This window comes from Medicago truncatula, chromosome 3, assembly GCF_003473485.1.
Source record: "Medicago truncatula cultivar Jemalong A17 chromosome 3, MtrunA17r5.0-ANR, whole genome shotgun sequence".
In the NCBI taxonomy this organism is placed as follows: Eukaryota; Viridiplantae; Streptophyta; class Magnoliopsida; order Fabales; family Fabaceae; genus Medicago; species Medicago truncatula.
The window spans coordinates 7,566,392-7,631,652 of record NC_053044.1 but is presented as its reverse complement, the minus strand read 5'-3'; the positions used below and the strand labels follow the sequence as shown (position 1 = coordinate 7,631,652).

Genomic DNA, 65,261 nt, shown 5'->3' with positions numbered 1-65,261 from the left:
ACCCATTGATCCATCGAAGATGATTGGTGGTAGGCGTGCCATGACTCAGAGCCACCGCAGGGAGAGGCAGGGCGGCCACATCCCAAAGAGGGGTAGAGGTCGGAGGGGAGATGGCTCAGGAAGCTCTCAGGCTACACAGCCTGAGGAGTCACAGGTTGTTGACCCGTCACAGCCTGTTGACCAGACTGGGGTGGAGTACCTGAACTATCAAGATCAGGTACAACATGATGTGACGGATGGTGGATATGACCAGGATCATATACCACAACAGCAGGATGTAGGAGACGAGGATGACATTGCAGCAGCTGCTGCACCGGAGGTGTTACCTGTGGACCCTCCATTTCCTGGTGGACCGGCTGACTTGTCATTGCTCCACTCTTATGCCGATCATGTGGCGTTGCCACTCTGGTATAATTCAAATAATGTAAGTGTATTTATTTTAAATGTTTTTTCTTTATGTTAAAATATTTTCTTTAATTTAAATGTGTGTTTGTTTAATTATTATATCCAGTTTTATATGTGTTTTTTTTAATTATATTTTGTATGTTTAATTGTTATATCCACTTTTATATGTGTTTTTTTTTTTAATTATTTTTCTTTATGTTTAATTATTTTCTTTAAATGTGTGTTTGTTTTAATTATTATATCCACCTCTATATGTGTTTTTTTTAATTCTTTTTCTTTATGTTTAATTATTTTCTTTAAATGTGTGTTTGTTTTAATTATTATATACACTGTTATATGTTTATTTTTTTAATTCTATTTTTTATGTTTAATTGTTTTGTTTATATGTGTTTTTGTTTAAACTATATTTATTTTTCTATTATTTCAGGTTCGTAAGACCCGCGTGCTTAAACCGATTAATCATGGGGCCAAGATTCTCACTCTCGGACGCCCTAACGCGAATGAGAATTGGTTTTGGGATGCGCTTCAGCAGAGCGGGCTACATGATTTGGTTTACTTGGGGTACTCCACCGTGCCTCATGCCCTGATGCTGACTTTATGCGAGAGGTGGCATCCGGAGACCAGCACCTTCCACATGCCGATGGGGGAGATGACTGTGACATTGGATGATGTCGCATGTCTGACGCATCTTCCTATTGAGGGGCGGATGTTGGCTCATGGGAAGAAGATGCCCAAGCATGAGGGAGCGGCACTGCTGATGACGTATCTGGGTGTGTCCCAGAATGAGGCTGAGAAGATCTGCAACCAGGAGTACGGAGGGTACATTAGCTACCCGAGGCTGAGGGACTTCTATACCTCGTACCTTGGTAGGGCCAACGTATTGGCGGGTACGGAGGATCCTGAGGAGCTTGAGGAGCTGGCGAGGGTCAGGACATACTGCGTCTGGTGTTACCTTCTGTACTTGGTCGGATGCTTGTTGTTTGGTGATAGAAGCAACAAGCGCATCGAGCTGATATATTTGACGACCATGGCGAACGGCTACGCAGGGATGCGTAATTATTCCTGGGGAGCTATGACCCTCGCCTACCTATACGGCGAGTTGGCGGATGCATGTAGGCCTGGACACAGAGCGCTTGGGGGGAGCGTGACACTGCTCACTGTAAGAAAACTTAAATTTTATATTTATGTTAACTTTATTTTTTTGTTATATTTTTCCGTGCGTAATAATTTATAAATGTTATTTGTTTGCTTTGTGCAGGCATGGTTTTTGGCGCATTTTCCAGGGTTTTTTAGTGTTGATCTCAACACTGACTACCTGGAAAACTATCCGGTTGCAGCGAGGTGGAAGCTCCAGAAGGGTCATGGGGAGGGGATCACGTATCGGTCACTGCTCGATCGTATACAGTTAGATGATGTATGCTGGAGGCCGTACGAGGAGCACAGAGAGATCCAGGATTTCGAGGAGGTTTTCTGGTATTCTGGATGGATTTTGTGTGGCGTTCGTAGGTGTACCGTCACTTGCCCAAGAGGGTTTTGAGGCAGTACGGATACGTGCAGGCCATCCCCAGACATCCGACTGATGTTAGGGACCTCCCACCGCCTTCCATTGTGCAGATGTTCGTCGACTTCGGCACTCACACGCTTAAGGCGGACGCTCGGGGTGAGCAGGCAGGAGAGGATACATGGCGGGTGGCGGATGGCTATGTCCTGTGGTACAGTAGGGTGTCTCACCCTCAGATCTTGCCACCTATTCCAGGAGATCTTCCGAGGCCTGCAAATGAAGAGCAGATCATTGTAGAGCAGTGGCAGCGGTATGAGGCGAGAAGCTCGCCTGACACCTATGACATGGTTAGTGGCGCTGTTGCCTACGCTGATGCGTAGTTAGGCCAGGAGGAGGTCATGAGCATGACCCCTCAGCAGTGGTTTGAGGCCATGACCCATATGAGGGAGCAGATCGCGCCGATTTTGACCAGGAGGAGAGCCCAGAGGCCGAGGAGGAGGCACCATCAGGAGGATCAGGACCAGTAGTACTATTTTCCTTTTTTAGGACTTATTTTTTAGTTTTAGTCTTTTGATGAGTTATGTATATTTGTATATTTCTACTTTGATGACATTATTTTTAATTTCATGGGCTTTTTTTACTTTGTTTAATGTGCAAATATAGGTTGCTTTAATGTGCAAATATAGGTGGCTTTAAGAACATAAAACATAAAAATAAGTTGAGAGTAGGAAAAATAGGGATGAGAAACAATTATTTTGTTTCAAATAGTAGAACTTAAGAGAAAAATATAAATTAAATAGATCTAATTTATAGTAAACATGAAAGCTGATGACAATGGCTGGAAATAGTATCTAAAAATGATAGGTGCTGCACAAAGGACAACTCTTTCCATAGTTTCAGATCAAGAATTGGCGAAGATTTGAGAGAAGTTGAGAATATAATATAAGTGTCCCGTTGATTTGCTCGCAATTCGTGAAAGAAGAATTGGCGAAGATTTGAGAGAACTTGAGAAGATGTTCAGTTTTCCTCGGCAGTTAACTACCGAGGTTTTCTTCGACAGTTTTCTTCGGCAGTTAACTGCCAAAATGTTGAAAAATACGGCTGCAGTTAACTGCCGAGGAAAACCTCGGTAGTTAACTGCCGATGATCTTCTGCACTACAAATTCTGGCAGAATCTCCTCTCATCCATTATTCATCTTATCTTCCAAATAATTTCTTCAAATGTCTCTCAAATTCTCTCTAAAAAACACAACCAAATCCAACCAACTTTATTCAACAGAATCACAAGTAAGTAATTATAATGCTATTAACTTACATTTTAGTTGTTATAAATGTTATTATTTTTTAGTTTTTGAGTACATTTATTATTTTTTAGTAGATTTACATGTTATAATTAAATTTTAGGGTATATGTTAGTTGATTAATGTTGTTAAAATATTTGCATGATGTTTATGTTATATGATTAATTTTTTTATTTTAGTAAGAGTATATGATTTATAATTTTAGGGTTATTTTTATGAATTTTAGGGTATAATGTGCACATCAAGTGTTCGATGAAATGTTTGAATGAGTTTTTGATTGATTGTTTTTAGTTTCTTATTGTGTAGATTTAAAACAATGGTCGGGTGGATCGACGTTCATGCGCAATTCAACGGCGGAGAACCTCAGAGGTTGAAGGTTCGGTGCCTTGGTGTAACGTTAAGAGGTCTCAAGGATAAACTGACTGAATTCAACCAAGGAGTCAACCCCAGAGACACAAGGATGGTGGAACACATTTGGTATAAACGTCCAACACTCGACGAGGGGAGAGTATCATTCAGTTGGGTGGAATTAACGAACGACGAAAATGTGACGACCATGTTTTGGGAGCACAGCATGTTCCAGTGGATCGATATGCGGGTGAAGTTGCTTAGATCAACTGAAGATATCATCAAAAGTTTGATTCCGCCAGAAGATCGTCATTAGTTAGGGTAAGGTGCATTCCAACTACAACAATTGTCTTCCTTTGAATGAGATCAATTCAAACCTGCCAAACAACAGGACTCTAGCATTTCGCTCGGCATTCATGTTTTTCCTTTGAAAAGATTAAAATCTTGTTAGGGTGGTTTAGATGAAGGTATTAAGTGTCAAGGAATGAACCTCATTTCGTTGGCACTTCAATACCAGCGTCTAAAGCACGCCTAACAAAAATTTATTCTTTTCAAAGGAAAACATGAATGCCGGGTGAAATGCTTGAGTCCTGTTGTTTTGCAGGTTTGAATTTATCCCATTCAAAGGTAACACAATTGTTGTGGTTGGAATGCACATTCCAACTGCAACAATTGTCTTACCCTGGATGGGGCAATTCAAACTTGCCAATCGGCAAGACTCCAGTATTCGATGAACATCTTGAACAATGGTATTGAAGTGTCAAGGAATGCACCTCATCCTGTTGACACTTGAATACCAAGGTTCAAGATGCTAATCGTATACTGGTGTCTTGCTGCTTGGCAAGTTTGAATTTGCCTCATTCAATGGTAAGATGATTGTTGCAGTTGGAAGGTAAATTTCGGAATGTAATGTAATATGTAATACAATGTAATGTAATAACATATATTTTGTTTTGAATGGAACAATAATTATCTTATTTTGTTTTCAAATTTATTTATTCCAAATGCAATTTTATTCTAAGTACCATAATGTCAAACAAAATGTGCGCGACACAAAAATAAAACATAAAAAAATCCAAAACAATTAGGCATTAAAAGCCATTACATTCATTCTTCCTCGTCACACAAATCAATTGGCTTGTCCGCTACAGTCCCTGCGGTACTTTGTTTTGGTTGAGGACCGAAATAGCATGTCCTCCCGCTCCTCCTCAACCTCGAGTGATTGTACACTGGCACCTTCGAACCCTTCTTTTTTTCGGAACCATCGCAAACAATTCCATGCCACGTCATAGCTGATTTTTCTTTTTTCGTCTCATCATCGTGAACGTTACCCTCATTCTGATTCTGAGACATATCTACATTAAAAAAAATATGCCGATCAATTCAACCTATACTAACCTAAACTATCCTAACAATTCTAACCTAAACTATCCTAACATATCATAAAATCAACAAATCAATATAATCGAACCTATATAATCGAAATTTAACAAAAAATAACATACAATTCGACCACAAAGCAACAATGCAATAGGATTAAAAAAACTTACTTGTTTTTGTGATTAAAATTGGCTTCTAATGGCTTCAAATGACTCAAAATCGCACCTTGAAAAATTAAAAACGCAACAATGGAGTTTTGGAAACTCCTATGAAGTTCTGTTCTTATAACATTCGCCTCGGTAGTTAACTACCGAAGTTTTTCTCGGCACTTAACTGCCGCCGATTTCCTAAAAACTTCGGCAGTTAACTACCGCCGGTTCCTAAAAACCTCGGTAGCAAACTGCCGAGGGGCATTTTGGTATTTTACTCGTGTGGCACAGCCAAACTATATGTGGGAACAGCAATTCTCAAATCTATATTCCTTTTATCCATTGGTTCCAATGATTACATGCTCAATTATGAAGTATCTTCTTGAGCAACTTGTTTCGAATATAAAGATAAACTTATGTTTGATGACTTATCATTATGAAGAAGGAAAGTTTTAACATATACTACTAGTACACAATTTTTTTTTTGGCTTAAATATAAAGATTATCACTTTTATATCCCTCAAACATTTTCCCTTATTAATCTCTAGTCTATATTATTAAGGAAAATGCTAAATATCAAGAATGATTTTATAAGAAATATCCAAGAATGACATGGCACAATAATCACCTTTAGATTTCAGTCTCATTTATTAATTTTTCATAAAAAAAATAGGCTTAATTGCACTTTTGGACCCCTATCTTTTTAAAAGTTGCGGTTATGGCCCACTAACTAATTTAAATACAAAACAGCCCCCTATGTTTTGATTCTTTGGCAGTTTTGGACCCCCAGTCCATTAGTGAGGTGCCACGTGGCCCCTAAATAATACACGTGGCACCTCACTAATGGACTGGGGGTCCAAAACTGCCAAAGAATCAAAACATAAGGGGCTGTTTTGTATTTAAATTAGTTAGGGGGTCATAACCGCAACTTTTAAAAAGATAGAGGTCCAAAAGTGCAATTAAGCCAAAAAAATACATAACATCCACCACCCAATGATTTCCGGCCAAGCTGAGATTTTATTGGCTAACATAAATTTCAAGACTATTTCTTGATAAAATCTAAGGGTGATTATTCTGCCATGTCATTCTTGAAATTTTCTTGATAAAATCTTTCTTGATATATAGCATTGCTCTATTATTAATCTCCATTTTTTGTTTGAAAGATTCTAACTGCAAAACTCACACACTTTAAGTGTTGAAAAATGGATAATTAAATGTTCGAATTTGTGTCGCAACATATCAAATATCCATATAGATGAAATAATGTTACATATATAAAATACCAACTAAAATTAAAGAGAACAACACTTGATGTTTAAGTTTGGCTTCTATACTATTTATAGATAATTTATGATCTTAGTGGACGAAAATTTGTGATCATTGGCATTGGATTAATCGGGTGTATCCCATATTTTATTAATAATACATCACGTTCAAAAGATTGCAATGAAGATGTGAATCAAAAGCTTAAGCCTTTTTCAACCAAACTCCCATCGAAGCTTCAAGAGTTGAAGACTCAACTTTCAGGTTCATTGTTCACTATTTTGGACAGTTTCAAAATGTTCAAGAAAATAAAAGATTCCCCTAAAAAATTTGGTGAGTTAATAATTGATTTTTTTTTGTTATGAAATATGAGATCCATGAAAAAGTAGAGAGAAAACTTATAACTCTTGTGTATTGATAATAACAGAATTATTACAAATGAATTTTTTTTGAAGGAAGAATTATTACAAATGATAAAGTGAAGTAAAAGAGTACATCAAAACCTATAATAGAAATCCACTAACTACTACCTAACATAACACTCCTAATGATTAGTTAACTATATCTTCAATATTTTTCAAAAGAAAATAAAATTGTCAAATGGTTTTTATTTATCGTTATTGTTTAATTTATTGTGAGAGTATGTGTCTCGATTGGTTGTCCCTAATCTAATCGTCTCGAGTGATTTTTAATTTTTAGATTTCCAGCATCGGTGTTTAATTCTTTGTATCAATTCCACTAGGTCAACGATTTTGTTATCCTGGCTTTGTGTTATTTCAAGATCCGATTTTGTGCTATTTTCCTTTTTCCAATTTCCCCTAGTAAGTCACCGATAGCAATCGTGTCTTGGTTTAAAACCAGATCTGATCTCCTTTAGGATCTTTTGGATTTGGTTTTAATTATGATTGTGTCTGAGATCATAAGGGATTTCATACGGTTGGTGTTTATGCTTTCTTTCACGTTTCCAAAACAAGCCACGCCTAAAGGAAGAGTTTTTATCTGGTTATATCTTGGCCTTTATGATTTGCAATTCATCATATTAATGATGAAGATTGTAGCTTTATTGGTTCAGATCTTGCTGTTTCCTATCTATGTCCTCAAGGAATTGCATAAAAGAATCAGGTGGATGCGCCTTTGCAACAAGAATTGGTGATAGAGAGGGAGGCAGGGGAAAGCATTCGCCTTGTGTTCAAGTATGAGAAATTGGGAAAGTTCTGCTTTGTGTGCGGAGCAATAGGTCATACAGAAAATTTCTGGAATGACAAGTTTGAATCCAGTTCATCTAATAGTGAAAAGAAATGGGGTGCGTATCTCAGAGCTGATAACAATTCTGTTGGTGGTAGTAGCAAAGAAACAAACAAGTGGATCGCCGGTGGCCAGAGCAAAAATTCCGGGGGGCGTCAGGAAGAAGGCAGGGCCATTAATGACACTCAAAGTCATTTATTGTCGGTCAAAGGTAACGGAACCTCAAATCACAAGATGTACGGGCGCATTAAGGTAGGCATTAATACAGAAACAAGAGCTTTAACATCCTTTAAATATATGGAATGTCAACGGTCGGATGGTGCGGGTTTAGTAAGATGGTGGACGGAGATAGACCCTACTGAAATAATGGCAAATGAGGACACTAGAGAAGAAGCCAGGAATGGTACAAAGGTTTTTGCTCCGAATCTTACGAAATCGGACAGAGTTAATAAAGTGCTAGCGGAAGGAATGAACGAAAAAGATGAATTTCTGTATGCTAATGGAGGGGGTGCAGAAGCAATGTGGAAATTGATAGAGCTGGAGGCCCAACAAAGAAGCAGCCCACAATGCTCCAAAGCTGGTGGGGCCAAGCCTGCAGCGCGTGGGAAGGAGGAGCAGCAGCTGGCCGACAGCAGGGTCCCACCTGGGGAAAGCTAAGCTTCGGTGCACGCAGCCCAAGGCCAGCTGGTTCTTGCTGACTTTGTCCAACAACATGCGGGCCCAGCTACAAACCAATCATTGAGGCCTTTATTGCAGCAATCATCAGCAATAAAGATGACTTCAAGTGCCTACAAGAAATTGTTTTCAAATGAGGGAGAACCAATAAATGTCTCTCTTAATAATAATAATAAAGCTGTTTTTCTGGTACAAAAGGTGGGCTCCATTCAGCACTTATTGTCCAATGATGACCAATCAGTCTTGTCCCCTATGATTAATACCACTGAATTCCGTGCTGAGTTTGTCTCCACTAAAGACAGCTCTAGCAAGCCAAGCTGAGCCAGAGCCAGCAGAAAGGACAAAGGAATTCTTGCTGTCCAGCATCATGGGAAGCCGCGCAAGCCTACTATTGCACACAGCCCAGTGCAGCCTGGGTCCTTCATGGCATCAGCTCGAGAAGCCAGAGCTGGTGAGCCGCAAGCTGAAGTTGGGCCCAAAAAAAGATCCAGAGTGGATTTTGCTGAAAAAAGTGACAAGGATAGGGAGGGGCAAAAAGCAATGTCAGTTTGTAATAATTCGGTTTTTGAAAAAAATGATCAAACGGCGGGACCTGGTGATGGCCAGGCCTGCCGAAAACAACGAGTATAGTAGCATGGAATTGCCGAGGCCTGGGAAACCTGCGCGTAATTCCTAAAATCAAATTCCTTGTTCGGTTTTATAAACTGAATATCCTTTTCCTTTGTGAAACTCTTATTGAAAGTAATAAAATCGAGGAATTCCGCTATTTGTTGGGTTATGATTCTTGTTTTGCACCTAGTAGAATTAGTAGAGGAGGAGGTATTTCCCGATTTTGGCGTAATACGGTTAATTGCAGTATTGTTAATTACTCAGCAAACCATATTAGTGCTAAAATTGAAGAAGTTAGTCGTATGGCTTGGATGTTTACAGGATTCTACGGTTATCCAGAAGTTGGCAGAAGAGGAGATTCTTGGAATTTTATTCGTGGTCTTGCTAGACAGATAAATTTACCTTGGTGTCTGATGGGGGATTTTAATGATATTCTTCATGCATATGAGAAAAAAGGGAGGGCCACTAGACCTAATTGGCTAATTAGGGGATTTCGAGAAGCTATTCAAGCTGCTGGTCTTATTGATGTACATATGGAGGGTTATCCTTTTACATGGTTTAAGAGTTTGGGTACGGTGCGTGCTGTAGAAGAAAAGTTGGATCGAGCCATGGTCACAAATTCTTGGATGCAATTATTTCCTAATGCAAAATTGGAAAATCTTGTTGCTCCATCTTCGGATCATTTTCCTATTCTTCTAGATAGAAACCCGGTAGCTCGAAAGACATAGAATTGAAAGATCCTTCAAGTTCGAAAATGCATGGAGGATTGAGGATGGAGTGAACGAAGTTGTTAGAAACAGCTGGATTGGTAGTACATGTAGCAGTGTCATGAACAAATTATCAACTTGTGCAGAAGATTTAACACAGTGGAGTAAAAACCATTGCAATAAACTTCAAGTGGAGATTGAACATTGTAGAAAACAACTTGGGAGAAGCCGCACTTCTCAAGGAATCCAGGATGAAACCCAATTTGACAGTTTGAGACAAAAACTCAATCACTTACTTGTTCAAGAAGACATGTATTGGAGGCAGAGAGCTAAGACACACTGGTACCGTGATGGAGACCTTAATACCAAATTCTTTCATGCTTCCGCAACCTCCAGAAAGAAAGTTAATAAAATTCTTTCACTTGAATCCAATGAATGCATTCGTGTAACAGATGATATTGGCATGCGCTCTGTTGCTAAGAATTATTTTGAGGATTTGTTTGAAGTGATTAATGATGAGGATAATGCTCAACACCTTAGTTCAAGTGATTGATGATGAGGATAATGCTCAACTTACAACTCCCTTTTGTATAGAAGAATTTAGAGAATCAATGTTTTCCATGCAGCCTGACAAATGTCCGGGCCCTGATGGATTCAATCCAGATTCTACCAGCACTTCTGGTCAGTTTGCAGTAATGATATCTTAAATGAATGTTGTCAATGGATGAATGAATGACTTTTTCCTCCATCTCTGAACTCTACAAACATAGCATTAATTCCAAAAGGCACAGAGCAAAAAACAATGAAGGATTGGAGACCTGATGAGTCATTTATATGCTATTTTAATATGTTTTTTAGTTTAGTTTTATTTAGATTTTGTATAATTTTATATTAGTATTATTTCCTTTTTAGGATAGTTTACTTTAAATTGCAATTTATTATATTTCAGGGAAGAATATTGGATGGATTGAGTCTTGGAGCAAAAGAAAGGGATTTGGAGCAGATTGGACACGAAAATACGAAGATTGGGAAACAAAATATATCTCCCACAAGTCAGAAGCCTGGCACGGCCCGTGCTAGCCTTGGCACGGCCGTGCCACCCTCCAGAGACCTTTTGCTGCTTTTGCTTGGACTCCAAGCTATTCTATTTTGGCGCACAATCTACCGAGGAATATTCTTGGAATATACTTGCTTAGATTTTAAGTCAATTGTGTACTATAAATAGAGTAGCTAGCCATCACAAATATTCATCTTTACTTGGAATACAATAAGTGACAATTGCTTTTCTAAATAAAGTTCTTTTCCTTTCCTTTATTTTTCTGTCTTTTACTTTCATGCTTTCTCTCTTCTCCCCCATGTCTACGATGAACATGAGTGAGTAGACTTCTTATTGTCTTGGGATTGTTGGATAAGTCTAAATGACATAATCCTAATCAAACCAAGCCCTAAGCCGTAATCTTATGTAACCCTAATTTCTTATCTGAATTCACCGTCTTAACATGGATTAACCATTATCAAACTGTGGAAACGAAAGTGGAGGGTTTGATAATTGTTCGTCCATTATTCCAAATATCAATTCATAAAACGAAAGTGGAGCTTTGATATTCGAACAAGTGAATTCAGACAAGGATTGCAAAGTCAGCGAAATAGGCTTTGCAATCTTTGAGACATATAGTTTCGATCTTCAAGGGAACTAATAACAATCAAGTCAGCGAAATAGGCTTGGTTGTTAGAGGAACCAAAATCCAATAGTAATCAAGTCAGCGAAATAGGCTTGGTTGCTAGAGGAACTTAAGAGAAACTGTCTTGAGAAATTAGGTCTAACATAACATTATAAGCTTATGGTTTTGGTTTGAGAAGGACTTGTTATTTAGATGAAACCAACGATCCTTCACCCTCTAAAAAAGAGGTAGGTATGGATGAAACCTCTTCCATTGACTATTTATCTACCAAGGTGAATGCATTATCTCAAAGACTTGATCGCATGAGCACACCTACCTTTTCACCTCCTTGTGAAGCATGTGGCCCATCTAGTCATTCTAACACCGATTGCAACCTAAGTAGTGTTGAGCAGTTAAATTTTGTTCAGAATGGCCAAAGAGTTGTTCAAAAATCTCACATTGAACTTTTAATGGAAAACTATTTTCTTAAACAATCCGAACAGCTCCAAGAACTCAAGGATCAAACTAGACTTTTGAACAACTCTCTTGCTACTCTCACAACAAAGATAGACTCCATCTCCTCTCACAACAAAATTTCTGAAACTCAGCTCTCCCAGGTAGTTCGTAAAGTTGACCACCCCAATAAAATGAATGCTGTTACACTTAGGAGTGGTAAGCCACTCGAAGACCCCATAAGGAGAACCGAGACCAATGACAGTGAGAAAGAAATCCGCGAACCACCATCTAGGGAAACCAGGGCAGAAAGAGAGGAACCACGAGTTGAAGAAAACACGCCACCTCCCTTTAAGCCAACAATCCCCTTCCCACAAAGGTTTGCCAAATCAAAGCTCGATGAGCAATTCAAAAAGTTCATAGAGATGATGAACAAGATATATATTGATGTGCCATTTACCGAGGTCCTAACCCAAATGCCCACATATGCTAAATTTTTGAAAGAAATCCTCTCTAAAAAAAGAAAGATTGAGGAAAGTGAGACGGTTAACCTTACGGAAGAATGTAGTGCCATCATCCAAAATAAATTGCCACCAAAGCTTAAAGATCCAGGTAGTTTTTCCATACCCTGTGTCATAGGGTCGGAAGTTGTGAAGAAAGCTATGTGTGATCTAGGAGCCAGTGTCAGCCTAATGCCCTTATCACTTTATGAGAGGTTGGGAATAGGGGAACTTAAATCAACAAGGATGACCCTACAACTAGCAGACCGTTCTGTTAAGTATCCAGCTGGAATCATAGAAGATGTCCCCGTTAAGGTAGGAGAGGTATATATCCCCGCCGATTTTGTTGTGATGGAAATGGAGGAAGACAATCAGGTACCAATTCTTTTGGGAAGACCTTTCCTTGCCACTGCAGGAGCTATCATTGATGTAAAAAAGGGTAAGCTTGCCTTCAATGTAGGTAAGGAAACCGTTGAATTTGAACTTGCTAAACTAATGAAAGGTCCCTCCATTAAGGACTCTTGTTGCATGATAGACATAATCGACCATTGTGTGAAAGAATGCTCTTTAGCATCAACTACACATGATGGTTTGGAAGTATGCTTGGTTAACAATGCAGGTACAAAACTGGAAGGGGAGGCAAAAGCTTATGAAGAACTGTTAGATAGAACTCCTCCAATGAAAGGTCTAAGTGTGGAGGAGTTAGTAAAAGAAGAACCAACACTTCTACCCAAGGAGGCACCGAAAGTAGAACTCAAAACACTTCCATCAAATCTAAGGTATGAATTCTTGGGCCCTAACTCCACTTATCCTGTTATTGTAAATGCAAGTCTCGATGAAGTAGAAACTGAAAAATTGCTTTATGTCCTCAAGAAATATCCTAAAGCCATAGGTTACACCATTGATGACATTAAAGGAATAAATCCTTCCTTATGCATGCATAGGATACTTCTTGAAGAAGACTATAAACCCTCCATTGAACACCAAAGAAGACTAAATCCCAATATGAAAGAAGTTGTGAAAAAGGAAGTCTTAAAACTCCTAGATGCAGGTGTTATTTATCCAATTTCTGACTCCAAATGGGTTAGCCCCGTGCAAGTTGTACCAAAGAAGGGTGGTCTCACAGTTATTAAAAATGATAAAAATGAATCCATTGCCACTAGAACCGTCACCGGTTGGAGAATGTGTATTGATTATAGGAAGCTTAATAAAGCAACCCGTAAAGATCACTTCCCTCTCCCTTTTATAGACCAAATGTTAGAAAGGTTAGCTAAGCATTCGCATTTTTGTTACCTAGATGGCTATTCTGGATTTTTCCAAATACCCATTCACCCTAATGACCAAGAAAAGACAACTTTTACATGTCCCTTCGGGACCTTTGCTTATAGAAGAATGCATTTTGGTCTCTGTAATGCCCCTGCTACTTTTCAAAGATGCATGATGTCTATTTTTTCTGACTTTGTTGAAAAGATAATGGAAGTCTTTATGGATGATTTTTCTGTGCATGGTTCTAATTTTGATGATTGTTTGACTAACCTTGAAAAAGTTTTGGAAAGATGTGAACAGGTGAACCTAGTCTTAAATTGGGAGAAATGTCACTTCATGGTAAGAGAAGGAATTGTCCTAGGACACTTGGTTTCCGACAGAGGTATAGAGGTAGACAAAGCAAAAATCGAAATTATTGAAAAAATGCTACCTCCCACCTCAGTCAAAGAAATTAGAAGTTTCCTAGGACATGCAGGGTTCTACCGTCGTTTCATCAAAGATTTTTCATCAATCACTAAGCCGCTAACCAGCCTGCTTCTCAAGGATGCAGACTTTACCTTTGATGATTCTTGTTTGCAGGCATTTTACAGGTTGAAGGAAGCACTAATTACCGCCCCAATCATACAACCACCAGATTGGAACTTGCCTTTTGAAATAATGTGTGATGCAAGCGACTATGCGGTTGGGGCAGTATTAGGTCAAAGAAAGGACAAAAAGATGCATGCCATATACTATGCCAGTAAGACCCTAGATGGGGCACAGGTAAACTATGCCACGACAGAAAAAGAATTGCTAGCAGTTGTCTACGCCATTGACAAATTTCGGCAATACTTGGTGGGATCAAAAATCATTGTTTATACAGATCACTCGGCCATAAAATACTTGCTAAACAAAAAAGATGCCAAACCGAGATTGATCCGATGGATTTTGCTCCTCCAAGAATTTGACCTTGAAATAAAAGATAAAAAGGGCGTAGAAAATGTTGTCGCTGACCACTTGTCCCGACTTCGGGAGACCAATAAGGATGAGCTACCCTTGGATGACTCATTTCCAGATGACCAACTATTCTTATTGGCACAAACTGACGCACCTTGGTATGCAGATTTTGTTAACTTTCTTGTAGCAGGAGTACTACCACCCGAGTTAAACTACCAACAAAAGAAGAAATTCTTCAATGATCTTAAGCACTACTATTGGGACGAGCCCTACCTCTTCCGAAGAGGCTCAGATGGGATTTTCAGGCGATGCATTCCTGAAAACGAGGTAAGTAGTATTCTAACTCATTGTCACTCCTCTTCTTATGGCGGCCACGCCAGTACACAAAAGACTTCTTTAAAAATTCTTCATTCTGGTTTCTGGTGGCCATCACTTTTCAAAGATGTGCATCTCTTTATCTCTAAATGTGACAAATGTCAACGCACCGGTAGCATTACAAAAAGAAATGAAATGCCTTTGAATAACATCCTTGAAGTGGAAATTTTTGATGTTTGGGGTATTGACTTTATGGGACCTTTCCCTTCCTCTTTTGGGAATCAGTACATATTAGTAGCCGTTGACTATGTGTCCAAATGGGTTGAGGCCATTGCTTCCCCCACTAATGATGCACAGGTAGTTATAAATTTTTTTAAGAAAGTCATCTTCCCTAGATTCGGAGTGCCACGAGTTGTGATAAGCGATGGAGGGTCTCACTTCATTTCAAGACATTTTGAAAAACTTTTGCAAAAACTTGGAGTGAGGCACAAAATTGCGACACCCTATCACCCCCAAACTAGCGGACAAGTGGAGGTCTCAAACAGACAAATTAAAGCTATCCTTGAAAAAACTGTTTCCACCTCTAGAACAGATTGGTCAAATAAGCTTGACGATGCCCTTTGGGCCTATCGAACAGCTTATAAAACCCCCATTGGGATGACCCCTTTTAAACTTGTCTATGGGAAATCTTGTCACCTTCCTGTTGAGCTCGAGCATAAGGTTTATTGGGCAATTAGAAACCTCAACTTAGATCCCAATTTAGCCGGTGACAAAAGAAAACTTCAATTAAATGAGCTAGAAGAACTTAGGATGGATGCTTATGAAAATGCCCGCATTTACAAAGAGAGAACTAAGACCTGGCATGACAAGAAAATCATCAAAAGGCACTTCAAAAGTGGTGACCTTGTGCTGCTCTTTAACTCTAGGCTAAAGCTCTTTCCAGGTAAACTGCGATCACGATGGTCCGGTCCTTTCCAAGTTCGCACAGTCTACCCTTATGGGGCGATTGAAATCTTTTCTGACGAAACAGGATCCTTCACGGTTAATGGCCAACGGCTTAAAATCTATAATACCGGGGAAGTAAATGAAGTGGTGGCTGATTTCACCCTTAGTGACCCACCTTAAGGATTTTCATCCTCATCTTCGTCAAGCTAGTGACGTTAAAAGAGCGCTTCGTGGGAGGCAACCCACCAATTTAATTGCTTTCTTTGTTTCCTGTTATTTCTCTTTATTTTGTAGGTAAATGTCCGAGATTGATTAAGAAACGCAAGACAATCAAAGTTCCCAGAACCAGAAAGGTGGCACGGCCCGTGCTTGCTTTGGCACGGCCGTGCCAAGAATCACATCCAAATCTTCAATAAAGTTGGCAGAATGATGGCACGGCCCGTGCTAAACATGGCACGGCCGTGCCAACCTGAAGGCCTCCAGAGTTCAAAATTTCGACAAATTGTGAGCTTTCCGCACCCTTTCTCATTTTTCCATTATTTCTTACGTTTCTATCATTTGAATCATTGAGGACAATGCTTCTCCTAAGTGTGGGGGGAGCCTAATAAAGTGTCTTTAGTCGTAGTATTCCCAAACTCCCTTGAACTTTATTCTTTGGTTTTGTTTTATTGTAAAAGGCATGGTTAAGTAGCTAATTTTTATTGAAAACATCATGACACAAAAATTTTCATTGTCTCCTCTTATTTTGTTGATTCTTGTACATAAAAGCAAACTCTTGTGTTTTAAGTCTTCTTGATATAACCACATCTTGTTTTAAAGTGAATAAAATTCTCCAATGAAAAAAAAAAAAAAACACAAAGTTGCTTCCCTTGAGTAAGTGTATGAATAGGTATTTTAAGGAAACGCGTTCTAATCTTAGTGGTGCATTAACCTTTAAAGATTCTCAAAGCGCCAGTAGTATAAGTGAGTATAAGGGAGATCATAAAAAGCCAAAAAGCCAAATAAATTCCAAGATCTCATCACTGAATCTAGATTGGGGAAGGAGGTAGGCCCTCCGACTTCCTACGTGAAGGTGATTGTTATCTTGAGAAAAAAACTTTAAAAAAAAAGCATCGTTGAAACTAAATTGGGGAAGGAGGTAGGCCCTCCGACTTCCTACGTGAAGACGATGTTTTAAGGGATACCATTGAATCTAGATTGGGGAAGGGGGTAGGCCCTCCGACCTCCTACGTGAAAATGTTGTTCCTTAAATAAAGAACTTAAAATGTGCATATGGCAAAGAACAAAGATTCTCAAATACTCCCATCTCTCTTATATGAATTGTGGAAGGAATCTTCCTTGGTTAGTTTAGTGCTAGGATTAGACCATGTTTCCTCATAATGCCTATTTTATACAGAAGCAGGAAAAGGGTTGGACTTCACACACACACTCACTTGAAACTTGATCGTTGGGTAGAATAAAGATTTCAAGAAATACTTGAGTTTGTGATTAGTGTACATTTTGGGATTTAAGCCCTTGAGGAGACATGTGCTTTAATTAAATTGTCATTTGATTTAACTGTTGATGCTACTATGTTTATGCCTTTTGCTTGAGGACAAGGAAAGATTCAAGTATGGGGGAGTTTGATGAGTCATTTATATGCTATTTTAATATGCTTTTTAGTTTAGTTTTATTTAGATTTTATATAATTTTATATTAGTATTATTTCCTTTTTAGGATAGTTTACTTTAAATTGCAATTTATTATATTTCAGGGAAGAATATTGGATGGATTGAGTCTTGGAGCAAAAGAAAGGGATTTGGAGCAGATTGGACACGAAAATACGAAGATTGGGAAACAAAATATATCTCCCACAAGTCAGAAGCCTGGCACGGCCCGTGCTAGCCTTGGCACGGCCGTGCCACCCTCCAGAGACCTTTTGCTGCTTTTGCTTGGACTCCAAGCTATTCTATTTTGGCGCACAATCTACCGAGGAATATTCTTGGAATATACTTGCTTAGATTTTAAGTCAATTGTGTACTATAAATAGAGTAGCTAGCCATCACAAATATTCATCTTTACTTGGAATACAATAAGTGACAATTGCTTTTCTAAATAAAGTTCTTTTCCTTTCCTTTATTTTCCTGTCTTTTACTTTCATGCTTTCTCTCTTCTCCCCCATGTCTACGATGAACATGAGTGAGTAGACTTCTTCTTGTCTTGGGATTGTTGGATAAGTCTAAATGACATAATCCTAATCAAACCAAGCCCTAAGCCGTAATCTTATGTAACCCTAATTTCTTATCTGAATTCACCGTCTTAACATGGATTAACCATTATCAAACTGTGGAAACGAAAGTGGAGGGTTTGACAATTGTTCGTCCATTATTCCAAATATCAATTCATAAAACGAAAGTGGAGCTTTGATATTCGAACAAGTGAATTCAGACAAGGATTGCAAAGTCAGCGAAATAGGCTTTGCAATCTTTGAGACATATAGTTTCGATCTTCAAGGGAACTAATAACAATCAAGTCAGCGAAATAGGCTTGGTTGTTAGAGGAACCAAAATCCAATAGTAATCAAGTCAGCGAAATAGGCTTGGTTGCTAGAGGAACTTAAGAGAAACTGTCTTGAGAAATTAGGTCTAACATAACATTATAAGCTTATGGTTTTGGTTTGAGAAGGACTTGTTATTTAGATGAAACCAACGATCCCAGGGCTCTTTTATTAATTTGCTTTTTAACCGTTTAAAAACCCCCAACTTACAATTCTCTTCTCTCTTCTAATCATCTCTAAAGGTTAATTAAATTGAACTACTCCCTATCGGAACGATACTCTTTTATACTACTTCGGTAAGACCGTACACTTGCGGTTTTATCTCATCAAGACCCATTGCGTTGTGTAATGTTCTTTACAAGCTTTTGTCGAAGGTTCTGGAAAATCGGCTGAAGAAAATACTACATAAATGCATTGCTGACTCACAGTCAGCTTTCGTTCCGGGGAGATCTATTCTAGATAACGCTTTGGTTGCTATAGAATTGGTTCATCATATGAAGACAAAGACAAAAGGAAAAGATAAAAGTGTGGCGCTGAAGCTGGATATTAGTAAAGCTTATGATAGAATGGATTGGGCTTATCTCAAAGAGGTCATACTCAAAATGGGATTCTCAGATAAATGGATCCAATGGATTGTGATGTGTGTTGAAACAGTTGACTACTCTGTTATTGTGAATAAAGAGATGGTTGGCCCTATCATTCCAGGACGTGGACTACGACAAGGTGATCCATTGTCTCCTTATCTCTTTATACTTTGCGTTGAAGGCCTGTCTGCGCTAATCAGGAATGCTGAAAACAGAGGTGACCTTCAAGGTGTTAATGTTTGTCGGTCAGCCCCTAGAGTGTCTCATTTACCTTTTGCCGATGATTGTTTTTTGTTCTTCCAAGCGGAGGTCCAACAGGCACATATAATGAAACAGATTTTGAATCAATATGAGGAAGCTTCAGGACAAGCTGTCAGCCTACCCAAGTCTGAAATTTTTTATAGCAGAAATGTTGAAGACCCTTTACAACAAGCTATCACCAACATTTTGGGGGTTAGAGCGGTCCTAGGAACTGGTAAGTACCTTGGTTTACCTTCAATGGTAGGGCGAAGCAAAAACAACCTTCAGCTTCATTAAGGATAGAGTGTGGCAAAGAATTAGTAGTTGGAGCAACAAATGCTTGTCTAAAGTTGGGAGGGAGGTCATGATCAAGTCAGTCCTTCAAGCAATTCCATCTTATGTCATGAGCATTTTTAGATTACCAAATACTCTTCTAGAGGAAATAGAAAAAATGATGAATGCTTTTTGGTGGGGTCATGGGGGCTCAAGCAACAAAGGGTTAAATTGGCTATCCTGGGAAAAACTCTTTGTTCACAAGAATGATGGTGGGATGGGATTCAAAGATTTGGCAGCCTTTAATGTGGCAATGCTCGGTAAATAGGGTTGGCAGCTGCAAACTAATACAGATAGTCTTGTCTCAAGAATTTTCAAAGCTAGATATTATCCGAATAGTACCTATCTAGAGGAAAAACTGGGGCATAACCCTAGTTTTGTGTGGCGTAGTATTCTCAGCGCCAAGGTGGTGGTCCGGCAAGGAGCTAGATGGAAGATAGGCACCGGCTTTGATATTCCTATCATTAGTGAACCATGGATTGGCTCGGGTTCCAGTATTCCTCCTGTAGGTGATGATATGGTAGCACTTCAAGTCTTTTCTGTAGGACATTTAATTGATCAAGAGGCTAAAGTCTAGAATGAACCATTGATCCGACAGTTGTTTGCAGATGATACGGCCAAGGATATTTTAAATACGCCGTTACATCACCAGGTTCAATTGGACAAAATGATTTGGAAGGCAGAGAAAAATGGGTGTTACTCAGTTAGAAGCGCCTATCGTACTTGTATTGAAGATATCATAAACAATGAACATCTGCGTAAACCTAGGTATTGGAGCGGCATATGGAGATTGAAAGTGCCCCCTAAGGTTAAGAATTTAGTTTGGAGAATCTGCAGAGACTGTTTTCCAACAAGGGTGAAGTTGCGAAGCAGGGGTGTTAATTGTCCATCGGGTTGTGTTAGGTGCGAAGACCCTCATGAAGATAGCTACCACATTCTCTTTCATTGCCCAAGTGCAGTAGTTACTTGGCAGACAGCTAATTTGTGGCATCTAATCTCTCCATCACTAAACCAATTTGACAATGCCCCCGATAATATTTTCAATTTATTGCAAAAGTTGTCAGCAGCCCAAATTGAGATCAGTGTCACTATCATGTGGAGCATCTGGAAAGCAAGAAATCTCAAGTTATGGCAGCAAGTGACTGATTCAAACTTTACCATTCTAGAAAGAGCTAGGCATCTTCTTGAAGGGTGGAGGAATGCAAGTCGCAAGCAAGTACACCTAAACCCAACAACTTCAGACTCTGGCTCAAGTTCTGCAAGTCAATATCAATGCCAATCCCAAATGGAAAAAATCATGTGTTACACTCCGTCCTGCTCTGTTGATTTAGGGGAGGCTCTGGCTTTAAATCATGCGATTCAGTGGATTCATGAACTTCAACTCTCAAATGTTGATTTCGAGGTTGACTCAAAAAGAGTAGCTGATTATTTCAACAAAGGTCGTGGAGATGTCACCGAGTTTGGATCCATTATGGATAATAGTTTAAATTTCTGTAATGATTACTTAACAAACTCTCATGTCGAGTTTATTAGGAGGCAAGAAAATGAGGTTGCTCATACCTTTTAGCTAAGGCAGCCACATGTAGTACTAGCTTCAAAGTCTTTGATGATATTCCAGCATGTATTTCCAATTTGATTTTTAATGAAATGATATAATTTATTTGCTCTAAAAAAAAAAACACTTAATTTTTAATTTTCAGGATTTACAAATATCAAGGACTCCTGTGTTGGACAAACGCAAAACCATGTGAAAATCGAAAACAATATTATTTTTACGATTTTATCCATAGCACTGAAGCCACAAATGAAATATATGCAAATCAATGTTTTAGTGGAAGACATGAATGCTTTCCTTTTAATATGGAGCAATTAGTTCGTGCACATTGATATATTTGGACGTTGTTTTATAGAGTAAATAGGTAATTACTCTCTGAAATTGTAAGTTTTGTCAATTACCTCCCTGAAATTAACAAAACGTCAATTATCCCCTGAAATTGCACAACGTTGATCAATTTTCCCCCTCCGTCAAATTTTTCTGTTAGCCAATATGACGTTTTGCAAATACCCCTCTGAAGTTTTGCACTTATGTGCAAAATGCCCCCGAACTTGAAAATTTATATTTTTTTTCTTATCCTTAACTCAAAAGATATTAAAGACAAGCAATTAACAATTAACTTTAATATTTTACCTGGCTCTTTCATTCTTAAAGGGGTCTGTTATTTATTTTGTTTCTGTTATGTCATTTGGTTGTTCAATTCTCCATAACTTATGACTTATTTAAATAGAGACACGTCAATTCACAACAAAGTAAGCCAGAAACACTCATTCCTGATGAATAATTAATTCTAGCAGTTTCTTAATATAAGTTTGAATAAAATTATTCTATCTTAAAAATTGAACTAAACATGCATTTTGCTAAAGTAATATGAAGTTATTAATTCTGCATTATTTTTAGAAGATGTATTATTATTGTAACCTTAAATATTAAAGATAACCGTTAACTATTTGTCTTTAATATCTTTTGAGTCAAGGATAAGAAAAAAAAACATAAATTTTTAATTTTGGGGGCATTTTGCACATAAGTGCAAAACTTCAGGGGGGTATTTGCAAAACGTCATGTTGACTGTCAGAAGAATTTGACCGACGGGGTAAATTGATTAGCGTTGTGCAATTTCAAGAGGTAATTGACGTTTTGTTAATTTCATGAAGATAATTGAAGAAGCTTACAATTTCAGGGGGTAATTGAAGAAGCTTACAATTTTAGGGGATAATTGCATATTTACTCTTGTTTTATATGTATGCATATCTACAAGTGATTTACGCGATTTAGTCCATTCATTTTATTGCATTTGATCTGCCTGTGATGCATAGGCTCTTTTTTTTTTTTTTTTTTAGGGAAGAAAATCATTGCATTTCATTAGATAAAATATGCCAAATACATAGGAAGCCTCTTTACATTGCCTTATTATTTTCATCAAACTCTATTAAAAGGTGTTTATGTTGACGTTTAATATTAAATTGGTAACGTTAAATTCATCGCTTTCAAAACTAAAATTTATAGATGTATTATAATAGGGGAGCCCCTAATATGGTCCTTAATATTAGGGGTTCACCCATGATCCTCTCAAAATTACCTTTAATAGCAGGTTTTAACAAAAGATATTGTTTTTTGGTCCCACACAGAAAAAAAATTGATTTAAAATACAACAATTGATATTACTTTTGTGTCCTTCCAAAAATGTAGAACAATTTCTCTCCTCTTTCTCTCTCTTCATCGCTAGTCCTTCTCTCTTTCACTTTCATCAATTGTATAACTCCACGGTTGGCTCACGAGTCATGAAAGTGATGAAGAATGATTTTTTTTCTTCTATTTGATAAATACATGAATTGATCATGTTCTCAATTGATTTTATACCCTTCTAATTTTACTTTGTGTTTTGCTACTTTTTGTTTGACTAATAACTATGAAAGTTTAGTGTTTGATGTTTGTTTATTTGTTTTTGTGGAATATTACAGGAATCGAAACAATTCCATGATAATGAGGATTCACAAACATGATTCCTTCATCACCCAGCCATATGTCAGTGTTCTAGGTTCATAAACCTTTCACCTAGGGAGCCATCAACAACAACAACAATGTGCAGACCCATCTTCAAATCAAGACAACAAAAAGAATGGAGAATTTGTTTTTGTTCATTGATTAGTTTCTAAAGCATTTGTTGTGAATCACTTTCTCATACTTTGGATTTTGTGATGTTAATGGGAAGAAGAAAAATATGGAGAATTAGGAGTGAAAACTGACAATGAAGAAAGAGAAATGGTTTTGCATTGCACTTATGGTTTTTTGTTGTTAAAAGAATGGCACAAAAGTAATATCAATTGTTGCAGTTAAAAAATGATGTTTTTTTGTGTGGGACCAAGAAAATGTATTTTTTTATTGAAACATGCTATTGAAGGTAATTTTGAGAGGATCATGGTGAACCCCTAATATTAAGGACCATATTAGGGGCTTCCTTATAATAGTGTTGATGAAATATTACTTATAAAATTAAATCTGAATTCAAAAAAAAGAAAACAAACGTAGATAAATAATTATGTTTGTGATATAAACACTATTTAGACCTACCACCTTAACGTTCAATGATCCAAAATCAAAATTTAACATAATTGGCTAAAAATAGAATAACAATGGAAATATATTTTTTTTATTTAAAAGATCAATTTATAGTAAAAAAAACTAAAATGACTTACTTGATATAACTCAAACAAAATAGCAAAATCAATTTAACAATTAATTGCTAATATTTATTATTTATAATTATAATAATATAAGATTCAAGAAGTGGTGAGAAAGACTAACGCATTGCATGACGAAATCATTACTTTTTGCCAATCTCCAGGCTTTGATAAATCTAAGGATCAAATTTTAGCGCGGTGGAAACCACCTCCCGAAGGTCTCATCAAAATTAATATGGATGACAACTTTCTTGAAGACAGCTCCCGTCTAGGAGCTGGTGGAGTTATTCGTGGCTAAGATGGTGGCTGGATAGCAGGGTTCACTCACTTTGAGAATGGTGGACTGGTGGAGATGCCCTCATGGCGGAACTTCGTGCTATTCAACTTGGGATTTCTACTTGTTATGATCTTGGATATACAAGCATCATTTGTGTGAGAGTGATTGCTTAGAAGCGGTGAATCTTATTCACAACTTGGAAAATGCAAGTTTGCATGTGTATGCATATGTGTTACTAGAAATATCGGATGCCTTACATAATGGGACTATAAATTTAGTTAATATTTTGAGGGAGCAGAACATTAATGTTGCCTTCATGGCTAAAGAGGTTTCCTATTCTGCCTGCTCAACTCATTGGACTTGTCCTCCTGCTGACTTAGAGTCTCTCCTTCTAAGAGACAATCTAGCTAGTTAGCTTTTTGTTTTTTGCTTGTTTTTTTTTAAATAAAAAAAAATGATACAGAGACCGGGGGGCATTAGACCTCTGACTCAGGTATAAATGAGAATACATCGTGATATTGCAAGGACCAGCCCTAATCCATCCTAACAAACAAACATTCTTCACGAGCGTAACCTAGCGAACCCGCGTACGGGCGCGAATGGATCCACCGCCAACACAGTTTCAAGATCCACGTACCAGCAACCCCCTGAACAAAGCAGCAGGCATAGAAGCTCTTTTGAGCATAACATTCGTCAGCCCACAGTCACCTGGACTGAGACGGAAACGAAGACAATACTAGAGTGGAGGCTGACCTGAAGACTTGAGACTTGCAGATCTCAACAGACCTGGAACATCGGGCAATCAATCACAGAACCACCAACACACCGGTTTCAAGATGCGCTTGAACCCAGATCGTGGGATGAGTTCAACGCATTGTAACCAAACAGCCCTTTCGGGTTAATAAATCCAGACCCTTTCGGGTTTACGAAACCAAACCGAGACCACGTCTGTTACCACCCAACCTCAGATCAGAAACACAAACATAAATAAACACAGACATACAAAATAAACAGAATCAAACAAAAGATACAAACACTGGCGGAATCATACAGAACCGAACACCACATCCAGCAACCGGAGAGCAGAAACTCCACCTCCAACAACTGAAGAACAGAAATAGCTCCACCACCTAGCAAAAAAGACCCCCACCGTTCGACGTGGAGGAGGCGCACCCCAAACCATAAAAAACCGACGAACCGATCTCAATCCAATGAAGATCTACAGATCAAGGCATGTCACCACCAACCAAACTGGAACCTCCCAAACGCTTGCAACGACGGTTGAGACGGAGAAAGCTTGCGTCCAAACTAGATCTGACGACAACCGAACAACATACACTAATAGAAGTTGAGGGCCGCCGGTGGTGCGGAGAACCAATGATCTCGTCACACCACCAAAGTTAGAGATTACATCGAACCTTGAAGTTTGGATGTTAAGGGGAAGAAAGGAGGAAGTCGGTGGCGGTGTTTATTAAAACAGAAAAGAGTGGTTGAAGGATAGTGAGAGACGAGAGCTTCTCTCTCTATCCTTGTTTTTGCATATGATCAATCTCATCAAAGAATAATAATTTTGTTTTTTGCTTGTTAGAATGTAACACCACAAAAAAAAAAAAAAAATTGATTTATTACAAATATTTAATTTTTTTGACGCTACAAATATTTAATTTAAAAAAAGGTATTAGAATAAAGGAAAGAAAAAGTATTTACCTTCATATTTATTTAGAGTTGTATTATTTAAACAATTATTTCGATGATAACTTATGTAACAACCATAATTTATAAAAAAAAAAATGAAGTATTGACACAAAAACAAAAACAATAAAAAAAACAAAAGTAAAATGATAATATAAAATGAGAGAAAAAAATTATCATAAAATTTATAGAAAAATAATTGTACAAAATATCATGTGATAGGAAGGGGTCCTCTCCTTTTATGTGGTGTGTAGAAAAGGCGCGTAGATCGTCTCATTCATTTTCTCTTCTATTCCAAACTTATCTTGCTGTGCTTCCTCTAAGTCTATCCATATTATATATGGTCAGTCAGTTGATAGAAAAAAGCACACCATTCATTTTCTTCTTCTTAATTTCATATGCATATTAAACTAAACTTCATCGTTGATATCTTGCATTGCTTCCGCTAAGTCTTTCTTTCTTTGGGAGATCTTTTAAGTTCTTCACTTTCTTTCTTCCATTCCAGTCACTCACTTTCAAGTAATTTCTCTCTTTAAATCTCAGTAAACACATATTTTACTCTTAATTTCCGTTGTTACTCAAATTTCATATTTCACATTTTTTATATTTCCTTGGCAGATCTCAGTTTGTGTTTTTGTGACAAAGATCTCAATTTATTTGTTCTTACATTTTCAGGTAATTTCTTCCTTTGTTAACAAAACTTAATCTTTTAAATTATGTTACATGATCCGTCCAAGTTATAGTTATAGTTTTATTTTTTTTTAAAGATTAAAGCTTACACATTTTAAATATAAAAAACTAAGATATTTGATGTTATAATATGCAATATCCCTATTAATTGAGATAAGTTCACAAAGATTATTTTTATTTAAGTTAATTATATATGATACTGATTCTTTTTCAAGGGTTACTTATGATAATGAGTTTTTATAAGGGATATTATGAAATAATTGAAATACATAATTACAATACTAACCTTCTACTTTAACATGTGATGCATGTCCTTTTCTAATTTTTTTTTGTATGTAAAAAAACAATTTTGTTTGTTAAAAAAAAAAAATCAACTCTTACATATTCTCAATCATTGAAAAAGGCGATAAATTGTCATTAGTCTACTTATTAATATTCTTTTTTGTAAGTAGCTTTATTAATTTTATTTTATTTTTTACGAACGAGACACTAAATAATGTCTTTGAAAGATGCAATTGATACGGGAGACAATTATTTATTATTAAATAATTAATTAATTTTTTTCTTTTAAATAAAAATGAGAATATTTTATTTTACTAATTATAAATTTATAATTTATTATAAAAATCATAAATGAGTTAGAAACAGATAACTAAAAATGGTTTTTTGATGGGGAGTGGAGAAAAAGGGGAGCAAAACCCATCCTATACTCATTTATTGTTTTCCCAACTAAAAATGGCTAATAATTAATGTTTTTTTAGTATCTTATGCATATAAAAGAGAACAAATATAATAGACTAATTATATTATTTTTTTACACTAATTAGTATATTTTATATTTCCTCTAAATCTTTGTCTATTTTTTTTTATACTCTCTTTACTTGGCAGATCTTAATAATTAGATAAAGTTAATTGTAGGTCAAACTATTATTTTCTTTATTCCATTTATAAATAACAAAAAATGTGTTAGTAATTTTTTTTTTATTAGGGGAAGCGTTAGCAAATTTTTAACTTATAGAATTAAATAACAAGTATTAGTAAAACCGTTGCCAAATAAACTATTATTAAACTTTAGAAAACAAATTACCAACAAAATTACAATACACACCTTCTACTTGAAACTATTTATACATGTTCTTTTTTAGAAAACAATTTTTGTGTGAAAAAAGATTATTTTTTTTGTTAAAAAAATTAACTCATATATTTTCATTCATTCTAAAAGGTGACAAATTGCATATATTTTTTAAAAGGAGGTGGAAAATTGTCATTAGGAAACTTAATATTTTCTTGGTATGTAATTTCTTTATTTTCACATTATTTTCTGCAAATGCATCTCTAAAGAGCGTCGTTGAAAGATGGAATACATGAGATAATTCTTATTATTAATCAATTATTTAAGTTTTCTTTTGTTTCGTCTACATAATTTTTTTAATATACTAAAAAGAGGAGTATACTCAAGAACAATTCTTCTTTAATTGAAGCTCGTTAACTATTTTAGTCCAATCACATGATTGGACAATGTGTTTATTATATACAACTAGTGTGTTAACTCGTGCAATGCACGGGTGATAGACTATTTTTTTTTTTTTGAGGTAAGGGTGATATGCTACTGTTTTTCAATCTCTAAAATTAATTTTTATTTATCGAAGAAAATCATTTATCCCATGTTTTTCTAAATTTGTTTGTGTTCTCTTATGTCACAATGACAAATTTTTGTCCTATATTTTTTATGTTTATTAGTGATAAATATATTTTCATTATTTCTTATATTTGTCTACAAAAAATATTTGCTTTTTTTTCATGTATCAATCACAAGTATGTGCGTAATAAAAAAAAATACAAATATGCATGGTAGTTAAACCGAATCGGACCGTCCGGTTCAACTGATTGAACCGGGAACCGGATCCATGTCCGGTCTGACTGACTCCCAAAACCGATGGTTCAAAGAACCGGGTCAACAGCCGGAAAACCGGTCAAAAGCCGAAAAAACTGGGAAACCGTCGGTTCAGACGGTTTTACAGGTCTAGTCGGTTAGGGTTTTATTTTTTTCCAGAAAAAAATTGAAACGCGTTTCGTTATTGATTAATTTCCATTTCTTATCAATCTGTTCCCTTTTCACACAATTATTTTTAAAGATTTGTACAATTAATAATAGAGGTTTTTAATCTCATTTTGTTCCAATCCCGGTTGAACCTCAAAACCTTAAACCCATGCCTACACGGGTTTAATGTCCGGTCCGGTTTTGATTACCTTGCAAATATGTGTTCCTTGTTTGTTTTTTTCCCTATAGATTTACCAATGGCGAATATTACTCTCATATTTTTTTATGTATCAATGAATAGTATTTCAATAGTGTTTTTTTTAGGGTTAAATATGTTTTTGGCCCTACAAAATAGGGGCCTTTTAAGTTTAGTCCTTACTTAATTTTAATGGTTCTTTTAGTCCCTAAAAAAAAAAAATCTGCACTCAGTATTAGTCCCTCCTCGATTCAAATTTGTTTAATTTATGTTTAAACTCTTGAGTTTTTGAACAATTTTTTACAAACGTGTTAAGAACATTACTAAAAGTTACTATGCAAAAAATTGTCGCAAAATTTGATTTCTACGTTCAGATTTTGTTAATTTTATCTTTAACTTTTTCCGTTTTAAAAAATTCATATTTAATTCGTTTGATGTTAAAAAATTCTAAATTTTAGTAAATGAACCTTTCATAGTGTTCCAAACTTGTCTCAAAAAAATCGTTCAAAAAATCAAGAGTTTAAGGATAATTAAACAAACTTTGTTGTAATAGGGACTAAAATTAGAAGTAATTCTTTTTTGTAGGGACTAAAAAATCTATTAAAATTAAGTAAGGATTAAACTTGAAAGGTCCCTATTTTATAGGGACCAAAAACATATTTAACCCTTTTTTGTATCAGTCACAAATATTTGACCCAAATTTATTATGCATCAATAATAAATATTTTTCCTATCTTCTTGTAAAAAAATATGTTTCCTATTTTTTTTATATTTATAATGACAAATATATGTTATGTGTTTATTTATTATTGACAGATATTTTTCCTATTTTTTCATATGATTCTCACTGATAAAACCTCATAAAAAACAGTGATAAAGATTTGTGTCCCGTATTTTTTTAAGTATCAGTTACAACTATTTTTCTTGTGTTTTTTAATATTTGTCGAGTATTTTCTTAATATTTATCAATAAAATTTTAACGATAGGTTATCTAACATTGTCTTAGCATTTTTTTTTTTAGAAAAGCATTTTTTCTATTATTCGGTTTCCATTTCTTCCTAATAATATTAACCTAAAATACATAAGAAATAAGTTAGAGATGCCTGACTATAAATTTAATTCATTTTGAAAAGGTGTTGAACTATTTTCCCTTTTCTTTCTTTGTATTTCTCATTTTTTTTAATGAATTTGGATAATGAATCTTGCATTACTTTAGTTTTGAAAAAAGTAATATTTATCAATGATTAACAGTTTCCCCGTGCTTTTTTCATGATTCATTGATCATTTCTTTTTAAAGATGATTATATGTATTTATCATCTATAAGCATATGTCCCGTGCTTTGTCCTTTATAACATGTATTAGCGAAAAAACAGGCACTCACGTGCATGTCTGCTCTTTTTATTTCACTAAAATTTGAAAATTATTAACGGTGTTATTTTTATGAAATTTTGATTTGGATTAAAACTAAAAATATAAATGTTTGTTGCTTTCAAGTTATAACAAACCAAACTAATCATGATTATTTATTTCAATGACACCAACAATATAACAAAAAAAATAATAATCTAATTTGTTTTTATTGACACCAACAACAATCTTTATTATAGAAAAAATTGTTTAAATGTATAATTGGGATAATGAAAAAGTAAGTATAAATATACTCATCTAATTTGTTACACCTTTTAAATGATAAAGGAAAAAACAGACATATATATTTATGTGTTTGTTACATTTTTTTTTAATATTTAAATTTATTTTTATCTAGTTGTAACATGTATTATTTGTATTCAAAATTGAGGGCATTTTTGAAAAGAAAAATCTAACTCAAAAGAGCTGAAAAGGGGTAGTTTTCTTTATATATAGTATATATTTATCAGCTATCGGTATATGTCTCGTGTTTTTATTATATTTTTTTTGTGGTGTCCGGGATTCGAACTCTAGACCTTACATATATTATGCATTATTCCTATCAACTTAGTTAAGCTCACGTGGATGTCGTGTTTTTTTATCTATCAGAGATAAATGTAGGGATAGCAAAAAGGGCCAACCCGTCTAGTCCCACCCCGCCCCGTCAATAACCAGTCTAAAAAGGGGCAGAGCGGGGCGGGCCAACTAGAGAAATAGGGTTGGAAATCTCACCCCGTCCCGTTTTGTGGCGGACCAACGGATTGGCGGGTTGACCCGTCAATGTTTGAAAAAAAAATATTAATTAAAATCTTCACATAAACAATGTAAAAATATATAAATTTAAAACCAATTTAAAAAAAATCTAAATATATATCTAATATAATGGCTCCACTAAAAATATGAAAATAATTATTCAAACATAGAAATTACATCTTCTAAAGTTCTATAATAAATCAATAAGACATCCCCGTGAGCTTAGCTCAGTTGGTAGGGATATTGCATATTATATGCAGGAGTCGGGGTTCGAACCCCAGACACTCCACTTCTCCACAATTTAATTGTGTGAGCTCTAGCCACTAGGCTACTTGACCAAAAAAAAATCAATAAGACATTTTCCTAAAAAAAATAAATAAATCAATAAGACATTGAAAATAAAAACTCCATGAGTTATCAATTATCTAATACAAAGGCTATAATCATAAAACAAAAGATATAAAATTAATTGAATTTTTTCTCCCACTATATATGGAGGTGAAAATTTGAAAATTGATTGTGACTTGTAAATAAAAAGAAGTAAAAAAGATAGTTTCTTTTTGACATATTAACCCAACGGGCCAACCTGCTCTACCTTGTCACTGTAACATCTCGTTTTTTCAACTTAAATTTTTTTGCATAAAATCAGAGTAAATAACTAAACAGAATGCTACACATCTTTAAAATATAAATATAGTTGAATTACTATTTATTTCAAACATCTCATGTTATCAATTCAAATCTCAATGCAGCGGAAAACATTAATTTAACATCGTAATCGCACAACGGCCTCAACATAGACAACTTATTAAAATCCAATCTAGATGGTTCATCAACATAAAATCATATCAGTTACGTAACACATGGAAAAAAGTAAGATCCCCATCCCGTTACGTATCAGAGCGACCTTAAGACGACGCATGAGAGAGTCAACTCACTTCAACAGCTATCCTTGGTTATCTGCACATTACCCATGTAGAGGCAACATTCAAAGAGAAGGGGTGAGATTCACATTCAATAATAATAAGCATATAATTCATCAAATGAATTTAACAACATAGACATAATCAATTAATAATATTAATTCTTCATATAGTTCTTCATTAACAACTCATTGATAATTGACAACTTAACAACAACAACAATGCGACAACAACGACTTCAACTCGACAATGCAACTACAACATCTTAATCATCTCGACAATGCAACTGCAACAGCTTAATCATGCATGTGGTACCAACCAGTGCATCAAGCCCCCAACGTATAGAGCATAAATATACTCACAGGGCATCAAGCCCTCAACTTAAAGAGCAAATAGGCTCACATGGCATCAAGCCCTCAACTTAAAGAGCAAATAGGCTCACATGGCATCAAGCCCTCAACTTTAATGAGTATACATGGACTCAACAACCAACGACTTAGACAACTCCAACAACTTATACGACTCCAATATCTTGGAACGACAACTTACAACTTTGCAACTTTGACCAAAACTTGCAACTTAATGAATTTAATAATCAACAACAGCAAGGACATCAACATAAACAACTTGCAACATAGCAACAACTGATAATAACGATTTGAATGATATGAACAACAATATTTTCTATATCATACAATTTCCACATAATATATGTATCTCAAAATTAACCAACATCATTAATGATTTTAATTCAGACTCTCTGAAAGGCTATACCTTTATAAACAACTTCCATTCATACCCTACAGACCAACTCGTAACATCACATGCGACAAAGATCGCAAGAACTCTAAGTAAGGCTGACTGCCACTGAGTAACTCGCGAGGCGAGCCACTCTACTCGTTATGGCGAGTTCAACAAAAAGGCTACTCGCTATGGCGAACAAGGTACTCGTCGTGGCGAGCTAAAATTGATGGCTCTTGGGAGTTTTGACATTTTTCACTCAAAAATCCCATTTTTAACTTCCCTATGCCCAAACTTAATACAAAAACTTGCCTAATCATTTCTAAACATGTTAAGGCACTCAAAACCATCTAAAACTTGACCCCTAACCTTAATTCACGAAATCATGTTAACTGCATCAACTTTAGACGAATCTACCGCAATACCACTACCAGAAATAACATGACCAAGAAAACTCACCTCATTCAACCAGAATTCACACTTTGACAACTTGGCATTTAACTTCTTCTCCTTCAGCACTTGCAAAACAATCTTCAAATGCTCAACATGTTCTTCTTGAGACTTAGAGTATATCAAAATATCATCAATGAACACAACCATGAAGCGATCTAAATACGCATGAAAAATACGATTCATGTACTCCATAAACACACCCGGCGCATTAGTAACACCGAAAGCCATCACTGCATATTCGTAATGTCCATAACGTGTCCTAAAGGCCGTCTTCTGCATATTCGTAATATTTGTCTCGTTTTTTTTAATATTTATTGGCAACAAATATTTTTTAATGTGAATCTGAAATGAAACTATTTTTTAACAACTTATTAATTTTATTTCATATATCAAATATTACCTTATCGATGAAAAAATATTTAATATTTGAACGAATGAATATCGTTTTGTTTTTGTCAAAAAATAAATATGATTTTGTTAAGAACATATATAATATATTATTTATTTTTTGACAAAAACAAAACGATATTCATTCATTCAAATCAATAGAGTGGTTAGCAAAAAAAAAAATTGATAGAGTACATCAGATACAAACATCGCTAAAAACGTAAAGGGTGAATCTGCAAACAAACTCACAACATCCAAGTTAATAGCATAAAACGGCAAAATGCCTACAAATAATATGATAAAACCTAAATCACCGAAATTCACATGCTTCTAGAACTGCAACGTTGACGCCCAAATTATTGGTCGAATTTGTAATTGACTGATGCCGATCTTTCAATAGGAACTAAACGAACACCGCAACAAGACGCGAAATCAAACGCCACACAAGACGACGAACAACACAACGCCGCACTTAGACGAAGAAATCACAAAAAAACACAAAAGAGAAAACTTGATATATGTGAAAACCACTTATTTAGAGTGAAAGAAAAGGGAAAAAAGAAGTAGAGGGGTGATTCTAGGTCAAAAAATGACCTAAAACCACCTCTCCTCGATGAACGAAGGAGAAAGAAAATTTAGAGAGAAGTTGAAGTTTCACTCACTAAAAAACTAGGGTTCCAATTTTCAAAGGATTCATAATTGGTTAATAATGTAATAATAATATTATTTTTTTATGGTGTCCGGGATTAATAATAATAATATTTTGATACAACATAAAAATATTCAAATAAATTATGTTAAATTATATAAAGTTTTATAAAAGAACATATATCATATATTATTGTTATTATTATTAAATTGAATTTTGAATTTCAGAACATATAATATATCCCTTAAAAAAAAGAACATATAATATATATAATAAAATCTAAATTTGGCTTTGTTCTTGACCGAAAAAATTGAATTTTTCTTTCATTATGCTAATTTAATATAATTCCTTGTTTGTTTATTTTTAAAATTTGACTTTTACATAATATTTAATTTGTTGTGTATGTTTTGTCCTTTTGGTAACCCATAAATGGTAGTAATTGGAATTTAAGTTTTAAAATGATAACAAATATGTTTATTTTCATATTCATATCTTCATCTTGCCACATGTCAATTTTCTTATGTATATTTCATTTTGTTATGTCATGTGTATTTTCATTATTCTAAAATGTATGTATAGGAGATTCTAAAATGTATGTATAGGAGAAAGGAGATAGGAGATGAACCAAGAGTTGGAGTACAAAATATTGTCCTGAATTTATAATTTTAGTATTTTTTTTTTGAAGAACATAATTTTAGTATTATATGAAGTTCAATTGGACCGTGCTATATTAGTATTAATATGAAGTTCGAAAAAATTGGGGTGTCAACCTAGTTGGAATGTCGGTGTTCCCTCTTGATGCATGTTCACTCTCACGGTTTATCCAAAAAAAATAAGTTCAAGATAGTAGTATTAATAATTTTTTCATTTACTAAATTCGAAAAAATAAAATTAATAAATTGCCCTGAATTAATAAATCTTTAATTTATTTTAGAACTCTAAGCTTCATGTAAATTGTATGTATAGAAGTTTGACGAATATTTGAAACACAATATCAAGTTTGATTTTTCCTTTTGAAGAAATAATATCAAGTTTGGTCTTAAAAAAAAATATCGAAGTTTGATGAATATCACATTTTAGATAAGTTTGATGAATATTTTAAACATAATTTCATGTCATTATGAGAAAATGATCTGACTCTTTCAATGCTCAGTAAAAATCCTATTTTTTTTTTTTTCATTTTCACATTTGAAGTATTTAATAAAATCTTTTACTCCCCTCTAAAAAAAAAAATTCTTTTACTAGTTTTTTTATCGACCGTTTTACCATTTTTATTTTGTCGACCATTTTAATTGGACTTAACTCTTAAGTCATTAATAAGATTCACCAAATGATGAATTGATCAAGAAAACCTATGTTTAATTTTAGATGGAATAATGATTGGTCAGACTTTTTTTTAAACTCCAAATTACTAGAGCACATTTCACCTAAAATATGGGAGGATTATCACAAAAAAAGTCAAACCATAGAAACACTCCATTGATTAATTACCATTTATTTTACATGCGATGCAATGACCTGGGTTCAATTTTTTCTTCTTTTATTTTCAACCATGATTAAACACATATAAAGCTCATTAACTATTTACAATTACTTGGTTGGACATTGTGTTTATCAGATACAATAAAACAAGAGTACAAAATCTATTAGAAAAATTCAAAATACTAATAAATTATCATGAATTAATAATTTTAGTATATGAAGTTCAATTAGACTGTGTTTATGCAAGAATTACGGGCGTATTTTTTTTTTTTAATGGTGGCCGGGGTTCGAATCCCAGAACTTGCATATATTATGGAGTGTCCTTACTATCTAAGCTCATGAGGACAAGAATTACTGTATAAGCAACCAGAGAATTCACTCATACTCTTTGTACTTTTTCATTTCTAATAAAAAAATTGATTTCTAAAAACAACATTGATAAAGAAATATAAAAGTCACAAATGATTTAGTTACAGTAACAAGTGATCTATTTCGTTGCTTGCAATATATATAGTTGTTATTATATGTTTAGAACTCTACACTTCCAACTATGCATGGAAGATATTCTAGTTCCATTTTGCTTAAAAGAATATAACATATTATCATCTTGCAGTGAGACTCTCAGGATTTGACTACAATATCATGGCAGAGCTGATTGCTGGAGCATTTCTTTCGTCATTCTTTCAAGTCACTCTTGATAGGATTGCCTCAAGAGATTTCAAAGACCTCTTCAATAAAAAGTTGATTAACAAACTTGAAATCACACTGAATTCTATCAATCAATTGTTGGATGATGCAGAGACAAAGAAGTACCAGAACCAAAATGTTAAGAATTGGCTCGATCGTCTTAAACACAAGCTGTATGAAGTAGATCAGTTGTTAGATGAGTTTGATACACATGTACAACGAAAGAGCAAGGTTCAACACTTCATTTCAGCTTTCACTAATCGATTTGAATCTAGGATCAAGGATTTGCTAGACAATCTAAACACTCTTGCAGAGCAAAAGGATGTGTTCAGATTGACAGAAAGAAGTTATGAAAGTGCAGTTAGCCTGCAATCCTCAAAAAGATCTCCAACTGCATCTTTGGTGGATGAATCTTGCATATATGGTAGAGAAGGTGACAAAGAAGAAATAATCAACTATTTGCTGTCAGACAAGGACAACAACAACCAGGTATCAATAATCAGCATAGTCGGTATGGGTGGGATGGGAAAAACCACCCTTGCTCAACTTGTCTACAACGACCAGAGGATGGAGAAGCATTTTGAACTTAAAGCTTGGGTCCATGTCTCAAAATCTTTTGATGTTGTTGGACTCACCAAAACAATTCTCAGGTCATTCCATTCTCCTGCAGACGGTGAAGACTTTGATCCACTCATTTGTCAACTACAAAAGACACTAACTGGAAAGAAATGTTTGCTTGTTCTAGATGATGTGTGGAATGGGAATAAGGAATGTTTGGAGCGATTACTACTTTCTTTTAACCCTGGATTTTCAGGAAGTAAGATTATTGTGACAACACGTGACAAACATGTTGCATTTGTCATGAAATCTGACCATCAACTTCCTTTAAAAAAATTGGAGAAGAAAGATTGTTGGAGTATATTTGTGAAACACGCTTTTCAAGGAAAAAATGTGTTTGAATATCCAAATCATGAATCGATTGGCAAGAAGATTGTAGAGAAATGTGGAGGGTTGCCTCTAGCTGTGAAAACATTGGGGAAACTCCTGCAAAGAAAATTTTCTCAAGCTGAATGGTCTAAGATATTGGAGACCAATATGTGGCATGTACGGGAGGATGGTGATGAAATTAACTCAGTATTGAGATTGAGTTACCACAATCTCCCTTCCAATCTAAAGCGTTGTTTTGCCTATTGTTCAATATTTCCCAAGGGTTATGAATTTGAAAAAGATGAATTGATCAAGCTTTGGATGGCAGAAGGTTTGCTGAAATGTTGCGGAAGAGACAAAAGTGAAGAAGAGTTGGGTAATGAGTTCTTGGATGATCTAGAGTCCATTTCATTTTTTCAAGAACCACTATATTCATGGGGTGATAAAAGTTTCGTCATGCATGATCTTGTCAATGATTTGGCAAAATCAGAGTCCCATGAGTTTTGCTTACAAATTGAGGGTGATAGTGTACAAAATATATCTGAAAGAACACGACATGTTTGCTGCTATCTTGATTTGAAAGATGGTGCGGGAATATTGAATCACATTTCTAAGATCAAGGGATTACGCAGCTTGTTGGTATTACCACGAGGCTATGGTAAAGAATGCTTCATGATAAGCAACAATTTGCAACGTGATCTATTTTCGAAACTAAAATATTTGCGGATGTTGTCATTCTGTGGTTGTAAACTCAGAGAGCTATCAGGTGAGATAGGAAATCTAAAGCTTTTGCGATATCTAAACCTGACTGAATCATTAATTGAAAGGTTGCCTGACTCAATTTGTAAGCTGTACAAATTAGAGACACTAATATTGAAAAGGTGTTTTAAGTTGACTGAACTCCCTTCAGATTTTTACAAACTTGTGAGTTTACGCCATCTTAATCTTGAAGGCTGTAATATAAAGAAAATGCCAAAGCAGATAGGGAGTCTAAACCATCTTCAAACACTGAGTCATTTTGTTGTGGGAGAGGAGAATGGGTCTAATATTCAGCAGTTGGGTAATCTCAATTGTCTTCAAGGGAAACTTTGTATTTCAGGATTGGAACATGTCATTAATCCCAAAGATGCCGCAGGAGCAAATTTGAAAGATAAGAAACATGTAGAAGAATTAAATATGGAGTACAGTGACAATTTCAAATTCAACAACAATGGAAGAGAATCGAATGTCTTTGAGGCTCTTCATCCAAATAGCAACTTGAAGAGGCTTTACATTGGAAGATACCAAGGTAATAACTTTCCGAATTGGATAACGGGTTGTCATTTACCCAACTTAGTATCTCTTCAACTGAAAGGCTGTGGATGTTCCCATATGCCACCAATTGAGCAGCTCCCCTCTCTCAAGGAGTTTTCTATTTCAAACTGCAACGGAATAAAGATCATCACTGAAGAGTTTTATGGCAATAGTTCAACAAATGTTTCGTTCAGGTCCCTTGAAGTTTTGAAATTTGAGGAGATGAACAATTGGGAGGAATGGTTTTGTCCTGAAGGGTTTCCTTTGCTTAAAGAGATTTATATATGGAATTGTCCCAAATTGAAAAGGGCCTTGCTTCCTCAACACCTTCCTTCTATACAAAAATTGAAGATTTGTGATTGCAACAAGTTGGAAGCATCAATTCCCAAGGGTGATAGGATCATAGAGTTAAATATACAGAGATGTGATAGAATTTTGGTAAATGAATTGCCGATCAGCTTGAAAAAGTTATCCCTTTGGGAAAATAGGTACACCGAGTTCTCCGTGGGGCAAAAATTAGTCAACAATACCATTCTTGAAGAGTTGAAGTTGGATTTCAGAGGCTGTGTAAACTGTCCCTCTTTGGATTTACGTTGCTATAATTCTCTTTGGAGACTATCAATAAAAGGATGGCACTCATCCTCGTTGCCTTTTTCACTACACTTGTTCACCAAACTTCATTCTCTGTATCTATACGATTGTCCAGAGCTGGAATGGTTTCAAATGGGTGGATTGCCTTCCAACTTGGCCGACCTTTATATAGAGAATTGCCCAAAACTGATTGCTTCAAGAAAGGAGTGGGGTTTGTTCCAACTCAATTCCTTGAAGTCATTCTTCATCAGTAATGAGTTTGAAAACGTGGAGTCATTCCCAGAGAAGAATCTGCTGCCACCAACTCTTCAAACTCTTTGTATTAATGATTGTTCAAAGCTAAGAATAATGAACAACAAGGGTTTTCTCCACCTCAAATCTCTCATAGAACTACATATTTGGAACTGTCCTATTCTTGAGCGCTTGCCAGAGGAGGCTCTACCCAACACCCTTACTTCTATTGAAATTTCCGATTGTCCATTAATTAAAGGGAAGTATGAAAAGGAGGGAGGAGAGAATTGGCATACAATTAGTCACATCCCTCATGTGACGATTGACGGAATTGAGCAGAAATGAGCTAAATTACCTGAAGTTGTCTTGGAGTTATTTGTGTTTGTATGTTTTGGGACAGTTTGAGTGATGATTGTGTTAAGAGTGAGTTATTTGTCTTTGTATGTATGATTGTTCCAAGTTAAGAATAATAAACTACACAGGTTTTCTCCACCTTAAATTGGAGTGAGATGTTGCCGCAGGCATACATCCTCTTTTTTGCACATGACCAGTTTGCAGTTCCTGCTATACATGAAGCACTAGAGTCTGTGTATTTTTATGTTAATTCATCATACACACTTTTTTGTTGTGTGACTTGTGTCTGTCTACAAAACATGAGACTTGAGAAGTCGGTAGCAAGCTTGCATCAACCAATTACAAAGTCAGGACTTAAACTTTCATAATGTTTTTCATTTTTTTTTTTTTAAATTTAATATTGTTTGTATGAAGTGGTTAATTAAGATGTTTGTATAAATTGAATGTCTTTCCCCTTTGTTGTCAAAGGGATTTTTGGTGTTTTAGATCTATTCTGGTTAATCACATTATGCACTGCCAAGGGTTATGAATATGAAAAAGATGAATTGATTAAGCTTTGGATGGCAGCAGAACCGGGTAATGAGTTCTTCGATTCGATAAATCCAATGTATAGTAGTACCATATTGGTAATGCATGATCTTGTTAATGATTTGGCAAAATCAGAGTCTCGACAATTTTGCTTACAAATTGAGGGTGATAGGGTGCACGATATATCAAAAAGGACACGTCATATTTAGTGCGGCTCTCTTAATTCGAAAGATGGTGCTTGAATATTAAGGCACATTTATAAGATTAAGGGATTACACGGTCTACCGGTAGAAGCACAAGGCTATTATGACGAATGCTTAAAGATAAGCAACAATGTTCAACATGAACTTTTTTCAAATCTAAAATATTTCTGGATGCTATCATTTTGTGAATGTGATCTCTCACATAGCTGTCAGATGAGATATGCAATTTAAAGCTTTTGTGATATCTAGATCTGACTCGCACGAAGATTAAAAGGTTGGCTGATTCCATGTAAGTTGTAAAACTTATAAACACTAATATTGGAAAACTGTTCTGAATTGACCAAACTCCCTTCATATTTTTACAAACTTTCCAGTTTACGTCATCTTAATCTAAAAGGCAATGATATTAAGAAGATGCCAAAACAGATCAGGAATCTAAACGATCTTCAAACACTGACTGATTTTGTTGTATGGAGTGCAGAGTGGATATGATATTAAGGAGTTGGATAATCTCAATCGTCTTCGAGGGAAACTTTGTATTTCCGGTTTGGAAAATATCATTGATCCAGCGGATACTGCAGAAGTCAATTTAAAAGATAAAAAACATATAGAAGAATTAAGTATGGAATGTAGATTATGTTCAACTACATTGGAAGAGAAGTGGATGTCTTGGATGCTCTTCAACCAAATAGCTACTTGAAGAGGTTCTTAAACTACACGAGTGTAGATTATGTTCCATGTTGCCGCCACTTGGCCAGCTCTCTTATCTCAAGGAGCTTTATATTTCATATTGTTATGGAATAGAAATCATTGGCAAAGAGTTTTATGGAAATAATTCAACAATTATTCCGTTCAGGTTCTCTTGAAGTTTTGGAATTTGAGTGGATGCTTTGCTGGGAAGAATGGTATTGTCTTGAAGGGTTTCCTTTGCTTAAAAATCTTTCTATAAGATATTGTCGCATATTGAAAAGGGCCCTACCTCGACACCTTCCTTCTTTACAAATATTGGATATTAGCGAGTGCTGCAAGTTGGAGGTTTCAATTCCTAAGGCTGATAATATCAGAGAGCTAGACTAAACGGATGTGATAGCATTTTGGTAAATGAATTTCCTTCCAACTTGAAAAGGTTCGTCCTCCGTAGAAATCGGTTCAATTCACTGGGTTCTCCCTGGAGCAAATTTAATTCAGCAATACTTTTCTTGAAATGTTGGTCTTGGATTATAGTCGCCTCGTATGATGACCTTCTTTGGATGACTTGCGTTGCTATAATTCTCTTTACACACTTTATAAAGGTATGACACTCTTCCTCCTTGCCTTTTACGCTACACTTGTTCACAAATCATCATTATCTAGAGTTTTCCGATTGTCCATAACTGGAATCGTTAAGAGGAGGTTTGCCTTCCAACTTGAGCAAACTTATAATAGACAATTGCCCAAAACTAATTGGTTGGAGACAGGAAAGGGGTTTGTTCCAACTCAACTCTCTGAAATCATTTACATTTGTTGATGACTTTGATAACGTGGAGTGCTTCCCAGAGAGGGGTCTGCTGCCATCAACTCTTCACACTCTTTGGCTGTATAATTGTTCAAAGCTAAGAATAATGAGCAGCAGGGATCAGATGTTACTGTAGGCAAGTGAACCGCACCATCTTTTTATATTCGGCCAAACATTGGCCAATTTTCTTTTATTGGTAAATTTTTTCGCATACGGTTCTATACTTCATGGCGTTTCACATATATTCAAAAAAGCGTTTCTGACATCTTTCTTAAAGGTGAGGTAAAACCATAGTCTTGTTTCCGTCCTCTTTCCTGCAAGCTGAAGGTCCCACATTTGAAGGAGTAGTGTGACATTCTTTTATAACCATTACATCAATTCAAAAATATGTGCAAATAAAAAAAATGAATTTCAACTATTTTTTTATTGTCCTTGCATCATTATTGAATGAAATTCCTTGTGATTTTTGCAGTTGCATAGCATTCTCTGTTCTGGATTAGTTTCAAAGCGTGCTAATATCAATCTTTTGAAGGGACACAATTTGTAGAAGTATTTCCGAATGAGGATTTCTGATGAAATCAACAATGTTTTGAGGAATTAAGAGCTCTGTGTACAAAGGTAGGACAGTAAATTAGCAACAGAAAATACCACCAATCAGTATAGATAGTACTAACAGTGCCATATTTTTATTACAGGAAACAGAATACTCTTTGTATAGCAAGTTTAAAATTTAATAGCATATGTTGCTATATCTGATATGCTTGTGTAAACAAAAAGGGACTTCACGGCATGCTGCTATAACCACTTTTTCACATTCCATCGATTCAACAAGATTTCCTCCAGATTACATTTTAAAGAAACACTTGGTATTTGGATATAATGATATGGTTTACCTCCTAATTATGTAATTTACATATCCTTCGACATGGATTTCCTTTTGTTTTTTATTTCTTTCGTTAAGTCGGTATTTACTACAACATAATTGATGTGTAATTTTCTGTTAAATGTTGAATGATAACATTTTTGGGGTCAGAGATAGCCAAGTGACAGTATTCTGTCTTTCTCTATAGCCAAGTTTTATGTATAGAGCAAATTGCTTATTCCTTTTATGGGTGATTTGATTACAAAATGCTAAGGTGAATTGGATTGAATGTCTTTGTTCAATTTCTTTTTACTTATGATGTTGTTTTCTATAAAATGTAACAAGGATTAAGAAATAAGAAATAACTCTTGACTAGTGTCTAGTTACTGGTGTCTATTATACTGTTTATTTGTTTTCTGTAATACAATACTTTTGTGTACGTTTATAATTTGATGCAAGTGTATTCTTAAGTTAGAGAAAAAAGCAAAGTTAACAGATTTTACATTCTACTCTGCTTGGAACTTTCATTATATCCTTATGTGTAAGAAATTTAATGTTTATAGGAGCATGTTTGTAGTAGCATGTTTTATGACTGTTCACGTGGACACTTGAAACATGCTACTACTAGCAAGAAAAACAAAGTGTTATATACCGACGATTTACAGACTAAAAATGTCAAATTGATTAATAAATCGATCGCTAACATTAACAATTAGTGATTTAGAGACATTTCAAAAAATTATATCTAAATCGGTTGCTAACTCATTTAGCAATCAGTTTCAAACCAATTTAGTGATTGATTACATAACTTAGTCATTAAATCGGTCCCTAAATGAAGATCTTTTTAGCAGTACTTATACCACATAATTGCAAAGTTTTTTGCAGTATCCATTGGTGGATCTTCAATAGTTCTTGTCAGAATTGCCACAACCTCTGCTATGAGAGTAGCCGTTATTAATTACCAAGACTTTGAGCTGTTTGTGGGCGTTGGTAATGTTTGTTGATCAAAGGTAGTGAAAACATGCATCCTATAACTAAACCAAGAAAAAATAGTTATGTAATGTTTTGAATGTTATTGGTGCATAAGGCGGATGCTAGGGTGGATGAGTGAAGTAGGTCATCCACGGTGGATGAGTGATGTGAACTGTTGGATGAGTGATGTTATGATGCACCATCAGTAGGTTATACATTTCTTTTCTCTCTCTTTCCACCATCTCTGTCATCTTTCCATGCTTTACCCGTTCCTTTCTTCCTTCTACACCATAACCAAATCCTCTTTACATTCCCTCTCTTCCCATCACAGATAAATACTTGATCATATTATCCATGACTATTGATTGATCTAGAATAACTTGATCCGGACAAGATACTCATCATTGTTGAATCACTGAACTTAATTGAAGAAAACACAGAAGTCGATAGGTTTTAGTTGGGATTCTACAACAAGGATTCATGGTAGGAATTCCAATATATATTTTAATGGACAATTTGGGGGTATGAAAAATCAAAACTTTTTATATTTCTATAATGATAGTAACATAAGATCTTAGAAAGGGAAGATTCAAATTCCAAAGTTGGTAACTAAAATAAATTGGGAGAAAGGGAGCAGAAACATAGACAGATGATGGATAGAGAGATGTATATTCTACTGATAGTGTATCGTAACATCACTTATCCGACGGTTCACATTACTCGCCCACCGTGGATGACCTACTTCACTCATCCATCCTAGCATCCCCAGGTGCATAATAGTTCAGATTATTCATTTCAGAAACCCATTAAATTTTGTTTCCCTTAGCATGTGACATGATTTCTCTATAATAGAGACAATCTAAAGGTAGAAAAAATATACGAAAAATCATACTTATACGAGTTGAATTTCGGTCAAAAGTATTTTTAAATCATTTCTATTTTTTCTCATGAGATTGATTGAAAAACTTTATTCTGTAAAATATCAATGATTGATACGTATGATTTGAGTGTGCAATTAATGTCAAAAAATTTAAACTATCCTTAAGGAGATTCATCAATTTGTTATGTTTGTCTTCGGTTTGAATAAACTCATGGATCTGGAGGTTCTGAGTTGAGCCTCATCGTTTCTTCTTTTCTATATTTCACGAGTCATTGAAGAAACCTTATTTCGTAAAATATCAACGATTGATTCATTTGATGTGAGTGTAGAGCTCATATTAAAGATTTTGTTGTATCTTTAAGAGGACTCGTCAATTTTTTTTCTTCTTCTATTTGTTGCTGGTTTTCATAAATTGGTGGGGTCTAATCAAAGTTTAATTTTTGGTCTAGTGGAAAAGAAAACACATGATGGTGGAGGTTTCAAGTTTGAGCCCATTCTAAGATTTACTCTTATATTAATGAACCATCCCTTACCCTAAATTATTTTTGTCAAAAAGAAAAAGATAATGGTAAGGATTCTATCAACTATAACAACAACAAAAAAAGGAAGATAAAGGTTATGAGATTATTTAATTTTTTTTTTATATTAACCTAAAAAATACATGTTTTTATATTTAAAAAATTTCTAAGTCAAATAAAATTGGTTATACCTCCAAAAAAAAAGTTATGTCTCCCCACATATTTTATTTATTATTTTTTAAAAAAGAATAAATTTCACACATCCCACTGTTATTTCGACAATATTGACTAATTTTATAGAAAAGAAAAAAAGATGATAAGGATCTAATAATAGAAAAATCATTTGTATATTAAAGTAGAAGTTAGGAGATATATACGCAAATTATTGACACCTAGATCACGTTTTTCCAAAACAGTAAAATTAATTTTTAGCATTCAAATTTCATGAGAAGAAACCATATTAATTAGTATCATTCTCCATCATTGCTTCTCAAAAATAATTACCCTTAATTTTATCACAAAAGTTGTTTAATTTATCTCGCAACAAGGGAAACAAAAAATATAATCTTCAGTTTCAAGATTTGGTATATCATATATATAAGATCTTAACGTCATTCTTCTATCTTCATATACACTAGCATGGACACCCGTGCCAAGCATGGGCTAGAATGTCGTCGCATATATTATATATATTAACAAAAATCGTATACTTAAGTCTTAAGATTTTGGATGAAGTTGTGGTGGTATTATTATCACTTGTGTGGTTTTCTCTTTCTCCAAATTGTTGATCTACATCAGTTTAAGCTTCCACAGAAAGCCCAGCGGTGGTATCACATCTCGGTTAGACATTGTGAGGGAGCGACAGTTGTTCTTGGTGGTGGACTACGAACACAAAGATCCTGACACTTAATTGAGAGATGTTAATGTGTCAAGTGTGAGTTAAAATTTTATATTGTATGCAATAGTAGATGTGAGAAACATTTAAGTGAGATAACTCATACATAATGCTTTCAGACTTTGAAAGAAAATGTGATGTGAATCTCACTTCTGTGATTGTTCTTAGTCTAATGTGATAATATAATCCAATGTAGGATCTTTGCCAAATGTGATGAGTTGTTTCTTTAGTTTTTGAGTGTCATTTGTTTAATTTTTTATCTTAAATCTTAGTTTTTGAATGTCATTCGCTTTCCTGAAGAAGAAAAAAAAATTCAACCTTTATCAATTAAAATTCCTTCACTTTTGTTATTTCATGGGATCTTGCAATAGAAAAATGTAGATGTATTTTGATGAGTTGACAAAATACATATTTATTGGGCATTTTAAACAGATGTACATATTTTAATAAGTCTAATATTTTGGTAGCAAAATTGTCCAGTAATATTCAACTTCTTCAACAAATCCATAAAATTGCCATCAATTCATTATGTTTCCTATACTCTCACGAATAAAACAGAAACTCCTTATTATTTTCTCTTTTAGTTCCTCTCAAGTTTAAATTCATATTTCATCTTCTTTTCTAGTTTACTTTATCTCCTCTCATGAAAGAAAGAAGCAAACATAGTCTCACACGTAAGAGAAGATGTTTATGTTTCATGTGTGAGTTAAACTTCTACATTGTATGCAATAGTATATATTGAGCAACATATAAGCGAGAAGAACAATATACCTAATGCCTTAAGATTTTACGTGAAGATGTGGTGTCAATCTCACTTGTGTAGACTCCCTCATAATTCTAAATATTATAACAAATTATATTTTTAGTTTTTGAATTTCATTTGCTTAATTTTTTATATCAAATATAAGTTTTTAGATGTCATTTGCTTTCTTACATTTTTTTTATCCAACCAATATTATATCAAATACTTTCATATTTGGTTTTTGCTTGAACCTATTAATGGAAAAATACAGATGTGTTATGCTGAATTGAAAAGGTACATGATTATTAGACATTTTATATGATGTTGAGTTTTTTTTAACCGAGTCTTTTTTGGTGAAATATTTATTCTTAAATTTCCAAGACTTTTAACTAACCCATAAAATTGCCAGTAATTCACTCTATTTCCAATACTTCCATGGACTAAACACACACTATTTTTTTCCTTATCATTTCTTTTATGTTCAAATTTCTTTTTGATATACTAATTTAATTTTTATTGTTTCTAAATTTATTTTTCTCATTTCAAGAAAGATGGGACATAAATTTCCCTCCGTAAAAACACTATCAATCCATTTTGTTTAACCATGTTGTGCGTCTGCTTAACCTTGTTTGAATATCAACAAATTACAGACTCATAAAGTCTCACACTTTAAAGATATATGTTCATGTGCCAATTGTTACATAAAGTTTCATATTGGATGACGAAGTAGACGTTGAGAAACATATAAGTAATATGACAAATACACCTAATGCCTTAATGTTTTGAATAATGATGTGATATCAATCATAATTGTGTGGTTTCTCTTAGTTAGTTTTGAGATGTAAATTGTTTAATTTTTATATTAAATTTATGTTTTTGGGTGTTGTTCACTTTCATGCAATATTTTTAATCAATCTCTAATATATTAAATTCTTTCTCCTTTGGTCTTTGGTGGATTTTAACCATAGAAAAACACTAATGTGTTGTGCGGAGTTAACAAATTACTTGCTTAGTAAATTCTTTAAATGTTGTTGTGTTTTTAACCGAATCTAACTTTTTGGAATTACACAAAAATCTCCAACTCATTCAAAAATTTCATAGAATCACCTACAACTCACTCCATTCTTTATAACATCATGGACAAAACACACAATTTTTTATTTTTTTAACCATTTCTCTCGATCTCAAATTTATTTTATCTCTTCTCATGAAATAAAGGAACAAAAACACAGTTTGACTTTATTTGACTATGTCACGTAATTACGGAAACGAAGAATCTTATACTTGAGGAAGAGATGTTATTGTGTCAAATAAGAGTTAAAGTTCTACAATGTATTGAATAATAGATGTTGAATAAGATATAAGTGAAATGACTCATAAACGTGCGCCTAAATTTTTTGGGAGAAATTGTGATGTCAATGTCATTTGTGTGGTTTATTTTAGCCTAATGCAATGTGTCATACCCTAAATTTTGACCAAGGATCCCACGGACGTGCGTCGTTTAACTCTGATCGATCTCTGATTTTTCAGTGAAAATTCGGCTGAGGTATTCTAAAATACCTCATTTTTGTTCCGATGACGGGCCCTCTCCTCACCTTTTTTATTTATTAGTATTTTAGTTTTATTTTTTTATTTTCCATCTTTTATTTTTGCCTTTCTTCAGTATTTTTTATTCAGATTTATCTTCCATTTTAAGGTTTTATTTTTCTCTTTCCTTTTTCTTTTTTATGGTAATAAAATAATAAAGTGTCAATAATAAGGTAGAATTTTTTTTCGAGGTCCATTTTTTTTCCTCTTCCCAAACACGCCACCATCAGTGGCAAAAGTCAACTTATTCTTCCCAAATCAAGCTAAAAAAACGTTTCAGCCTTTAACAGTCACTTAATCACCCATCAAACCAATTCATGGTCCTTTAATCTATTTCCTTTTAAGAATTTGTATCAGCCTTTAAAAGAAACAGGAGGAAAACAGAACAGAGACGGACAATTTTCCACAACTAAAAAAGATCAGAAAACCCTAGCCGCAAACCTACAAAAAAATCAGAAACCCGCATCAACATTTTTTCACACGATCCAACACCATAAACCATCAATTTCAATACGAAACTCAATCAACCAAAACCCAGCAACACCGCCGACGAACCAAAACCCAGCACACACAAAGGACGGAACGAGCTCAAACCGAACACCACAGAACCGGGCCGTTTCCAACATCCGTTCAAAAAAAAACCGAATCTGAACCGAACCAAAAGGGACAATAGAGAACCGGTTTCATTCAAGGGTAAAAGGTAGTAATTTCTGTTAGTGTAGATGTAGATCTGTTCGTTCTTGATGTTTGGTGAATGTTTTTTTGCTGTTTAGTTTTTTTTTTTTTTTTTCGGTTCTAAAATTGTAGATCTAGAATTTGTAGGGTAGAATTTCAAAAAAAATAAGTTCGGATTCGTTTTTAAAAACAAAAAGGATATCTAAAAAGGTAAAGAGTTTTGAAAACGAAGAAGTTTCGCTTTTCCGGTGCGGCGGCGCCGCCCTGTTGGGCCGGCAAACCACCGCGCCGGAGCGGCGAAGCTCGCCGGAGAAGATGAAGATCATCTTCCCTTTTTCCAGAATTTTTAGAGAGAGGAGAGAACTTTAGAGAAGAGAGAGAAATGACTTGAGAAAATGAAAGAAAAAGGGTCTTACACCCTATATATATCAATCTGAACCGGTCGGGTCTAACCGACCCGCCCACGACCCGTTTTTGCTTAAGCCCAATTGTTTTTTTAAAATTCACTACAGTTTTGTTAATTATACCCCTGTTTTTACTTTCTGCACCTCTTTCACTTTTGAAAATCTCTCTAAAAATTACAAAAAAAATATGTTTTGCTTTGTGTTAAGTGTTACTGTTTTGTCATTATTATTGTAGTATATTTGAATCATCTCACGCATATTTAATTTTTTGTCATTTTATTTCATTGGTATTATTTTTAGTACGTATAATTAGGAAGTTGATGTAATTTATTTTGCGCATTTTATTTATTGCTATTGAGACCATAAAATGTATCTAGGAATTGATGTAATAATGTAGGTAACACAAGCACCGACACATGCACCGACACTACCCCACTTTATTTACCGCTTTACGCTTATTTTTGTTGTTTTACGTCGTTACGCTAGCATACCGTTTAGCTTAGAAAAATCATTTTTACCAAAAAAATCAAATATGCAAAACTCCAAAAAATATTTTCTTAAATAAACCTTGGCTTGTAACCCAAGTGTTTTTTTTCTTTTATTTTCTTAATCAAATGCTTAATTGAATTAATATTCATAATAGATTTAATTTTCTTGTAATTAAAATTTGACCAACCTCACTTTATTTTATCTCATGCCTTGAGGCCTCTTATCCCTTCTTAAAACCATTTTCTAAAAATCTAAAATCAACCAACCCACCAAAAAGAAACTTTTTAGGTGAACTACATTGGTTTTGATCCCTTTTCTTTAAGGGTATGTAGGCATAGGATTTTTATCCTTCCAAATCAAATAAAAATAACCAAAAACATACTTCTTCTCCCTCCATTCATTCACTTAGATTTTTAGGTAATAATTTTCAAATAAGCAATGAATTTAGCACAAGATAAATTAGGTAAGAGGTTCCTACAGAATACCGTAGACGCTTAGGGTGCTAGCACCTTCCCTTCGCGTAACCAACCCCCGAATCCAAAGTCTCGATGAGGGTTTTTACTCATTTTTTTCCCTTCCCACGAATAAAAATCAAGAGTTCAAAGATTGACGATTCAAATCAATTAATGGTTTAATATCCGAAAATCACGAGCACACAATGATACAACCCAATGTAGGTTACGCTTGAAGTCCCAACATTATGATGATTTATTTTTTAGTTTTTGAGTGTCATTTGTTTAATTTTTTATGTCACATTTAACATTTTGGACGTCCTTTGCTTTCATGCAGTTTTTATTTGTCAAGACGATAACTTTTTATTTATTTAACCTCTATTATTTCAAGTTCATTCCATTTTAGTCTTTAGTGGGACATGACAAAGGGAAAACGTTTATTTGTTATGCTGGGTTGAAAAATACATGTTTATTATACATTTTAAATTGATGTGACATTTTTTGAACGTGACTAATATTTTTGGTAGCATAATTACTTAGTAATATCCAACTCCTTCAACAAACTATAAAACTACCAACCGCTCACTCGTTTTTCTTGTCATTTCTCTCATGTTTGAATTCCTTTTTCACCATTTTTTTTTCTAATTTAATTTCTCTCCTCTCATAAAATAAATGAGGAAAAAAAACATCCTTATATGAAATCACCATCAACCCACCTATTTTACCATGTTGTGCCTCTGGTCTTATTTGACTATTTGATCGTATCATAGACAAAAAGAGTGTCACACTTAAGGAGAAATGTTATTGTGTCATGTGTGGGTTAAAATTCTACATTGCCACCAAGATTTGATATTTATGAACATATATGTGAGGTGAGTAATATACCTATTGTCTTAAGGTTTTGGATGAAGATGTGGGGTTTCTCATTGTACAACACAACAACTTAGTCTATGTTCCTCATCATTATTATTGGACATCCAACTTTAAATATCAATTTATGGTTTGAAATACGTAACTATTAATATCATTCAAGAACTTTGTTGTAAACCATTTGCTTTGTATCTTTTTATTTTTTTCAGATTGAAAAACTGAATCAAAGCTAATATTTTCCTTCTCATTTTCTGGAAATAATGATAGAAGAATATTGATAAAGTGCTCAACTGGGTCCAAAGTTTGAGCAAGCATCCCTCGCTCTTGATTTTCTTTGAAGATCTATATATTTTCCAAATTATCTGGATAAACAAAGTCAGTATGGGAACACAATGAATAAGTTGTATCTAACCCATTTGTGTTGGTCAGGGACTTTCGAGTGTGCTACTTTTAAGGTTGGATCTTCTATTGAAAGTTTATCAGTAATACATAATTTAATTTCTCCACTCTCATTGGCAGATTCAATTTCATATCTTGTACGAACACATAGAAGTAACATGTATACTATGACCCTAGATTTTTTTTGTCAAAGTGATAATAGATTAGAGCCTCTTAAGCATGTGGATAGTAGTTCAATTTCTGTCTCATGCGTATGGAAAATATTTGGATGAGATGAGAGATCTCACCTTATGTGTCCTACAGATTTTCGAACCAAGATTAGTCATTGCTAAACGGTGGTGTAAACTCCTACCAATTTCACAATAACTCGACAAAATATCAAATATAAAGTTAGTTAGCAAACTTAATTGATACATTTAATTAGTATATCTAAAAAAATATTAAAAATCAATATTTATTAATAATGATAATAATAATAACAATAATATTTGAAAATTGATAATTTCAGCAAGCATTTATTTTGTATTATTTTCGACCGAGATTTTTCATTGATAAGTTAGTCAATTGTTAGAGCATCCATAACGGTCCTCTCCGTTTGATTGCTTAAATGAGTCTCGTATGTAAATGTCACTTGTTGTTATAATTAATATTTAATAAGATTTAATCTCTCAAACTCTAGAGGTATTTTACCAGATTAACTTAAGGACTTTCTTTGAGTTTGTTTCTTTTCTTTTCCTCATCTTCTTTTGTTATTGTTTCCTTTTATTCATACGTTTATAGCGTGATACATCTGGTTCATAATTGAATCCTATTTGACTAAAAAAATAAAATATCTCTCAAAATCAATCCTTCAAAAAATATCAAATGGGCCTTAGTAATAAATATGTATCAGTAAATTTTGACAGTAGTGTATTTATTCATTCATAATTATCTAATATTTGAAATATTAAATCAATTCAATTATAAATTTTTAAAAAAGTGTATTTTTTCAATCCTGTTAATAATTCAAAAAATAACTAAAATTCGAAAAGATAAAAAAAATGATTGGAAATTACACGGTTTAAATAACAACTTTGTATATGGTCGAAATCATAGTAAAGAAACAAAGATGTACTTTGATTGACAATGACGGAATTTACAACAAAGTGATAATGTGTAACACACAAATAATTAGTATCATTCTCCATCATTGCTTCTCAAAAATAATTACCCTTAATTTTGTCACAAAAGTTGTTTATATAAGATCTTAACGTCATTCTTCTATCTTCATATACATTATGCAACGAAAAATGTTTATCTCTAAAGTTTTATGGGTTATTTATCTTCTAACCCTCCAACTTTTGTTAGCAAATTCTTATTGTACAAAGAGCCTTATGACAGCTTTGTATGTTTTTGGTGATTCAACCGTAGATGCTGGAATATAATAACAATATGAATACAGATGCTAAGGTTAATACATTTCCGTATGACATAGATTTCAATAATTGTTCTACAGGAAGGTTTAGCAATGGTAAAACCTTTGCAGATATTATTGGTAAGTTTTGGTTAGGTTCGTCAGTTATTCTTGCTTATCTAACTCAACACAATAAAAGAATACAAATGATTTCTGAACCTATAAAAAAAATACAATTCCCTTTTTCCTAAAAAAAATATTTTAAAAAAGAAATAGGAACCAACCAAAAGAGCAATCCTGATGACTTTGCAAGGTATCTTCTTGAGCAACTTTTTTCGGATATAAAGGTAAACTTATGTTTGATGACTTATCATTATGAAGAAGGAAAGTTTTAACATATACTAGTACACAATTTTTTTTGGCTTAAATATAAAGATGATCTCTTTTATATCCCTCAACCATTTTCCCTTATTAATCTCTAGTTTATATTATTAATCTCCATTTTTTATTTGAAAGATTCTAACCGCAAAACTCACACACTTTAAGAGTTGAAAAATGGATAATTAAATGTTCGAACTTGTGTCGCAACATATCACATATCCATATAGATATTATTTGAATTTTTAATAATAATTATGAGATGATTAATCTCCATTTATATGACTTTGTAACCAAAAAATCTCCATTTATATGACTTTAACATAGATAATAAATATACTCATCATTGTTGCTACATAATGATTAATAATGTTCCATATATAAAATACCAACTAAAATTAAAGAGAACAACACTTGATGTTTAAGTTTGGCTTCTATAATATTTATAGATGAAATTTGAACCGATCTTCATGGTTTTACGTTCTAATTTTTTGTGACTAATTCAACTTTTATATGATATACACTTTTCATGAACCTTTATTTTCAGAAAATTTATGATCTTGGTGGACGAAAATTTGTGATCATTGGCATTGGACCAATCGGGTATATATATCCCATATTTTATTAATAATACATCACGTTCAAAAGATTGCAATGAAGATGTGAATCAAAAGCTTAAGCCTTTTTCAACCAAACTCCCATGGAAGCTTCAAGAGTTGAAGACTCAACTTTCATGTTCATTGTTCACTATTTTGGACAGTTTCAAAATGTTCAAGAAAATAAAAGATTCCCTGAAAAATTTGGTGAGTTAATAATTGATTATTTTTTTTGTTATAAAATATGACATCCATGAAAAAGTAGAGAGAAAACTTGTAACTCTTGTGTTGGTACAAACGCAAAACCATGTGAAAATCGGAAACAATATTATTTTTACGATTTTATCCATAGCACTGAAGCCACAAATGAAATATATGCAAATCAATGTTTTAGTGGAAGACATGCATGCTTTCCTTTTAATATTGAGCAATTAGTTCGTGCACATTGATATATTTGGATGTTGTTTTATAGAGTAAATAGGCAATTACCCCTCTGGAATTGTAAGTTTTGTCAATTACCTCCCTGAAATTAACAAAACGTCAATTACCTACATGAAATTGCACAACGTTAATCAATTTATCCCCTTCGTCAAATTTTTCCGTTAGCTAACATGACGTTTTGCAAATACCCCTCTGAAGTTTTGCACTTATGTGCAAAATGCTTCCGAACTTAAATTTTTTTTTTCTTTCTTATTCTTAACTCAAAAGATATTAACGACAAGTAATTAACAATTAAGAATTAACTTTAATACTTTACATGGCTCTTTCATTCTTAAAGGGGTGTTATTTTATTTTGTTTCTGTTATGCCATTTGGTTGTTCAATTCTCCATAACTTATGATTTATTTAAATAGAGACACGTCAATTCACAACAAAGTAAGCCAGAGACACTCATTCCTCATGAATAATTAATTCTAGCAGTTTCTTAAGATAAGTTTGAATAAAATTATTCTATCTTAAAAATTGACCTAAACATGCATTTTGCTAAAGTAATATGAAGTTATTAATTCTGCATTATTTCTAGAGGATGTATTATTATTGTAACCTTAAATATTAAAGATAACCGTTAATTGTTTGTCTTTAATATCTTTTGAGTCAAAGATAAGAAAAAAACATATAAATTTTTAATTTTGGGGGTATTTTGCACATAAGTGCAAAACTTCAGGGGGGTATTTGCAAAACGTCATGTTGACTGTCAGAGGAATTTGACGGAGAGGGTAAATTGATTAACATTGTGCAATTTCAAGAGGTAATTGACGTTTTGTGGTGGTCTGAGTTTGAACCTCAGACCTCAGACCTTACATATATTATGCATTGTCCCTACTAACTGAGTTAAGCTCACGATGACATATTGTTGATGTATTTGAGAAAGATAAGTATAATTTGTTGCAACGTGGAAATGAAAAATATTCATGTCTATAATTTTAATCAAAATAAAAATAAAATAATTTAAATTAAAATTTATAGAAATTATCGTTTATAATTTTAATGCATTAGCACAAATATCTTAGATGCATCCAAATTAAGCGACATGCCTTTTTCCAATTTTTATTATTTTAAAGTTAATTTTAAATTTAAATCAATTTTTCCTATAAGATATCGGTATACAACTAAACTTAAGGGTACTTAGTTCTTTTCTTTAAAAATAAAAACAAAAGATGGAGTTAAAGAAATCCTTCATTTATATTCGTCGTTGAATTCTGCTCATTACCCAAATGGTTCCGCTCATTTTTAAAGTAAAAGTCCAAAATGCCCCTGCGCATGTTAACATGCGTTACGTGAGTTAAGTCATGTAGCGCATGTTAACTCATGTTAGGTACAATTTTCGTTCAAAATCCGCCAGGCAACCATAAAGCTCCATTTTTTTCTTTCCCTCCACCTCCAAAAACCCCAAAAGTGCGAATTTTTGGGCAAAAATCTTTATTCCAAATCATTGCAAATCGTCAGGAAACAAGTTTCTACGCTCATCAAGCATCGAAGAACATGTAATGTACCGTCAAAACTCTTTCATTTTTGCTGGTTTTGCTGGTAGTTTCGTTTTTCATTTCAGTAGGCGTAGGGCTCAGCGTGAGTAAACTCACGGTAGTTGTAAGGGTTGCGTGATTTAACCCACGCTGAAGGTTAACACTAGCGTGAGTTAACTCACACTACTGTGATGTCCATAATTTGAAATTTTGCGCCACTTTTCTTACTTGCTTTTCTTGCCGCACAAGTCACTTATTTATTTTTTCTCTGTTTTTTTTATTGAGTAGACATTGAGTGGCAGAGGCTTGCGTTGAGCCGAAACCGGGCAAAAACAAAGCTTTCAGCGAAGCTTCCGGCGTAGGCATAAGTTCCGGCGAAGGCAAACCAACCAATGATGTGAAGTTTAAAGTGAAAATTCCTTTTCAAGTTGAAGCTCACATAGTTCACAACCAAGCAAAATCGGTACCTACCAGTAACTTTGAAGAGAAGCCTAAACTGGTACCTACCGGTGTTCGTGTTATTCAAGTAAACACCGGGTAATTTTTTACAACAAATGAAAGATGGAAAGATCGAGAAGAATTACTTGGTTGGGTTCGTCGAAAAGCGGCTACCGAGGGATTTTTTATTTCTATAGATAAATCTAACTGAATTGTTCTAATAAACATGGTTATAGTCTAGGAATGGATAATCCTTTATTAGTGATATTAGGTTAACGTGCTTAAAACGTTCAAAGAATATTAGCTCACCTAAGGAATTAGGGACTGTAGTATGAGAAGAGGGTCCTAACTCAAGGGATTGATTAAGACTATTTTGTTAACTATCGTGGAACTAGAAAATCATTCATAAGAATAAGAATAGGTGCAGTATACCAATTAGGGGAACATTGATGACTCGAAAGACCTAGTCTCATCTCTCCATATATATTTTCTAATACTATTTTTATTTTCTGTTTATTTAATTTTGTGCAATTAAATCAAATCTGCAAACAAAATAATTTATACATCCTAAATATTTACTTTATTGCTAAATTGAGATTAACACAGTCCTCGTGGATACGAACTTATTTTATTACTTCGATGCATTTTTAGTACACTTGCTAAAAGTCTATCAGACTACATCTTTATTATATAAATTTTTCCATTTATAAATGCTCTATTTTTTGTGTTGTGTAAAATACATGCAAAAGCTTTATGGGCATGCTTTTATCAATTCATGGATACATCCGCTGATGAGATAATTACTTGAAAAATCCTTCGAGTTATACTTTAAAGAAAGCCTATGAACCAAAATGCTGCTACCATATGTTGTAGGTTTGGATGAAGCAATAGGATACTGTGATGCTTATGGAAAGATGCCATTTTTGCTTCAAGTTGTCGACAATATGGTTTCAATTTCAAATATCTCGCTGAATTAAAGACTGGTGAAAAAGGAACAAATTGAACACTTGCCTAAGTTCTCAAAGTGATAAGAATTGAAGGAAAGATTAGTAGATGATGATAAAGAAAAATTCAAAGTTCAAAGAGGGTATCATAGTTTGTTGTGTGATGGCGACTGGGGGTACGGTTCAGGGATGATGTTGTAATCTGGACAATAGTGTTTATACACAAGCTGTGCATTGTAAACCTTAATCTTTCACTCATAATATAAAGGAACTGCAGCTGCTCTGCAGTGAGATGTAGGTGATATTGGCCGAACTTCGTTACCAAACATCGTGTGTTCATTATTTGCTGTTTCTTTGATTTTTGAACGGGTTTGCTGTTCTAACATACTTTGGGAAACTTGCCATGTAAACTGTCACATTCCTCTTAAATCTTTTTCTTCGCTGTATTGTTCTCTAATTGTGTTGTTGTAATCATCTCTATTCAGTAATATAAATCTTGTTTCAGTTTTAATCAGTCTCTATGTTACACAAATACTTGAACTACATGCTGCTACATTTTATGTGCTTGTGTAACAAAATGGTCTTGACAGAAATTATAAACAAGAGCTTTAATTTTCTTTAATATTATTTAATTTAATTGCTTCTAACCCAATCTTGCATGGAGGAGATCCATGCAGCGTGCTACATTTTTATTTCTCTATCTGCAATAAAGAGATAGCAAGGCACGCACGTTTGCAACAAAGAAAATGTTGGTCTTTGTTTATTTCATCCAAAGTTGATTTGGATTCAACACAGAGCCTCATGATCTTGATGCGGACAAGGGAAGAGGCTGACACTGTGTGAATTTCATCTATTACAATGGTTTGTATTCAAGCACTATAATGGAACATATTTGACTTACTTTCGTAAAGGTCTTATGAAACTATGTTTCAAAGTTTTCTGCAACAAATCTACAAGCACAATTCCTCCTTGCTATTCTCATGGCTATGTGTGCATCTTTTTTAGTCTATTTAACATTAATTATCTGCTTTTCTTTTTGTGTCTGCCCAGAAAACATGAGACTTGAGGATGTCATTTGGGCTTTTACTGTGATTTTCATTTTATTTCCATTTTAAATGTTAAGAGGTGATAAAAAAAATTGATTGATATGTCAACTTGTTGTCAAATGGAATTTCGGTGAATTCAATGGCATCCAACTCGAGAAATTAGTTTGAGTAATTTTGACAATGTCACTTTGTCCACTGCTATACAAATTCTCAGGTGGCTCCATCTTTTGTTCATAGAACATGTACCAACACATCTTTCGTTCATGAGAAAAGGATGAGAAGCCATGAGAAGAAGGGCAGGTTCTAAAGATATCCCATGAAGATAAAGTAGGAAGAGGAAGAGTTAAAGGTGTATTTAGAGGTGGCTGAGGTAGAGGAAGGGGAATACAGCCCATCAACAAAGCTGTCTTTGAGTGTTTCAAATGTCACAAGTTAGGGCACTATCAATATGAGTGTTGTGGTTTTGTTGTTTAGGCCTTAGTTTCTGTTTTCCCGGGTTCTCTTTTATTTTCCACTGTTCCAGAATAGGACAATTTGGTGTTTTCTAATTGTCTTCACATCATGATTCAATTAAATTCCTTCTGGACATACTTGTGATTTAAAAGTATTTCATTACATTCTTTATTTCAAAATTCTATTCATTGTATCTATTTATAAGAAAAGTGTTTTTATCTGTGAGATTCTTTTTCTCTTGGATAATCTAATAAAATAATTTGTCATGGACATTCATGCTTATCGTTCATTAGTCAATTAGTTTAGAAGCATGCTTTTTTTAAATGTCTGAAGAACCTTCAAAAAAGACACACATAAATTGGTGAATTAGTTTATACAACTATTTTTAAATGTCTTCTGAAGACAATGATGTTTTTCAGGACTTGAAAAGAAATCTGGAGAAGACCATCTTTTGCACAACATTACCATCAGGAGTGGAAATCAGAGAAATCTACTAAAGTCAGATATCTGCATTTCCTATGCTTCCATATGTAACAGAACCATTCTGCGAAGCACTATACCAATTTCCTCAAATGGGAAAATATGGAGACATCTACTGCTTTGTGTGATGATGTGAGGACTCAAGCATCCTCTTCAACCTCTGATTCGTTGCTCAGAAGTTTCATTTTATTTTCAGTCTCTTTTCAATTTACTGTATGTTTGTTCCTTCGTAGTTCATACACCGGAATTGACTTGTCAATTTAGTGAAATTCAATAAAACACTACTTTCATTGCAGTACTGCTGATTGGATTCAAAACGGCTGCTCACTGTATGTAATCTTCAATCGAAATTCATTACTTTTTCGCAGTTTGTGAATAGGTCTATCTATCTGCATCACTAAGTATATCTCTATTGAGAAATTGTGCTTTTTATTGGAAAATAATTTTTTGGTAACACATTCATTTTTGTTGGAAAGTTTTGTTAAAATTGAATAATGATGTTATGGAATATTGAGAGCCAAATTTAAATGAAGGTGGTTGATGCATCATTGGATTGATAAAGTAAGTCAAAGTCTTGTTTCTTTGACTATCCTAAGGAAAGAAGGAAATGTTGAAGCAGATTTAGTCTGTAAAGGTTCAGGGGGGTTTAAAGGCATCGAGTTTTTCTGCTATGCACTTTTCTGTTTTAACATTAGCTATGAATGCTTGGATTTATTTGTGTTACAAATTACCTGTTTCTTTTATTACCTTCAAGCTATAAAAAGACACACACTCGGACACGTGACGTGACACCAACACTGCACACATAGACACGAACCGCATGTTTAAAGTTGCGATTTTGGCAGCGGCATAGCTCTCTCTATTGACATAGCCACAAACAGTCACAGTGTCTGCCTCAGAAATATATACAACTTCTGCAATCTCTAATTATGACCCTGCATTAACACAATTATTAAAAACCATTTCATGGCCTTCTTCATTTTCAATTTTTATTCATTCTAGATGTTTATTAAAAAAAGGTTTAAATTGTTGAGATCCTTTACATTAAATTTCATGGATATTCATATTTGTCACTGCTCATAGTTGATTTAGTTTCGAAGTGTGCTTTATGAACTTTCAAAAGAGACACAATTCATAGAAGTATTTCTCAAAGAGGATGTGTTTTTAAGATGACAATGTTTTCAAGGAATTGAGAGCTTTGTACACACTCTTTGCAACGCATTACCATCAGCAAATGAAATCCGAGGAATACACTCAAATCCAACATCTGCATTTTTTTATGCTTTATTTTATTTTAGAGAAATTTTGCATTCTTTTTGTCCATTACTATGCTTATATGTCAGATCAAAACAATGAGTTTAGGACTGTAGTTTGATGAACTAGGCAGTTTGGTGTTATGAATTGTAGTATTTAAATATAAGTTGTGCGTTGTAAACTCTGATCTTTCATTGATAATACAAAGGAACTGCAGCTGCTCTGCAGTCGGAGACGTAGACAATATTGGCCGAACTTCTTTACCAAACATCATGTCTTCATTATTTGCGTTGATTGTTTCTTTAATCTTGATTTTTGAACCGGTTTGCTGTTCTAACATATTTATTGGTAACAGACCATGTTTACATTGGAAGGGAAGCCAATTTAAACTGTCACATGTCTTTTAAATTAAAACCAGTTTCCATCAGATGTCTTCTTGGCAATAGTACTTGGTGATTTTCTTCACATTCTAAATCCTATTGAGTATTAAAAGGTTATGATTTCAAAATAGTTGTATTAAAAGCTCTTCTGTAATGCACTATGGAATCATGAATATGTTTTACTTTGAATAATGCAGCTATATAAAGAGGGGAATGAAAATATAGTAGGATAGAAATTTTTTGACACCCACTCAATGTTTGATGTATGGTGAAAAATCAATTTCAATATGTACTCGTCTAACTGAAATATCATTATTAATTTATTCATGCATATTTTTAGACTAAGTGATAATTTCACATCTCTTCTTTTGATGTGACATAATAATAAGGACTAATAATAATGCAATCAATGGGGGAAGTAAGGAAGTCTTACAGGCAGTTGTTTATAGTCAATGGACTATACATGTGTGGCAGATGCAATTACTTGTTTATTGTCATGGGGCCCTTGATAACGAGTCTACATAACTATTTCCTCTGTTTTAAAATGAGTGTTATTTTAACAAAAAAATGGAAAAAAAATCAGTAGTTACGTAAATTTGAAAAATTGCCCAGATTTCCTCGACAGTTACTTCGGTAGTTAACTGTCGATCACCCCATAACTCGGCAGTAAAGTGCCGAGGTTCCCATGATAGGTCATTCACGTAAACTGACGTTCAAAACTACAAAAACAACAAAAAATAAACCGAATAAAATGTACAATACCTGTTTTTTACGTCAAAAGTGTGTTGATACCTCCTATTGTTGATGCTTCAATGATTTTGAATCAAGATTTGGTGAAGAAATTATTGGATTTGGGGGTTTAGATGGAAGAGGAAAGAAAAGTGAAGGTAAATCGACATAAACAGAATAAGCAGCGGAATAAAATTTCGATTTACTTTCCTTGGATCATTACGAATTGGAACTTGAACCAGTGATTCGATTGTTACCTTAGAACGTAGAATCTGAAGACGATCGGTGGAATCTACGAACTGGAATCTCGATCACAGCCAAGCAAACAGCAGAGCCTCTATCGAGTCCACACGAACAGTGCTCCTCCAAAACTTCGGTGCTAGCCAAGAAGACGGAAGTCAGAGAACTAGGGTTTCTGCAAGGAAAACGTAACCGCAAACTATTGCACTAGGTTTCTTTTTATAGAACTCCTTATGTGCTTTGCAAGTCAAACTCGTTTTTGACTTCACTAAGCCCAATACGAGTTTAGCAAATAATGCTAAATCATCAGCATTATTTACTAAGCGCACCCTTTATATAAGTCGTACTTATACATATCTCTTTTGACTGCTCTTTGTGTGTGACCCTTTAGGTTCTAGTCACGTTGGCAATGATATTAAATCTAATATTTAATATCATAAACAATGAGCGGTATCTAGCAACACATCATTGCTACCCAAGTGACAAGAATGTCAAGTGATCTGACGAAACCTTTCATGATAATACATATGTGTATAATTACTCCTTTGTCTCAATATCTTCATTGATCCCAAGGCATAGATAGTGTCACCCTTGTATAGATCAATGTTCATTTATCTTGATTCCGAAATATACTATTTAACGAATAAGTCCAATATCTTATATTGACTTAGTTCGGCATGGCCATGCATATTTATAGTCATATTTCATCAAGAGGCCTAAAGATATATCTCCTGTTTATGAGGAGGAACAAATCCCATCTAGGACACTCATGCCCCTCAGCATGATTCATCAAGTACCCATCAACCAACGTTATTGTTATCCTTTTACAGTCAACGTTAGAATGGCAACAAAGCACTTGAATCCACATCTAGAGATCATAGTGGTTTCAGGTCTAAGAGCGATATACATTATTATCATTGTGAGAATATCTTATGACAATTTCATAACTTACTATGTAGTATTCTCACAGTGGGTCAATCCAATACAAATATTACTCCTAATATTTATATCTATGTATAGACTTGATATCTCATATCTATGACCCATGAGATGCGGTCATCAGTCTACATACATAATAGTCTCGACGCTTTATTATTATCCTTTATTCATATTAAAGCTTTGACTACGGATATATATATTTAAGAATAGCGTTCTATAAGATAATGTAATCTCATGATTAAGTCGCACTTAATATATTATTACACGAACTATCTATTCTAAGGACTTTATTAACATTATCTAAATATAATAAAGAGTGCCATATATTATTCAATAATAAAGGTCATGATACATAAGATAGGTTTAACACAAACTATTGGCCTCTAGGGCTTACACCAACAAAAAGTGATGATGAAATAGTGTGTAGGGGGGAGCAGGTGGCTGTTTCATCTGATGAAACATTTCCTCGACAGTTAACTGCAACCAATTTTGAATTCCTCGGCGGTTGCCTACCGATGTGTATTTTTGTATTTTACATGTGTTTCTCAGCCTAACAAAATATGTATACAACAATTTTCTTGACATAAACACCAAAACAATAAAGAGAAAGTAAAATCATAATATAAATATAAAAAAAAAAAAAAGTTATCACAAAAATTTTTAAAAAATAGTTGAACAAATATCATTTCTCTTTCCTGGGCAAGTGATAGGAAGTTGTAGTCCATTTATGTGGTGTGTATACATCTTCTCAGTTGATAACAAAAGGTACATCATCTCATTTATTTTCTTACCAACCAAACTTTATCATTACTATCTCGTTGTTGTGCTTCCTCTAAGTCTATCCATATTATATATGCTCAGTCAGTTGATACCTTGATTTTCTTCTTCTTAATTTCATCATTGATATCTTGGATTGCTTCCTCTAAGTCTTTCTTTGCCAGATCTTTCAAGTTCTACTCACTTTCAAGTAATTTTTCTTTTAAGTCTTAATAAACACATTTTTTACTCTTAATTTACGTTGTTACTCAAATTTCATATTTCACATTTTTTTTTTATTTCCTTGGCAGATCTCAGTTTGGTGGTTTTTTTTACAAAGATCTTAGTTTGTTTGTTCTCACACTTTCAGGTAATCTCTTCCTTTGTTAACAACACTTAATCTTTCAAATTATGTTACATGATCCGTTATAGTTATAGGCCCCGTTTGGATTGGCTTATTTTGAGGTTAAGTGGGTAAATAAATAAAAATAGCTTATCATAGTTTCATAAGCTGTTTATGCCATATTTTAATAAGCCTAAATTTTCAGCTTACCCTCCGGCTTAACAAGGAGCTTATGAATTTATGTAACCTCCTTCGATTCTCTCTGGATCCACTTTTTCAAAACATATATTTTAATTTTATTTTTTTGTTTTTAGAAAAAAAAAACATATATTTTAATTATAATGTTAGTTATCTTTGGTTGTGCATGAGTAACAAAATTGCTATATACTTATCTTACTAAAGTAACACACGTAACTAAGATTTTTTTTAAGGAAGATTTTATTATTTTTTTGTTACGTAACAAAATGAAATTGAATAAAAAAACAAACTTAACTTGTCTTTTTTTGATAACAAACTATACATTAATATCTATATATATGGTAAGTTTACAATCATAATTTCTCAAGTTTATATTTATATTATTGTACTTTTTTTTTTTTTTCCTTTCGCACCGGTTTCCGACCCACCAAAGGTGGGCGACTAATCCTACTCATGCGTAGAGGCATGCGCACTGGCCAAGTGTTGTTCCCCCTGGGAATCGAACCCGGTATTCCCCGGGTACGTCCTTGGAAGGAGCTCATTGTTACTAGAGCCCAAACAACTTGATTTTTTGTACTTTTTTTTAAAAGAAAGCTTATCATATATTATTATACTTGTGTATGATGATGTTTAGACTATTTATTTACACCTCAAATGTTAATTTTGTCTTATATGAATATTGATTTTTTTTAAAGACGAATATTGATTATACTATATATATAATTATAATTAATATATTATAATATTGTTTTTTACATCTTGATTAATTTTATCAAAAAAAATCTTGACAATTGTGGTTCGATTCTTTGATTTTTTTGTTGAATTAAAAATATTTAAAATTTCGATAATTGTTTATGTAATGTCACATCCAAACACTTCAATTTATGTAAGTACTTTTTAGTGTACATATCCAAACATAAATAGCTTATCAAGTATAAGAGCTTATGATGTAAGCTCTAATGTTATAAGCCCTAATGCTATAAACATCTATATAAGCTGTTTATCCAAACAGAGCCATAGACTTATAGTTATAGTTATATTTATATTTTTTATATTTTTCATTTTTTTTAAGTAGCATAGTGACTAGAGCTCAGACATTTTTAAATATAGAGAAATGGAGTGTTTAAAGTTTAAACTCCGATTCATGTCTATATTATACAATATTCTTACCAATCGAGTTAAACTCACGTGGATTATTTATATTTAACCGTCCAACAACTAAGCTAAGTTGACATGAATTATTTATATTTAAGTTAATTATATATGATAATGTTATTTTTCTGGGGTTACTTATGATAATGAGTTTTCCTAAGGGAAAAAAACTTTTTTGAGTGTAAAAAAAACAATTTTGTTGTTTAAAAAAAATCATTTGCTAAAAACAAACATGGTAATTGAAA

The 65,261-nt window shown here is 34.0% G+C and overlaps 5 protein-coding genes across 6 annotated transcripts in view; all 5 read left to right on the top strand.

Moving 5' to 3' along the window:
• The window catches only part of LOC112420890 (protein MAINTENANCE OF MERISTEMS-like), a 3,470-nt gene extending 1,221 nt beyond the window's left edge, over positions 1 to 2,249 (top strand). Inside the window, exons 3-5 of the mRNA XM_039832322.1 lie at positions 1 to 424; positions 833 to 1,564; positions 1,664 to 2,249. The exon at positions 1 to 424 is cut by the window's left edge and continues 15 nt beyond it. Of these exons, the coding sequence (XP_039688256.1) occupies positions 20 to 424; positions 833 to 1,564; positions 1,664 to 1,942 (1,416 nt within the window). The 5' untranslated portion in view covers positions 1 to 19 and the 3' untranslated portion in view covers positions 1,943 to 2,249. The remainder of the gene's footprint in view (positions 425 to 832; positions 1,565 to 1,663) is intronic.
• A 17,221-nt stretch (positions 2,250 to 19,470) lies between these two features.
• On the top strand, positions 19,471 to 19,929 carry LOC112417813 (uncharacterized mitochondrial protein AtMg00310-like). The gene is made up of 2 exons (XM_024773978.1): positions 19,471 to 19,612; positions 19,703 to 19,929. The coding sequence occupies exons 1-2, from the start codon at positions 19,471 to 19,473 to the stop codon at positions 19,927 to 19,929; spliced, it is 369 nt and encodes a 122-aa protein (XP_024629746.1).
• Positions 19,930 to 20,019: 90 nt separating this feature from the next.
• Positions 20,020 to 20,919, top strand: LOC120579487 (uncharacterized). Its single transcript, XM_039831870.1, has one exon. The coding sequence runs from the start codon at positions 20,020 to 20,022 to the stop codon at positions 20,917 to 20,919; it is 900 nt and encodes a 299-aa protein (XP_039687804.1).
• A 5,179-nt stretch (positions 20,920 to 26,098) lies between these two features.
• On the top strand, positions 26,099 to 39,551 carry LOC120579730 (putative disease resistance protein RGA3). The gene is made up of 2 exons (XM_039832430.1): positions 26,099 to 26,232; positions 35,894 to 39,551. Exon 2 carries the CDS (start codon positions 35,923 to 35,925, stop codon positions 39,352 to 39,354), a length of 3,432 nt encoding a protein of 1,143 aa, XP_039688364.1. The 5' UTR covers positions 26,099 to 26,232; positions 35,894 to 35,922; the 3' UTR covers positions 39,355 to 39,551.
• A 23,808-nt stretch (positions 39,552 to 63,359) lies between these two features.
• Positions 63,360 to 65,261, top strand: part of LOC120579663 (putative disease resistance RPP13-like protein 1) — a 12,332-nt gene continuing 10,430 nt past the window's right edge. For both annotated transcript variants that reach the window (XR_005645408.1, XM_039832300.1), the window contains exons 1-2: positions 63,360 to 63,534; positions 63,635 to 63,693. The gene's annotated coding sequence lies outside the window, so the exon portion shown is untranslated. The remainder of the gene's footprint in view (positions 63,535 to 63,634; positions 63,694 to 65,261) is intronic.

Bases quoted from the DNA above. Each gene is read 5' to 3' on its own strand.
- LOC112417813 (XM_024773978.1), top strand. From the start codon at position 19,471: ATGATGAATGCTTTTTGGTGGGGTCATGGGGGCTCAAGCAACAAAGGG. The intron at 19,613-19,702 runs GTAAATAGGGTT...GTACCTATCTAG, and splicing joins CTTTAATGTGGCAATGCTCG to AGGAAAAACTGGGGCATAAC.
- LOC120579730 (XM_039832430.1), top strand. From the start codon at position 35,923: ATGGCAGAGCTGATTGCTGGAGCATTTCTTTCGTCATTCTTTCAAGTC.
- LOC120579487 (XM_039831870.1), top strand. From the start codon at position 20,020: ATGATTTGGAAGGCAGAGAAAAATGGGTGTTACTCAGTTAGAAGCGCC.